Source organism: Panulirus ornatus, chromosome 1 (assembly GCF_036320965.1).
Source record: "Panulirus ornatus isolate Po-2019 chromosome 1, ASM3632096v1, whole genome shotgun sequence".
Lineage (NCBI taxonomy): Eukaryota > Metazoa > Arthropoda > Malacostraca > Decapoda > Palinuridae > Panulirus > Panulirus ornatus.
In genome coordinates, this window is record NC_092224.1 from 21,593,799 (window position 1) to 21,665,887 (window position 72,089).

Here is a 72,089-nt window from a genome sequence, read left to right on the forward strand (position 1 = left end):
CCACGACAACCAACTCGTTTCCTGTTCTTACATCAGCAGTAGCAGCTTTCTCAGTGGCTGCAAATCCTTGTCCAAATAAATGTTGTTACCAGTGTTTCTGGTATATATATATATATATATATATATATATATATATATATATATATATATATATATATATATATATATATATATGGTCAGCACTATATTAAATACCTGAAAGTCTTCAAGGTTATATCTCCCTATTGACAGCTTTATAATGACCTTAGCATCGAATAACAATTCAGTCACTCAATCACGTCTCTGTACCATTCTTTCAGCTCTCACCTCTTTTTGTAACTAAAGGTTACAGACTTGATACAAATGAGATTAGAATTTCAACCAAAACATAGAGTTCAGGCTAACTAACGCAGACAATTTATATTTCAGATGATACTCTAATTTCCAAGTAAAGACAAAATAAGAATGGGTCATCCCTGCTATCCCAGACGTCTGAGAAATGGGTAAGACAAGATGCTGGAACCCTGCGAGTCATGTACCTGTGTGGCTGACAACAGCTGGTGTGGGCGGGGCAGCGGCTACATACCTTTGGCATTTACAAATCTATTGTTTATGGCGTTATCATTAATCCTTGTAAGTTATTCTGGAGCAGAGATGCTCTTCTGCCTCTTTTTGTTTTTATTATTCTTATCATCATGAACAGGTTCCTACGTCCCTCAGACTTTGTGTTAACCTTGGCAGCGCATGCAAGCATTGACCGATTGGATGTCTGCTTAAGCTGATCCTCCCTCGCCTTCAGTACTAAAAGGCAAACATTACTGATATTTTCCCCTCAACTTCAACATTTCACTGCCTTTAAGAGGCAAAGCTGACGTATAGATTCTTTTTTTTTCTGTAACAACCTTATCGTGATTATGAGCGAATAATATACTACTACTACTACTACTACTACTACTACTACTTATGATAATGATAATAATAATAATTATTATAATAATAATAATAGTAATAATAATAATAATAATAATAATAATAATAATAATAATAATAATAATAATAATAATAATAATAATAATACGATATGTTCAAAGCTGCTTGGACTGTGATCAGTAATATAGTTCTATTCAGAAATTGAAAATTGAGAGGGATAACTAGACGTTGAACAAAAATTCATCCGGCCACACCTTGTATACAAGCTTGGACATCGTATTACTATAAAGATAATTGCTCATTTGGAAAATGGCTACCAAACTTGTGTTTCTACAAAACAAAACCTTTGAGGAAAGGTTTATGATCTGGAGATCACAACCAGGATTAAAAGAGACAGCAAAACCATCTTCTGGCACGAAAGTGAAGTTTAGACCAGGTGAGACAAGAATTTCTTCTGCCAGAGAATGTAGGTGAATGGAACAGTTTCCATTGCATGAAATACACGTCAAAACCACATGCAAATCTAAAGCCAGACTTGGTAAGCACCTCTTTAGACAATGGGTAAATATTAGGCTGGGACAATAAAAATCCATGAACACTTAAGCGCAAACGCGTTTTTCTTCAGATTCAAACTACTATAATTTTCACACACACACACACACACACACACACACATATATATATATATATATATATATATATATATATATATATATATATATATATATATATATATATATATATATCACCATCCATACTTCATCTCCGTTTCCCGCGAGAATGAGGGTGCGCCAGGAACAACCGCAGAGGCTCCAGAGTTGCCGCCTTAGCGCTTTTGGCGCTAGATCTAACGCTTAAATTTCGTATTTAGTGCATTTTTCGTCGTTTTTTTTCATATTTAGCTCCGAACTTAGAGTTATTTCAATATATGAGGAAATTCAAACATTAATTAGAATATGCTAATGTGATTTAGGAAGGTTAATCGATACCTATCAAAATAACAAGGAAAGCAATACAGATATTGCACGTAATTCATTTTCATCTAAATGAACATGTTCGAAAATTTTTTGAACAGGTTCAGTTTGGGTGCATTCTGTGGGCTCCCCCTCCTCGCGCGTTCAGTTCAGGTTCAGTCGAAATCTCAGTGGTAACAGAACTATTCGTTGGCCATGAAGGACAATAACATTGCTGGATGTGTGTGTGTGCAGTCCATTACATTTAACGAGCACGACAATGAGTAAGAAATATATTCAACATATTAGAGCAGTGGTTGAAAGACCCCAAATATGAAAAGTGGTTAGAAAAAGTAGAGGGGGTTGACAAGCGTAGTGATACTGAAAGAGCAAAGCAGCTAAATACAAGAAAGCTGAAGAGCCATTCAGTACTCATAGACAAACCACAATTTCGTTTGAAAAAGTCAGTTATGACGCACGGAAGACTGAAGGAAACATCACTTTTCATTTCAGAGCATTATTCATTACGTGTTGTTGATCATCTGAGGTGTTCATTACGTGTTGTTGATCATCTGAGCTGTTCATTACGTGTTGTTGATCATCTCAGTGAGCTGTGCAAAGCACGATTTGCAGACAGTAAAGGATGCAAGAATTTCAAGTTAAAAAGGTCGAAGTGTAGTGCAGTTGTGCGCAATACGATATCCTCGGATTTTAACAGTGACTTGAAAGTGATATAGACAGTCAGAAGTTTAGCCTCTTAAATGATGAAAGTAGTGTCATTATGGTAACGAAACTGTTGGGCATTGTTATCCGATTCTTTTCTGAAAGTAAGAAGATTGTAGTGACTTTCTTGGATCTTGTTGAGCTGACTGACTGTAAAGCTAATTGGATATGTGATGCAATCAAGAAGTCCTTGAAAAATAATTGGTTGGAGTTACAAGACCTTGTTGTAATTGGCACCGACAATGCTTCTGTGATGACAAGTGTTAACAGTGGAGTGTATGCTAAACTCAAGTTAGAAGTTCCTCATCTGATCTTGATCAAGTGTGTTGTATCATTCTCCGCAGCTAGCTATGTCTCATGCTGCAGTGGTGTCTCCCTAGGAACCTGGATTTTATGATCAAAGACCTATAATTGGTTCTCCTACTCTGCCATTCCCCAGCACGGTACAAGATCTTTTCTTTGATCAATGATGGTCAAGCTCCATTGAAGTTAATAAAGCTAAGCCAGACTCGATGGCCGTCAATTGAATCAGCAATTGTCAGGATACTGCAGCAGTGGGTTGAACTTAAGACTCGCTTTGAAATTACAAGAAATGGTGAAAGGTGTTACACAGCACAGATCCTCTATGACACGTTTTATGACAAAAAAAACTATGCCTTCCTGGTCAATTCCTGGAGAAGTTCAGCGTATAAATGAGAAATTTGAAGCGGAGGTACAGGAACTAACCAAACTGCTAAGTGACCTAATTCAACTTATTGATTCCATAAGGTCCTCATCCCATTGGGAGCAGAAAATTAAAGGAAGGAGGTTCAACAGAGAACTACTACTTAGACCCACATCGGTACTTAGAGTACGAGTTTGAAAGGATGGAACAATGTAAGGTTCCTTCTGAAAAAGATATTCGAGGAAAATGCATACAGTTTGCTGTGTTGGTGAAACAGCTTCGTCAGCGTTTGCCAAACAATGTCCAAGTGTTACAGTCAGTGTCATCACCGAGTGCAAGTGAATACCTGCAACCAATAAAAAACCTGGATTGCTGGAATTAGCAAAGATGTTTACTGATAACGAAGAAATTCTCACACGCATCGAGTTCCAGTGGAGGAAGCCTCATGTATTGTGTAAACATAGCACTGGCATCCTAGCACACTGGGCTGAAATAGCCTTGTTCAGGAATGCAAGAGAAAATCCCTTTAGTGACCTATCTGAGTTAGCTTTGACTGTGCTGATGTTGCCTCACTCCAAAGCTGATGTAGAGCGTATCTTTAGTCATATGAACACCCTGAAGTCAGTGCTTCGAAATAGACTATCAAAAACAAATGCAATACTGTCAAGTATGAACCAAAAAAGACATGGAAATTGCTTTTATGATTTAATCTATCAAAGGAAGTTCTGAAAAACATTGGATCATAGAAAGCAACCCCAAAACAGGACCACCACAACCCCAGGGCACCGAGGACAAAGAGGTTACGGATTGGGAATTAGCAGATCTGGAATAACGGTGAGTGTTTTAGTGTTAAAGAAGTAAGTTGTACCTGTTATTAACAATCTGGCACATCAAAGAGCAGAAATAAAACGAAGAACAATTCTTACTCTTGTCATATTAGTAAGTTTGCGCTTTTCGGGAGTGAATCTAGCGTCATCTGAAATTTTGACTTTGTATTTCTGAGATTTCGCTTACATACATTCTCTAGCTTTCATGTGTAAATGCACGGAAATCAAAGCTCCCTATCCACGACCAGGAGCTGGGAGAGTGTTTGGAGAACTCCTTACGAGGACATAGAAGGCACGGGTTTAGTGGGAGGATTCGGTGGCGGGAGATTCGAAGTGGAATCATTTGTCCGAGGAAAATAAGGTACTTAAAAGAACGATTCTATTAGAGTTAGTGATCGATTGAGAGGAGGAAATAATGTATTACTGTAGTGTTGAAATTCTTATAGGAGGACCAAAGAGGTTTGTCAATATAAAATCAACAGATTTGCAGTGATTCCCAACGGAAAAGAAAGGGATCAGGAAGAGAAAGCGGATCGGGTTTCGGGGGGAAAGGGATTTTTTTTTCCGGATACACACCGTCCTTTATGCTAAAAGCATTAGAGCAAAAATAATCCATTGTAAGGGGCCGGATGGAAAAGACTTTAGTGGAAGGTGGGATGTAAGACCATCCCAGCCAAGATAAACCTGCGTTCAGCACAGCACAAGGCATCCCGGCCGAAGAGGCAATACCCATCCCTAAAGAGAGTTAATGTAGCTGCACAGGAATGAACTCTGACCTCTCCCAGAGAACCAGAGTTCACGTTTTGAGTCGGGTGGGGGGAGTATAACGAGGCAACCCCCCCCCCACCCCCAAGCGTGCTCGATGTCATTTTGAAGAAATGTCAGATAAATATCTTTTATTTCATACCGTTCTTAGTTTATCGCTGGTGTATAAAAAGGCAAAGTGAAAATAAATCAATCCAATATATTAAACAGAATACGCCATAGTGAGAGAAAAACGTCCTCTAAGTGGATGTGTCTCACGGGGTTCGGATCGAGTAAGCTCCATCCAGAAAACGAATCTGAATCTGGATCCCCGCGGTGAATCCACCCTGAAGCTTGGCTGTTCTGTTTGTCAGAATAGTACGTCGTCAAAATAGAGAAAATGAATTATAATTGTACCAATATTTAACGTGTCCTGTACAGAAAGATATGAAAAGTATTTGACTACATATTGTACTTGGGAACTGAAGGTATCAGCCTAGAGTATAATTGGTAGTTAGAAGAGGAAGGTAGTCCTGAGTGGAAAAATCTTGGTAAGAAGAGTTATTGAGTTATTAATTGAGTAGGTGTAAATGTATGATAATCCATAAAGACAGAAGGATCTTGCACGATTGTTTTATAACCAGCTGTTTGTCCATGGTTCATATATAATGCCGTGCTGATGGTCATATCACCTGTCGGCAATGATGTACCACCAATTTCTCTTTTTTTAATAAGTTCTCATTTCATTTAGGTTTATGGTAGAAATGTAATATTGGTTTTGGAGAAAAATTTCCTTACCTCAATTTACACTACACCTTTCATTTTGTCATTTTGTGGTCTTGTGTCAACCCCTCAAAGTGGGGAGGGATTTGATGATCAGGAAAAGTGTGTTGAATATAACAAATTTTTTTCAGGTACGACAATCAAACCAATTGGATCCTACTTATCATAGCTTAGCATAGGAAAGCTTAGGTAGACTGGCATAGCAGAGTTTAGCTTAATCCAAATGAACCCTGCATAGGTTTGATTTGGGGTAAATTGGTATTTCTTTATAACATATCCTGGCCGCTAGAAAGCAACATTGGCCTGCAAGAATTTTATGAATAGTTGTGTAGCATTAAGAAAATATTTGGTATTGTATTAGTTTAACTGTGCGTCAGATACATTTTAGGGAATTGACTACTTTTGTTTGAAGTGCTTTATTTAATTCCCTGTTGGAAGACGAATATCTGCAGAGAATGATTTATATTACTGAAACACTTTGAGTAAGGTGACAGCAGTGGTATATCCAGGTTGGAGAGAATGAGATTAGGTAATAAAGTTATAAAGAAATCAACAGAACCAGTTGAAACCTTACTTAACCTCAACAGCAGGCAAGATATATCTTACTTATTAGTATTCTTGTTAGAATATGTCAAAATTATTATGGGATCAAAATAAGCCAGCAAAATTAATACGATAACTTCTAGTGCCTCTTTCACAAATCAACATATAATGACATTTGGTGTTTAAAGGTTGAGCTGTCAAAGAATATTTACCGTGGATTTTAATTTATAGGAAGGTATATTGGCAGAATAAAACAACCTAGAGAAAGACTTGGCTGATTTGTGATAGACAGCCTCAGTTTCTCTCAAATATTCAATAATTTTTTCCTTTCTTACAATACAGATATGTTAATTTCTCAACAGTTGCAACATCTTTTGCCATGTAGTTGTTAATTTCATGACAGTTGCAGCATTGTTTGCCATGTAAAGTTTATATTTATAAAGTTGATGCATGGAAATTAGATAATTACCTTTGGAGGAGCTTTTTCTTTACAGAGGTTAGGTTATGTTAAGAGTGAATAAGTGAACATAATACAACAAGCCTAATTGAGCCAGCAAAGCATGACCTAGCATAATTGAACGTTTCTGAAAATGTATACTTCAGATTTGAATGTACTTGTCAGTATTTATCCTACAGAGTGGAATGAATCACTTGACATGATTTCTCTCATTAGTAAAGAAAGGAGCACCCCTTAAATGTACTTCATCCTTTTTCCAGTACTTAGAAAATTCATCTTATAATTTTTAACAGGTTATGTACATTTTTTGATGTTTGTTGAGACAACATGGGCAGCTGAGGCCATAATCAAGGCCACCTTATTAATACTGTATATTCATTTATTAATTTATTATACTTAATTGCTGTTTCCCATGTCAGTGAGGTAGCACCAGGAAGCAGACGTAAAATGGCACATCCACTCATATACACACACACACACACACACACATGCACACATATATTTATCTTTTTTATTTATATATTGCTTTGTCGCTGTCTCCCACGTTAGTGAGGTAGCGCAAGGAAACAGACGAAATAATGGCCCAACCCACCCACATACACATGCATATACATACATGTCCACACACACTAATAAACATACCTATACATCTCAACGTATACATATATATACACACACAGACATATACGTATATACACATGTACATGATTCATATTGTCTGCCTTTATTTATTCCCATCGCCACCCCTCCACACATGAAATAAAAACCCCCTTCCCCCTCATGTGTGCGAGGTAGTGCTAGAAAAAGACAACAAAGGCCACATTCGTTCACACTCAGTCTCTAGCTGTCATGTAATAATGCACCGAAACCACAACTCCCTTTCCACATCCAGGCCCCACAAAACTTTCCATGGTTTACACCAGATGCTTCACATGCCCTGGTTCAATCCATTGACAGCACGTCAACCCCGGTATACCACATCGTTCCAGTTCACTTTATTCCTTGCACGCCTTTCACCCACCTGCATGTTCAGGCCCCGATCACTCAAAATCATTTTCACTCCATCTTTCCACCTCCAATTTGGTCTCCCACTTCTCCTCGTTCCCTCCACCTCTGGCACATATATCCTCTTGGTCAATCTTTTCTCACTCATTCTCTCCATGTGACCAAACCATTTCAAAACACCCTCTTCTGCTCTCTCAACCACACTCCTTTTATTACCACACATCTCTTTTACCCTATTATTACTTACTTGATCAAACCACCTCACACCACATATTGTCCTCAAACATCTCATTTCCAGCACATCCACCCTCCACCTCACAACTCTGTCTATAGCCCACGCCTCGCAACCATATAACATTGTTGGAACCACTATTCCTTCAAACATACCCATTTTTGCTTTCCGAGATGATGTTCTTGACTTCCACACATTCTTCAACGCTCCCAGAAGTTTTGCCCCCTCCCCCACCCTATGATTCACTTCCGCTTCCATGGTTCCATCCGCTGCCAAATCCACTCCCAGAATCTAAAACACTTTACTTCCTCCAGTTTTTCTCCATTCAAACTTACCTCCCAATTGACTTGTCCCTCAACCCTGACTGTACCTAATAACCTTGCTCTTACTCACATTTACTCTCAGCTTTCTTCTTTCACACACTTTACCAAACTCAGTCACCAGCTTCTGCAGTTTCTCACACAAATCAGCCACCAGCGCTGTATCTTCAGCGACCAACAACTGACTCACTTCCCAAGCTCTCTCATCCGCAACAGACTGCATACTTGCCCCTCTTTCCAAAACTCTTGCATGTACCTCCCTAACAAGCCCATCCATAAACAAATTGAACAGCCATGGAGACATCACACACCCCTGCCGCAAACCTACATTCACTGAGAACCAATCACTTTCCTCTCTTCTTACACGTACTCATGCCTTACATCCTCGATAAAAACTTTTCACTGCTTCTAACATCTTGCCTCCCACACCATATATTCTTAATACCTTCCACAGAGCATCTCTATCAACTCTATCATATGCCTTCTTCAGATCCATAAATGTTACATACAAATCCATTTGCTTTTCTAAGTATTTCTCACATACATTCTTCAAAGCAAACACCTGATCCACACATCCTCTACCACTTCTGAAACCACACTGCTCTTCCCCAATCTGATGCTCTGTACATGCCTTCACCCTCTCAATCAATACCCTCCCGTATAATTTCCCAGGAATACTCAACAAACTTATACCTCTGTAATTTGAGCACTCACTCTTATCCCCTTTGCCTTTGTACAATGGCACTATGCAAGCATTCCGCCAATCCTCTGGCACCTCACCATGAGTCATACATACATTAAATAACCTTACCAACCAGTCAATAATACATTCACCCCCTTTTTTAATAAATTCCACTGCAATACCATCCAAACCTGCTGCCTTGCCAGTTTTCATATTCCTCAAAGCTTTTACTACCTCTTCTCTATCTCTGGGGATAGGGGAGAAAGAATACTTCCCACGCATTCCTCACGTGTCATAGAAGGCGACTAAAGGGGACGGGAGCGGGGACTGGAAACCCTCCCCTCCTTGTATTTTAACTTTCTAAAAGGGGAAACAGAAGAAGGAGTCACGCGGGGAGTGCTCATCCTCCTTGAATGCTCAGATTGGGGTGTCTAAATGTGTATGGATGTAACCAAGATGAGAAAAAAGGAGAGATAGGTGGTATGTTTGAGGAAAGGAACCTGGATGTTTTGGCTCTAAGTGAAACGAACCTCAAGGCTAAAGGGGAAGAATGGTTTGGGAATGTCTTGGGAGTAAAGTCAGGGGTTAGTGAGAGGACAAGAGCAAGAGGAAGGAGTAGCACTACTCCTGAAACAGGAGTGGTAGGAGTATGTGATAGAGTGTAAGAAAGTAAACTCAGGATTGATATGGGTAAAACTGAAAGTTGATGGAGAGAGATGGGTGTTTATTGGTGCATATGCACCTGGGCATGAGAAGAAAGATCATGAGAGGCAAGTGTTTTGGGAGCAGCTGATTGAGTGTGTTAGTAGTTTTGATGCACAAGACCAGGTTATAGTGATGGGTGATTTGAATGCAAAGGTGAGTAATGTGGCAGTTGAGGGAATAATTGGTGTACATGGGGTGTTCAGTGTTGTAAATGGAAATGGTGAAGAGCTTGTAGATTTATGTGCTGAAAAAGGACTGGTGATTGGAAATACCTGGTTTAAAAAGCGAGATATACATAAGTATACGTATGTAAGTAGGAGAGATGGCCAGAGAGCGTTATTGGATTACATGTTAATTGATAGGCGGGCAAAAGAGAGACTTTTGGATGTTAATGTGCTGAGAGGTGCAACTGGAGGGACGTCTGATCATTATCTTGTGGGGGCGAAAGTGAAGATTTGTAGAGGTTTTCAGAAAAGAAGCAAGAATGTTGGGGTGAAGAGAGTGCTGAGAGTAAGTGAGCTTGGGAAGGAGACTTGTGTGAGGAAGTACCAGGAGAGAATGAGTACAGAATGGAAAAAGGTGAGAACAAAGGAGGTAAGGGGAGTGGGGGAGGAATGGGATGTATTTAGGGAATCAGTGATGGCTTGTGCAAAAGATGCTTGTGGCATGAGAAGCGTGGGAGGTGGGCAGATTAGGAAGGGTAGTGAGTGGTGGGATGAAGAAGTAAGATTGTTAGTGAAAGAGAAGAGAGAGGCATTTGAACAATTTTTGCAGGGAAATAATGCAAATGAATGGGAGATGTATAAAAGAAAGAGGCAGGAAGTCAAGAAAAAGGTACAAGAGGTGAAAAAAAGGGCAAATGAGAGTTGGGGTGAGAGAGTATCATTAAATTTTAGGGAGAATAAAAAGATGTTTTGGAAGGAGGTAAATAAAGTGCATAAGACAAGGGAATCAATGGGAACTTCAGTGAAGGGGGCAAATGGGGAGGTGATAACAAGAAGTGGTGATGTGAGAAGGAGATGGAGTGAGTATTTTGAAAGTTTGTTGAATGTGTTTGATGATAGAGTGGCAGATGTAGGGTGTTTTGGTCGAGGTGATGTGCAAAGTCAGATGGTTAGGGAGAATGATTTGGTAAACACACACACACACACACACACATATATATATATATATATATATATGTATGTATAGAAGAAAGATCATGAGAGGCAAGTGTTTTGGGAGCAGCTGAATGAGTGTGTTAGTGGTTTTGATGCACAAGACCGGGTTATAGTGATGGGTGATTTGAATGCAAAGGTGAGTAATGTGGCAGTTGAGGGAATGATTGGTATACATGGGGTGTTCAGTGTTGTAAATGGAAATGGTGAAGAGCTTGTAGATTTATGTGCTGAAAAAGGATTTGTGATTGGGAATACCCGGTTTAAAAAGCGAGATATACATAAGTATACGTATGTAAGTAGGAGAGATGGCCAGAGAGCGTTATTGGATTACGTGTTAATTGACAGGCACGCGAAAGAGAGACTTTTGGATGTTAAGTGCTGGGAGGTGCAACTGGAGGGATGTCCGATCATTATCTTGTGGAGGCTAAGGTGAAGATTTGTATGGGTTTTCAGAAAAGAAGAGAGAATGTTGGGGTGAAGAGGGTGGTGAGAGTAAGTGAGCTTGGGAGAATGTTGGGGTGAAGAGGGTGGTGAGAGTAAGTGAGCTTGGGAAGGAGACTTGTGTGAGGAAGTACCAGGAGAGACTGAGTACAGAATGGAAAAAGGTGAGAACAATGGAAGTAAGGGGAGTGAGGGAGGAATGGGATGTATTTAGGGAATCAGTGATGGATTGCGCAAAAGATGCTTGTGGCATGAGAAGAGTGGGAGGTGGGTTGATTGGAAAGGGTAGTGAGTGGTGGGATGAAGAAGTAAGATTATTAGTGAAAGAGAAGATAGAGGCATTTGGACGATTTTTGTAGGGACAAAATGCAATTGAGTGGGAGATGTATAAAAGAAAGAGACAGAAGGTCAAGAGAAAGGTGCAAGAGGTGAAAAAGAGGGCAAATGAGAGTTGGGGTGAGAGAGTATCATTAAATTCTAGGGAGAATAAAAAGATGTTCTGGAAGGAGGTAAATAAAGTGCGTAAGACAAGGAAGCAAATGGGAACTTCAGTGAAGGGTGCAAATGGGGAGGTGATAACAAGTAGTGGTGATGTTAGAAGGAGATGGAATGAGTATTTTGAAGGTTTGTTGAATGTGTTTGATGATAGAGTGGCAGATATAGGGTGTTTTGGTTGAGGTGGTGTGCAAAGTGAGAGGGTTAGGGAAAATGATTTGGTAAACAGAGAAGAGGTAGTAAAAGCTTTGCGGAAGATGAAAGCCGGCAAGGCAGCAGGTTTGGATGGTATTGCAGTGGAATTTATTAAAAAAGGGGGTGAATGTATTATTGACTGGTTGGTAAGGTTATTTGATGTATGTATGACTCATGGTGAGGTGCCTGATGATTGGCGGAATGCGTGCATAGTGCCATTGTACAAAGGCAAAGGGGATAAGAGTGAGTGCTCAAATTACAGAGGTATAAGTTTGTTGAGTATTCCTGGTAAATTATATGGGAGGGTATTGATTGAGAGGGTGAAGGCATGTACAGAGCATCAGATTGGGGAAGAGCAGTGTGGTTTCAGAAGTGGTATAGGATGTGTGGATCAGGTGTTTGCTTTGAAGAATGTATGTGAGAAATACTTAGAAAAGCAAATGGATTTGTATGTAGCATTTATGGATCTGGAGAAGGCATATGATAGAGTTGATAGAGATGCTCTGTGGAAGGTATTAAGAATATATGGTGTGGGAGGCAAGTTGTTAGAAGCAGTGAAAAGTTTTTATCGAGGATGTAAGGCATGTGTACGTGTAGGAAGAGAGGAAAGTAATTGGTTCTCAGTGAATGTAGGTTTGCGGCAGGGGTGTGTGATGTCTCCATGGTTGTTTAATTTGTTTATGGATGGGGTTTTTAGGGAGGTGAATGCAAGAGTTTTGGAAAGAGGGGCAAGTATGAAGTCTGTTGGGGATGAGAGAGCTTGGGAAGTGAGTTAGTTGTTGTTTGCTGATGATACAGCACTGGTGGCTGATTCATGTGAGAGACTGCAGAAGCTGGTGACTGAGTTTGGTAAAGTGTGTGAGAGAAGAAAGTTAAGAGTAAATGTGAATAAGAGCAAGGTTATTAGGTACAGTAGGGTTGAGGGTCAAGTCAATTGGGAGGTGAGTTTGAATGGAGAAAAACTGGAGGAAGTGAAGTGTTTTAGATATCTGGGAGTGGATCTGGCAGCGGATGGAACCATGGAAGCGGAAGTGGATCATAGGGTGGGGGAGGGGGCGAAAATTCTGGGAGCCTTGAAGAATGTGTGGAAGTCGAGAACATTATCTCGGAAAGCAAAAATGGGTATGTTTGAAGGAATAGTGGTGCCAACAATGTTGTATGGTTGCGAGGCGTGGGCTATGGATAGAGATGTGCGCAGGAGGATGGATGTGCTGGAAATGAGATGTTTGAGGACAATGTGTGGTGTGAGGTGGTTTGATCGAGTAAGTAACGTAAGGGTAAGAGAGATGTGTGGAAATAAAAAGAGCGTGGTTGAGAGAGCAGAAGAGGGTGTTTTGAAATGGTTCGGGCACATGGAGAGAATGAGTGAGGAAAGATTGACCAAGAGAATATATGTGTCGGAGGTGGAGGGAATGAGGAGAAGAGGGAGACCAAATTGGAGGTGGAAAGATGGAGTGAAAAAGATTTTGTGTGATCGGGGCCTGAGCATGCAGGAGGGTGAAAGGAGGGCAAGGAATAGAGTGAATTGGATCGATGTGGTATACCGGGGTTGACGTGCTGTCAGTGGATTGAATCAAGGCATGTGAAGCGTCTGTGGTAAACCATGGAAAGCTGTGTAGGTATGTATATTTGCGTGTGTGGACGTAGGTATATACATGTGTATGGGGGTGGGTTGGGCCATTTCTTTCGTCTGTTTCCTTGCGCTACCTCGCAAACGCGGGAGACAGCGACAAAGCAAAAAAAAAAAATATATATATATATATACATTATCCCTGGGGATAGGGGAGAAAGAATACTTCCCAAGTATTCCCTGCGTGTCGTAGAAGGCGACTAAAAGGGGAGGGAGCGGGGGGCTGGAAATCCTCCCTTCTCGTATTTTTTAATTTTCCAAAAGTAGGAACAGAGAATTGGGCCAGGTGAGGTTATTCCCTCAAAGGCCCAGTCCTCTGTTCTTAACGCTACCTCGCTAATGTGGGAGATGGCGAATAGTTTGAAAGAAAAAGATATATATATATATATATATATATATATATATATATATATATATATATATATATTTTTTTTTTTTTTTCAAACTATTTGCCATTTCCCGCGTTAGCGAGGTAGCGTTAAGAACAGAGAACTGGGCCACTGAGGGAATATCCTCACCTGGCCCCCTTCTCTGTTCCTTCTTTTGGAAAATTAAAAAAAATTGAGAGGGGAGGATTTCCAGCCCCCCGCTCCCTCCCCTTTTAGTCGCCTTCTACGACACGCAGGGAATACGTGGGAAGTATTCTTTCTCCCCTATCCCCAGGGATAATATATATATATATATATATATATATATATATATATATATATATATATATATATATATATATATATAATTGTATATAGTGTATATATATATTGTATATAGTGCTGTATGCTTTTAGTAGATGAATGCAAGTGTGCCGTAAATGGTGTAGGGTTTCTCTTAAAAGTCCTGGGCATGGGAAGTAGGGGAGTAGAGTCAGAACACAACTACTGGCACCTCAGAAAATATTTCTATATCCTCTGCCCATACTTTTTTCACTTGCCAAGGAAGTCATCATGTCAAGTGCACACTACCATGGCAGCAGATGACATGATGTGTAAATAATGTATGTAAATGAATGTGAATAATTATAACATATTGTTAATTAAAGAGTGAAATGTGTTTATATTATTGCTTAAGGAGGGTGTGGCTGGCAGAGTTATAGTTTGAACATATATTCATCTGGGAAGCTCACCACACATGCTAGTAAATTTTTTTTTTTTTTTTTTTTTTTTTTTTTTTTTGTCGCTGTCTCCCGCGTTTGCGAGGTAGTAAAATTTAGTATATTGATATACATATCATTTGTTTCAGGCAAGAAAGATCAATAGATTTTTGTACTTATTAGGTATACTTGATATTTAGGATTGCTGCACTCTATTGGTTAATCCAATTAAGTGCAAAGTAATAAGGATGGGACACAGTTGAATAAAACCTTGGTGTGATTATTATTCATGGGACATAGGCTGTAGGAATCTGTTTGTGAAAGTAACCCATGAATACTCCACATCAGGAGAATTGTTAAGGAAGCAAACTGTCTGCCAACAAATATTAGATTTAAAGATAGGTATATGGATGAGAAGATATTTGGTAAAATATTGACATCATACATAAGACCTAAACTGGATTATGATTTTTAAGTATGGTAAGTATGGTCATTACACTTAAGAAAAAACAAAGATTTAATTGAGAAAGTCTAAAGGTTTGGAAGGTGAATAAGATGGTATTGACTTCATACAGCTGAATTACATTAAGAGGCTGAGGGCTACAGGTATGTTCACCATGGAAGGTAGACTAGATAGAAGTGACCTGCTAACAGTGTTCAAGATTCTTGAAAATGTTGATTGGATGTTGTTGACACGAAAAACTTATTTACAAACTGCATAGATAGAGTAACAAGAACTTGTTAGAAAAGACTTGAAGAAGTACTGTGTTAGGTTATTGGAATAGACTTAGCAGTGAAACTTCTTGATAGGAAAGAAAGCTCAGTAGATGGAGCCCCATGATTGTAGAACTTCTCTCTCCATGCAGTGTAAATAGGTAATTACAGTCACACTCTTACTTCATATAGTACTCAAGGTTCAGGACTCACATCCATGCAACACTGTCTTCTTTTTTCTGCCTCTCTTTAACCCCTTCTTGATGCTGAACTTTGTCCCTGCCTGGAGCTTAGAATGTAAGAAAGTGTTTGTGCTTACCTTCAGCACTCATTGAATGACTTCATCAAGGAATAGCTTGTTGAACATTTCCTTACACATATCATTAAATGCAGTTTTGATGTTTGCTAGCAGACAGTTTGTCCCTCTTACAGTAGTCTGTGGTGGCTTATAGTGCCAGGTTATGTACAGTGTCAACCCCATCCATTTCCATTCACACACAGATTCTTGTAGTTTGTTTTATACTAAATTTTCTTTTCAAGTCCTTTTTTTTTTTTTTACTGTATCCCTTTTTCATTACTTTGCATCCACTTAGGATTAATTTCACTAACCATGAATCAGATAAATTTTGGAGCATATTTCAGTTGATGCAGATTTGATTTTTCTTTATCTCATTCACAACCTTTGCATCATCCACAAACCTATTCAGGTATGAAACCAGTCCTGCTGTCATGTTATTTACATAAATCATATATGATGGTCATAAGACTGTGGCACATTCTTGGTTACTCGACCTGTTACAAGACGGCTTCCCTGATACATCTCCAGTATTTCCACTTCCTGAGGTGATTTTCTGTTAATCAGAAGAGACTGCTTTTTATGCATATCTTTGTAGCCATGACTATACAGCCATCTGTAAAGGATGCTTGAGAACTGTAGTCAGTTGTCAGTAAGTGTTTATTACTTTTCTAGATTTCTTAAGTTTTTCTTGTCCCTCTTCCTTCTTGTTGGTATTGTCTCAAATGCTCATATGGCTCAGTGTGGAGGTAAGAAATGTAGAATTTAAAGAGTGAAAGCTATTTCACTATCATTGGCAGAATCCTTTGAGCACTCATTCATTTTCCTATTATGCTCCTCTTTCCCTTCCAAAAAATGCTTCTCTACTGTGGATAGGAACAGGCCTAAAGCAGCCACACGTGGTCAGTGAATGAATGTAGGTGAGAGGTTGCTAGACACCACCTTGCCTCCACCCCATGACATCATAGACTTATGCAGACTTCTGCAAGGTCATTAGGTTTCATAAAGCTACATCCTGCTGGCCTTATACTGTGTGTTTTATGATGTTGAAAGTGGGAGGGGATTAAAATGATGCTTTAATCCCCCATAAGTAAGTGCTATATCAGAGGCTTATAAGGCTCTACCTTCAGCAGAGAATTTATTTTTAATCCCTCAAAATTTACACTTCTTGCAGATACAGCATATGCCAGATTAACATCTCCCAGTTTTATATGTTTAAGAATGTTATAAAGTGTTATTAGGACCATAGCTGTATAGCTGATGAGATTTTTTTCATGAAAACAAAATTATTGTTCATGATTTATGACTATTTGACATGCAAATGATATTAAAACTGTGTGGAACCAGTCTTGATATTTTAATAGAAATGCGGGGGGAGGGGGTTGTCATTTCATGTGTGGTGGGGTGGTGACAGGAATGAATAAGGGCTGACAGTATGAATTATGTACATGTGTATATATGTATATGTCTGTGTTGTTCGCTGATGATACAGCGCTGGTGGCGGATTCATGTGAGAAACTGCAGAAGCTGGTGACGGAGTTTGGTAAAGTGTGTGGAAGAAGAAAGTTAAGAGTAAATGTGAATAAGAGCAAGGTTATTAGGTACAGTAGGGTTGAGGGTCAAGTCAATTGGGAGGTGAGTTTGAATGGAGAAAAACTGGAGGAAGTGAAGTGTTTTACATATCTGGGAGTGGATCTGTCAGCGGATGGAACCATGGAAGCGGAAGTGGATCATAGGGTGGGGGAGGGGGCGAAAATTTTGGGAGCCTTGAAAAATGTGTGGAAGTCGAGAACATTATCCCGGAAAGCAAAAATGGGTATGTTTGAAGGAATAGTAGTTCCAACAATGTTGTATGGTTGCGAGGCGTGGGCTATGGATAGAGTTGTGCGCAGGAGGATGGATGTGCTGGAAATGAGATGTTTGAGGACAATGTGTGGTGTGAGGTGGTTTGATCGAGTAAGTAACGTAAGGGTAAGAGAGATGTGTGGAAATAAAAAGAGCGTGGTTGAGAGAGCAGAAGAGGGTGTTTTAAAATGGTTTGGGCACATGGAGAGAATGAGTGAGGAAAGATTGACCAAGAGGATATATGTGTCGGAGGTGGAGGGAACGAGGAGAAGAGGGAGACCAAATTGGAGGTGGAAAGATGGAGTGAAAAAGATTTTGTGTGATCGGGGCCTGAACATGCAGGAGGGTGAAAGGAGGGCAAGGAATAGAGTGAATTGGAGCGATGTGGTATACAGGGGTTGACGTGCTGTCAGTGGATTGAATCAAGGCATGTGAAGCGTCCGGGGTAAACCATGGAAAGCTGTGTAGGTATGTATATTTGTGTGTGTGGACGTGTGTATGTACATGTGTATGGGGGGGGTTGGGGAATTTCTTTCGTCTGTTTCCTTGCGCTACCTCGCAAACGCGGGAAACAGCGGCAAAGTATAAAAAAAAAAAAAAAAAATATACGTTGAGATGTATAGGTATGTATATGTGCGTGTGTGGACGTGTATTTATATCCATGTGTATGTGGGTGGGTTGGGCCATTCTTTTGTCTGTTTCCTTGCGCTACTTCGCTAATGCGGGAGACCGACAAATTATAATGAATAAATAAAAAATATTCTCTTTTCTTGCTTCAGATTCTTCAGTGCAGTTGAAAGACAAAGTAGACAGAAGCTCAGATGACGTTGGGCCGATTAAGGGAAACAGTCTTTCTACAGAGAAATGGCAAGCTAATATACAGAAATTTGTGGACATCTTCCATGAATTCTATGAAAAAGAATGATCATAAATCATTGTATGTACATGAAAAACAGGAAAAAGAATCATGGAATATACCTGAAGAGAGGTATGGAACATATGTACTGATACAGGAGTTTGCAGTAGTGTCATCTTTTAAAGATTTTTATTTGTGTTACATTATAGGTTTCTGGTATTGTTAGCTTTAAAATACTGGTAATCTTTTGACCCCATGATCTGTATTGCTGCAAGGGTATTGTTACTTTATTACTGTTTGTCTAACTGTATCTTTCCATTCAGAGACTTAACCATGGTGCCTCATAAACATTATCACCTGGCTCAGCAGCCTCATACCTTGTCTGGGATGAGTAATACTTGTGTGATAACCATTCTCTTATTGTATGTGGCATGATGCATGGTATTATGTATTTGAGTGTTTCTTGTAAGTCCAAAAGGATATATTGTTTTGTTCCTTAGTGCACAATGCATCATCACTCTTCTGCAGAATTGGAAAATGCCAGTTTCATAGCTTAACAGGATAAGAATTAAACATTGAAGATTTTTTTTTTCTTTCTTTTTGCTTTGTCGCTGTCTCCCGCGTTTGCGAGGTAGCGCAAGGAAACAGACGAAAGAAATGGCCCAACCCACCCCCATACACATGTATATACATACGTCCACACACGCAAATATACATACCTACACAGCTTTCCATGGTTTACCCAAGACGCTTCACATGCCCTGATTCAACCCACTGACAGCACGTCAACCCCGGTATACCACATCGATCCAATTCACTCTATTCCTTGCCCTCCTTTCACCCTCCTGCATGTTCAGGCCCCGATCACACAAAATCTTTTTCACTCCATCTTTCCACCTCCAGTGTGGTCTCCCACTTCTCGTTCCCTCCACCTCCGACACATATATCCTCTTGGTCAATCTTACCTCACTCATTCTCTCCATGTGCCCAAACCATTTCAAAACACCCTCTTCTGCTCTCTCAACCACGCTCTTTTTCTTTCCACACATCTCTCTCACCCTTACGTTACTTACTCGATCAAACCACCTCACACCACACATTGTCCTCAAACATCTCATTTCCAGCACATTCACCCTCCTGCGCACAACTCTATCCATAGCCCATGCCTCGCAACCATACAACATTGTTGGAACCACTATTCCTTCAAACATAGCCATTTTTGCTTTCCGAGATAATGTTCTCGACTTCCACACATTCTTCAAGGCTCCCAGAATTTTCGCCCCCTCCCCCACCCTATGATCCACTTCCGCTTCCATGGTTCCATCCGCTGCCAGATCCACTCCCAGGTATCTAAAACACTTTACTTCCTCCAGTTTTTCTCCATTCAAACTTACCTCCTAATTGACTTGACCCTCAACCCTACTGTACCTAATAACCTTTGCTCTTATTCACATTTACTCTTAACTCTCTTCTTTCACACACTTTACCAAACTCAGTCACCAGCTTCTGCAGTTTCTCACATGAATCAGCCACCAGCGCTGTATCATCAGCGAACAACAACTGACTCACTTCCCAAGCTCTCTCATCCCCAACAGACTTCATACTTGCCCCTCTTTCCAAAACTCTTGCATTCACCTCCCTAACAACCCCATCCATAAACAGATTAAACAACCATGGAGACATCACACACCCCTGCCGCAAACCTACATTGAAGATACCATCATGAAGACAACTTAGTTTTTGTTGCTGTATTCGTCTGGTCCTTAGTAGATAATAACTAAAGTATCCTCAAGATATGCTTGTTAGAATATTGCCTTACAGGGATGAGTTTCTTAGGCATTATAGTCGCAAAGACTTGCAGTGGAACATGCATGAAATTTATTGTAAATATAGAACGTATAGCTAATATTTATGTTTAAGGAAACAATTAGCAGTATGATTTCTAGTTTTGTAACCTTCATTTGAGCCATTACTGAAGCGGATAGCATGAAAACTGACTAAGATGCAGTAAAACCTCTGATATTTGTGGTTTGGGAAAGTAAACCAATGTATGTTTTTCAGTTTTGGTTGGTGACCCTTGATTATCCAAAAAAATTAAAAACTACTAAAGGTACATAAAATATTTCATATAATTTGCACATCACACTGTAGCATTAGTATACTAACTACCCTGTGTTTTGTGGCATTGGTGATTGTTTGATGTTTTCCATGTACTTTCTTGCACATTTATGTATATTATGCATCCTGGATTATTATTGTTGACAATGGGCCTTTCCAAGTGTTATCAGCAATTGCCTGACAACTACCCGAAGCCATCTACCTCACATAAAGTGCTTGAGGAACTTTTTAAGCCTTGAAAAGAAGTTGTGCAAGAGGACAAGGACTTCAGCATTGGTATGGCGACTTTTTGCAACGTCACCAAATAGCAGAAGAAGATCAAGGCTTTTGGTAGTGCTTATTTGCTTACATATATGTATATTTTCTCAGAAAAATATTTACAAATAGGTAAATATTTTAAGATACCTGGTCCTCGCTTTATGCAAGACCAATACATGCAATTTCACTATCATATGAGGAACTTACTTTTACCAAGCCCTCTTTATGCAGTCAAAGTTTAGTACCATGTGGGTGTGTGTGTCAAAACTTCATTGAGGGTTGATGGATCAAATAAGTGTGTGTTATGAGGTGGAGCATGCCTCATTCCAATCAGCGAGTCAAGTCTCACAGTTACCACCTTTAGTTGCAGATCAGTACTACTTGTGCAATTTGGATATTCCTACTAATATGATTTTCCTGCAGCCTGATTTGTTTGTGTTTGTTGATATGGCATCCAAATGGCCAACAACATCTTCTATCCCAAAACAAGCATTTAAATGGAACAGAACCTCTTTGACCTTAGCAACAAAGCTAGAAATCATATAGCACACTGATGTTGGTGAGGAAAAGTCATCATAGTAGAAACTGTGCCAGAACTTCAGTGAGAGTTGCAGGTAGAGTAAGAGTGGATCCTTGGTGGAGCACACCATGTCCATACCAGTGGGTCAGTCTCACAATAATCACCATCTGTGCTATTTACGCAGTTTGGTCATACCTGCAAATGTGATTATCCTGCAACCAGCTATGTTTGTTTGTTACTATGGCATTTAAACATCCAGCAACATCTCGTACCCCAGAACCAGCACTTGAATGGAAGAGAACCTTTCTGACCATAGAAACAAAGCTAGAAATCATATGATACGTTGACATTGGTGAACGGTCATCAGCACTTGGGCATGTGTACAACCTATGTGAATCTGCAGTCTGCAACATAAAGAAGAATGCAGACAAAATTTGAAGTGCTGTGGTCCACTCTACTCCAATGTCTGCAGTATTATCCACAAGGATTAGAAATCCACATAAGGAGAAGATGGAGAAAATGCTCCTGATACATGTAGAGCATGAGACAAATAAGAAAAGTAGCCACAATGGTCTTTAGCTTAGGTCTAAATCTGAAGATTTATGAGCATTTATGTATAGAAGACAGTGGAGCTGAGCCACAACCATTTCATGCAAGTAAAGGATGGCTAGATGAGTTTATTCAAAATCAGGAGCCAAATAAAGTGTAGATAACAGGAGAATTTGTCAGTGCTGACCATGAATGTGCTGCACACATCTCATTTTCCTGTGCATGTTTAAGATGAAGATAAGATAAGAAGTCTTTATTGTCAAATTGCATACATGATACATAATGAAATTCTTTATGGCTAGAAGCTCAATTCAGGGTTAAAAAGTATAAGAATTATAGAATAAAAGTTATAGAATATCACATGAAAATGCTGCATAATATATCATATAAACACTCGTCTATTGCACTCAGAAGCTATATCACAGAGGAGTTACAGCATCTTTAGATGGTTAAACTGTAGAATGCTTCTTGGTACAAATGATTTCCTGAATCAGTTGATGTGCTATATAGGCAAAGATAGTCTTCTTCCTGACCGTAAAAATACATAGTATTGGTGTAGAGGATGGGTTGTATCTTGCATGATCTTCCCCACCTGCTTCATTGCCTATTCCTGTGCAGCATACCTAATGTTTTAGTGTTTGCATCCAGTTTCTTAGCTTTCTTAACAATTTTCTCTAGTTTATTTTTATCTTTACTGTTTAGCTTGTCACACCAGGTGGTAATTGAAAAACATAAAGTTAATTCTATAGTTGACCTATAAAAAAATTTGATTATGACATTGTATATATGTAGACTGTTTAAGATATGTACAAAGTGCAGTCTATGATTACATGTCTTATACACCATATCAGTATTTGCATTGCCTTTTAACTGGTCATCTGTGTGTGATTTCTCTTTGTGCAAGGTTTTTACAGAACTTAACCTCCGCATAAAGCAAGGATGGCTGTATCACATTATTTGATATATTTAAAAAACTTGAATAACTGGAATTTTTTTTTATCTGAAATGGGTGATTCCCCAGGCATTTCGGATAACAGAGGTTTTACTATAGATATTTATAGAAAGTCAGGTTAAAGATGTTACCAGAAAAATGTATTGAGTAAGGCAGCAGAGTTTTCAATCTTACATGTATACATATCATGCTTCTGTTTGGAACATCTTTTCCTTGAGAAGCAATGCAAAATTTCAATGGTCGGCAGTAGCACATCAAAAGTTGACACTATAATGATCGATGGCCTTACCCATTTCCATATGAAGCTCAGCTCTTACAGACTTACCCCAAGCCCATCAGAAGCTTGAGACATTCTGCTTTGATATCTCCAATTCCCTTTAGGAATAGCTGCCCCTCACAGACCTGACCTCACTGCCTTTTAGATACCTGAGTATCTCTACAGCAAACTAGTCAGGAATTTTACTAACCACTAGACAACAAGTGTACTACCTCAGTACCTGAAGTCTTGGCAATATAACTCCAGACTCAAATTGCCCTTTGGCATCTCCATCGGTAGATGTCCCAACATGACTCCTGACATTTTCATCTTGCTGGTAGGCTTCATTGCGGTGCTCATCTCTGATATGTACCCTTGGCAGGTCTTGTTGAGATCTTCACACCTCCTACAGGAGTTTTACATCAATTCAGCATCCATGCACTTTTCCCATATGCTTTTGCTTCATATTTCGACAACCATCACCAGTATCATTTTAAGTAAACAGTGCTAAGGATAACAGTATAATACTTATAGATTTGACAGAAACATGGCTTAATGAGAATAGAGAGAAGTTGATATAAAACGTTGTGGCACCTTCCATACAGACAGAATATGTATTGAATAAAGAGTGATGGTGGTATGCATAGATGCTCATAGCAAATTTAAAGAAGTCTAATGGTGAAGCTAAGCCATAAGAAATGTGGACTAACAGCAAATATCTCAACTCTAGAATAGATAGATATTTATTGCTCAGAAGAATTTGTTGTAATGATAAAAGTAAAAGAAATATTGAAAAACAAAGAAGTTCGGATAATATTTATGACTGGGGGGCTTTAATTTTGTTTTATAAAATGGGAAGGACAGACAATGTTTGTGAACTCAAGTATTCATCCTTTCATACCTGTTTGCCATTTCCTACCTTAGTAAGGCAGCTCCAGGAACAGACAACTGAGCCTTACAGGAAAAATCAGTTAGCTCTTTCCTCTGTTCCTTTTTGATCGTCATAATACAAGAGAGAAGAATTACCAGCTGTGCTGAGATAAGATAGGCATGTAAAGAGAATTTATTTCAAAGGATGGGCCTGAGGAAGGCATTTAAATCAAATGTCTAGGAGTTGAAGCATGTGGAAACCAAAGTAAGATGGGAAGACAGTGATGTGTGTTAGATTCTAGGAATGTGGAGTACATCATAACCAAGCTTTTGAAACAGACTTGAATGGACTGCTCTGTTACATGATAGAATATGTCATATATGGGCAAAGAAACTTCATGCTTAACTGAACTTTATATCATAGTAATCTACTTTTCTTTTTTCAGAGAAGTTATGTCCAAAAACGAGTGGAGTGGCTTCTTACATCATCTCCCGTTTAGAAAAGGCTACACCCTCTCTCTTGTTCATGCGCTGCAAAAGGGAATTGATATTAGGCCATCAGCTATTGTGAATTGGTACAGAAATTTTAAACATAGAGTGAACTTGGTGGATCAAAGGTAAAAACAATGCATTGCTCTATTATTTTTTCTCTGTTTTCTGAATTGCATATGTTGCTGTAATTGCCCCATTATGATCCCATTCAGGATGAAATGAACATGAGTTAGCAAGAGTGAGTGCTGGTATATTATCTTGTCATATTCCACCATCCAGACCAAGAAAACTTCATAGTAATTGTACATGATAATGTAAATGCTTTTTGTTTGTATGTGTTCTGCTGAGATGTTTACTTGCATGGCACTTCACCACCAGTGCATGAATGAATAACCATATTCTAGGCAATCAGTTTAAGATACATTGCAAGAATTATTGGTAATAGATGATTGTATTGTCAGATAACATTTGAAGGAAATCTGTGGTTAAGGGGAAAAGATGATGCATTTGATATGTGTATTTTCTTAACATGACTTGCTATCCCATTACCTCTTAGCAGAGTAAACAGAGAAATATGGTCTACATGATAATGATTTCATGAAGTGATAAATGTAAAACAGACATTCATCACTTCTTAACCCTTTCAGTGCTATGAGTATCAGTCAGTGTTCATGTAGCTACATGCTAATGGCATCAGTCTCCCTTCTAGATGTCCTGCTACAGGTTAAATTCAATTTGTATAGTAGGCTGTATTGGGTGGCCAACCCAGTCAGAAGATGAGCTTTTTAGGAGCCACTAGTGACCATGGTGGGTGGTGTCGTGCCTTCTCAAGGGACTTGCCATGTCTGTGGCACCCACTACCCCATCCTTATTGCTCTTACCTAGGAATAACCAGTTTGGTGAATAATGTATTTTCCATTAACTAGGAATGCTTAACTCTCTTGATTCATAAGAGAAATTATGGTTATGACTGTTTTAGTACGTATGCTTTAAAGATGATAAAGTTTAGGAATGGTTAAGTTTTTTGCATTGGGAGAGGCCATGAAAGTCTTTTGAGCTCTGAAAGGGCTGATTGTATTTGCTTAATGTTTACTGGATAACAGTGACTGAGATGTTAGTCATTAATTTGGTAAAGATGCACTGTATGGTAAGTGATGTACAGTGAAGCACTTAGAATCATCTACTATCATGCCCTCTGTTTACTCATTCCTGTAAACAGCTACCCTCACTCACCCATCCGTGGTCATTGCCAGTATTATCTGTTATCTAATGTCGTAATTGTATAGTGAAATTGGGTGATGTGGCATCTCTTACATATAAATAGATGTACATAGCAGTTGTAGATAAATGCATAAAATATTACATTTAGTGTAAAACAAAAAGTAATGGCAGAATCCCCTAGCCTTGTCCCAGGCACATCTGATAAGCTCCCATTGTCTTTCTATTTATTTATCTATCTATCTATATCTCTGATGCTTGTTCCTTCTAGGAACTTCCTCAATAGGGTGACCATGGCAGAAGAGTCTTCATAACTGGTGAACTCCAGTGCCACTTCATAGTCTTCTTATCCTTTGGCAGAGGGCAACTCTAGCACAGTGTTTGCAGAGGCTCCTACCTAGCATATCTGTGGGGGGATATTGGAGCATAGCCAGAGTCACTTTGTTTTTATGGAGGCTACTTCCAACACCCATGTTGCCCCTCAACACCCTTTTGGCTGCCTTTATTGCTGCTTCAGTGCATCCATTGGGCTGGGTGAAGTGGGCTGAGGAGATGCGAGTCATGATTCCCCAGTTTTGTAGAAAGCTTCCATCTCCTTGCTGTCTAGATTGGTTCCCCCATCTGAGGTGATTTGCTTAGGTGTGCCCCATCTCCTGAAGAAGGTGAGCAGCCTTGCGATAACTTGGGATTTTCCCATGCAGGTTCAAATTCTACTCTGCGCCATGTAAGAGGTGCAGTGAAAGCAGGTAGTACATTCCCACTTCATTATAAAGAAATATCTTTTCACATGAGAGGGGTGGCATCAACTTTATCTCAGTCTGACTCCTGTGTCCAACTGCCAGGCAAGCATTTCAACACTGCCGGGTCCCTCTGCCACCCAACTATCATACCACACACTAAACCGTACAGTGATATAGGAGTTAAAAGAAAGCGTGTGAACTTAAATGTGGCAAAGAAATGGGTTATGTTCTATTTAACGGACTTTTGGCATTAACGGACACCCCTTCCCCCTGTTAGTCCGTTAAATCGAGGGTACCCATTTTATCAACCAATCCCTGGGGGTGGATGAACAGCTGGGTTGACTGTGGACCGACTGCCTGTGCACTCGACCCTGGGTGACCCATGAATGTGTCATAGTCAGGCACACTAACTTCTGTGGCAGTTATAAGATTTTATGATGTTACAAAAAATTTGCATTTCATAGCTTCGGTACCAACTTTCTTTTTCCCATTAACAAAAAGATTCCTAATATGTTGACAGTGCATTATTTTTGCCAACAGCTATAGAAAAGAACGTGTTGCTACGCTTGGGTTTGATTTAGCAGCTGCTCATTTCTTAGTTTATCGAGGAGGCAAAGTTCGATTCAGAAATGCACAAGAATGGTGTCAGAAAGATGAAGATGGGGAGTATGACCTTCTTCGCCATTACACCCCAGATGTCTTTGTGGAAGCCTTGGATGCCTCCGAAGTAAATCTCTTGTACGAAGGTCTTGAGAATATGTGTAAGTATAGCATGAGAATATGTGTAAGTATAGCATTTTGATATTGTACAAGCCAATTATTACCTGCAGTTTTTAGGTATTTTTGTAAGGGTAATAGATTTGCTTGAACACCTCAGTACAAGGACTATTTTTCATGCTGAATTCGAATTTGGGTTTGAAATGTATGTTAGTGGAATAAAAGTAAGTTTCTTAGGTGTAACAGGGAAACTGCAATCAAGTATGAAAGTTATGTAACTGATGGGTAGTAGCTGATAGGTTGCCAATGGCCATGGAGGTAAAACAAGAGTTTTTTTGGATAGAAAATTCCCTTATTTGTGCAGTTTTTGATATTTTTGTAAGGGTAATGATTTACTTGGAAACCTCAGTGCAAGGACCATTTTTCCTCCTGAATTTGAATCTGGGGTTGAAATATATATTAGGGGACATTAAGGCTTGTAAATAAGTAAGTGATCACTACTCTTTGGAGATTCTGTGATCATTCAGTTCATATTCATTGGATATCTATTAGCTTTAGGAATCATTATGAGATATTTGCCGAGATTATTTTAAGTTTAGAAGCATTTCATCATTTAAGACAAAAGAGGTTTTTAGGGTAAATAGTTACCTGAACTATTACCTGCAATTTTTGGTATTTTTGTGAGGGTAATAGATTTGCTTGACAACCTCAGTATAAGGACTATTTTTCATGCTGAATTCAAATCTGTGGTTGAAATATATGTTGAGTTGATATTTATGCACATCTCTGATGCCTGTTCAAATTGGTACTCTCTCAAAGGGGTGGCCATGGCAACAATCCCTCCATAACTAAAGAACTCCAGTGCCACTTCTTAGCCTTTAGTACCTCACCCTTAACAGGCCACTGGCAGAGGGAAAGTCTAGCACAGTGTTTGCAGAGGCTCCTACCTAATGTTCCTAATGAATACTTCTATCTAATGCCCTTGCCTACTACTTTTGAATGTTCTACCTAATGCTTCTATCTACCACTCCTACCATTTTGTCAAAAGGCAGGGCAAGCACATAGTGCTCACTTCAGGAAAATCCAGAGTTTCAAAGAATGAGCTAAGTGTTGACAAGGAGACATTGTATATTTATGGACAGAATGCCAGTAGTCCACATGTTAGTGAGGCAGAAAGAAAAGACAGCTACCTGGGTCAGAGGAGTGCAACTTGACAACCACTAAAGTGCTAGCTCACTAAGCAGATGTCAATAACCCCCCTGATACCCAGTTGGGTAGTACTGGTAACATACCTCCCTGGCCGTTAGCTGCCTACCAACTGCTGTGTATTTCAGCTTTAGTACAAAAAAGCTTTTTGTTTTAAAAAATTTCCTTACCTTGCAATTTTTGCTGTTTTTGTGAGGATAATAATTTGCTTGGAAACCCCAGTGCAAGGAGTATTTTTCATGCTGAATTCGAATCTGGGGTTGTAATATATGTTAGGCGACATTAAGGCCTATGAAAAAGTAATTGATTGTTACTCTTTTAGAACATTATATGATTATTATGTTCATATTTATTGGATATTTGTTGGCTTGGGTAAGCTTTATGAGATATTTGCTATGATTATTTCAAATATGTAAGCATTTCACTACGTCATACTTCAGTTTCAAAAGTAAAAGGATTTGGGCAGAAAAAGAAAAAGAAAAATTCCTTGAACAATATTACATGCAATTTATTGGTATTTTTGTGTGGGTAAAAGATTTATTTTGCTTTGTCGCTGTCTCCCGCGTTTGTGAGGTAGCGCAAGGAAACAGACAAAAGAAATGGCCCAACCCACCCCCATACACATGTATATACATACACGTCCACACACGCAAATATACATACCCATACATCTCAATGTACACATATATATACACACACAGACACATACATATATACACATGCACACAATTCACACCGCCTTTATTCATTCCCATCGCCATCTCGCCACACATGGAATACCTTCCCCCTCCCCCCTCATGTGTGCGAAGTTGCGCTAGGAAAAGACAACGAAGGCCCCATTCGTTCACACTCAGTCTCTAGCTGTCATGTAATAATGCCCGAAACCACAGCTCCCTTTCCACATCCAGGCCTCACAGAACTTTCCATGGTTTACCCCAGATGCTTCACATGCCCTGATTCAATCCATTGACAGCACATCTACCCCAGTATACCACATCGATCCAATTCACTCTATTCCTTGCCCGCCTTTCATCCTCCTACATGTTCAGGCCCCGATCACTCAAAATCTTTTTCACCCCATCTTTCCACCTCCAATTTGGTCTCCCACTTCTCCTCGTTCCCTCCACCTCCGATACATATATCCTCTTGGTCAATCTTTCCTCACTCATTCTCTCCATGTGCCTAAACCATTTCAAAACACCCTCTTCTGCTCTCTCAACCACACTCTTTTTATTTCCACACATCTCTCTTACAGTACTTACTCGATCAAACCACCTCACACCACATATTGTCCTCAAACATCTCATTTCCAGCACATCCACCCTCCTGCGCACAACTCTATCCATAGCCCAGGCCTCGCAACCATACAACATTGTTGGAACCACTATTCCTTCAAACATAGCCATTTTTGCTTTTGGAGATAATGTTCTCAACTTCCACACATTTTTAAGGCTCCCAGAATTTTCACCCCCTCCCCCACCCTATGATTCACTTCTGCTTCCATGGGTAAAAGATATATGTGAAAAACTTAGTATAAGGACAATTTTTAATGCTGACTTTGAGTCTGTGGTTGAATTAGATGTTAGGGGACATTAAAGCCTGTAAATAAGTAATTAATTGTTACTCTTATAGAAGATTCTATGAATATTTAGTTCATATTTATTGGATATTTGTTGGCTTTTGGGAACATTATAAGATATTCTCCATGATTATATATTCATATTTCAATTATGAAATATAAATTTTGGGGGCTACAAAATTTCCTTATTAGCTGCAGTTTTTGGTATTTTGTGAGATTAATAGATTTCCTCAAAAATCGTAGTATAAGGACTATATTTCATACTGAATTTGAATCTTAGTTTGAATTATATGTAGGGAGCATCAAAGCCTATAATAAGTAATTAATTGCAACTCCTAGAGAAGATTCTGTGATTATTCATTATCTATTTATTGGGTATTTGTCACCTTTTAGGAACATTCATTATAAGATATATTCCATGTATTTATGCAGTTCATTCTGATGTTTCACTTAAAAAAGTTATGGGCTAAGAAATTCCCTTATTACCTGCAAGTTTTGGTATTTTTGTGATGGTAATAGATTTGCTTTAAAATCTCAGTATAAGGACTATTGTTCCATGCTATACTTGAATCTGGGGTTGATATATATGTTGGGGACATTAAAGTCTGTAAATGAGTAGTTAATGGCTACTCTTAGATTTTGTGATTATTCGGTTCGTATTTATTGGGTGTTATTCGACTTGGGGAAGCATTATGAGATGTTTGCCATGATTTTTTTAAGTTTTCAGTTTTAAAACAAAAGGGTTTCTTGGAGGATTCCCCGAATTATTACCTGCATTTTTTTTTTTTTGTGAGGGTATTAGATTTGCTTTGAAAACCACAGATAGGGACTATTTCTTATGATGAATTCGAATCATGGGGTGAAATATATTTTGGAGGACATTAAGGTCTGTAAATACATAATTAATGGTTACTCCTTAAGGAGACTTTGTGATTATTTGGTTCATATTAATTGGGTATATGAAAATTTTGGGGAAGCATCTTGATATGTTTTCTGAGATTATTCCAAGTACAGAAGCAATTCATTATCTCAAATTTAAATTTAAAAAGTTTTCAGGGCAAAAAGTTCCTTGAACAATATATTGCCTGCAATTATTGTGTATCTTTGTGAAGTTAATAGATTTGTTCGAAAACTTCAGCATAAGGACTATTTTTCATGCAAATTTTGAAAATGGGGTTGAAATATGTTTAGGGGACATTAAGGCCTGTAAATAAGTAATTCATTGTTACTCTTTAAGGAGATTATATGATTATTCATTTTGTATTTATTTGGTATTCTCAGCTTGGGGAATCATTATGAGATGTTTGTCGACATTATTTCAAGTATAGAATTGTTTCATTTTGTTATATTTCAGTTTTAAAACCAAAAAGTTTTTGATATTTCTTTATGTATAAAAGATTTGCTTGAAAACCTCAGTGTATGTACAATTTTTCATTTTGAATTCAAATCTCGAGTTGAAATATATGTTATAGGACATGAAGGCTTATGTATAAATGATAGTTTTTATTCTTTTAGATGATTCTGTGATTATTCAGATATTTATTGGGTATCTGTCAGCTTGGGGAGGATTTATCTGAGATATTTGATTATTTCAAGTATAGAAGCATTTTATGTCATATTTCAATTTTTAAAAGAAAATGTTTTTAGGAAAAAAAATTTCTGAATACCTAAAATATTTGGCATTTTTGTAAGGGAAATAGATATGCTGGAACGCCTCATTATAAGCACAATTTTCATGTTGAATTCGAACCTGGGATTGAAAAAATTGTTGGAGGATATTAAGGCCTGTAAGTGTGGTGTGAGGTGGTTTGATCGAGTAAGTAACGTAAGGGTAAGAGAGATGTGTGGAAATAAAAAGAGCATGGTTGAGAGAACAGAAGAGGGTGTTTTGAAATGGTTTGGGCACATGGAGAGAATGAGTAAGGAAAGATTGACCAAGAGGATATATGTGTCGGAGGTGGAGGGAACGAGGAGAAGAGGGAGACCAAATTGGAGGTGGAAAGATTGAGTGAAAAAGATTTTGTGTGATCGGGGCCTGAACATGCAGGAGGGTGAAAGGAGGGCAAGGAATAGAGTGAATTGGAGCGATGTGGTATACCGGGGTTGACGTGCTGTCAGTGGATTGAATCAGGGCATGTGAAGCGTCTGGGGGAAACCATGGAAAGCTGTGTTAGTGTGTATATTTGCATGTGTGGACGTATGTATATACATGTGTATGGGGGTGGGTTGGGCCATTTCTTTCGTCTGTTTTCTTGCGCTACCTCGCAAATGCGGGAGACAGCGACAAAGCAAAAAAAAAAAAAAAAAAAAGTAATTACTTGTTTCTTTTTAAAACATTCTGTGATTATTCAGTTCGTGTTCATTGAGTTTCTGTCACCTCCGGGAAGCATTGAGATATTTCCCTTGACTTTAACAAGTATAGATGCATTGGATAATGTCATACTTTGATTTTAAAACGTTTTTGGACTAAAAAATTTTTTTTTGTGAGGGTATAGATTTACTTGAAAACTTTGTATTAAAAAACTTTGGTATTTCTGAGGGCAATAGATTTGCTTGTAAACCTCAACATTAGCACTATATTTTATGGTGAATTTGAATCTATGGTTGAATTATATGTTGGGGGACATTAAGGCTGTAAATAGTTAATGGTTAATCTTTTAGGTGATTTTGTGATTATTCAGTTCATATTTATAGAGTATTTTTCAGCTTAGGGAAGTATTTATTTTATTTATTATATTTATCTAATATACTTTGTCGCTGTCTCCTGTGTTAGCAAGGTAGCACAAGGAAACAGACGAAAGAATGGCCCAACCCACCCACATATACATACCTATACATTTCAGCATATACATACAGACATATATGTACATACACATGTACATATTCATACTTGCTGCCTTTATTCATTCCCATTGCCAGCCCGCCACACATGAAATAGCATTCCCCCTTCCCCCACGAGGTAGCTCTTGGAAAAGACAAAAGGCCACATTTGTTCACACTCAGTCTCTAGCTGTCATGTGTAATGCACCAAAACCACAGCTCCCTTTCCACACCCAGGCCCCACAAATCTTTCCATGGTTTAACCCAGACTCTTCACATACCCTGGTTCAATCCATTGACAGCATATCGACCCGATATACCATATCATTCTAATTCACTCTATTCCTTGCACGCCTTTCACCCTCCTGTATGTTCAGGCCCTGATCACTCAAAATCTTTTTCACTCCATCCTTCCACCTCCAATTTGGTCTCTCACTTCTTGTTCCCTCTACATCTGACACATATATCCTCTTTGTCAATCTTTCCTCACTCATTCTCTCCATGTTACCAAACCATTTCAACACACCCTCTTCTGCTGTCCCAACCATGCTCTTTTTATTACCATACCATATATATTGTCTTCAAACATTTCATTTCCAACACCACCCTCCTCCGCACAACCCTATCCATATCCCATGTCTTGCAACCATACAACAATGTTGGAACCACTGTTCCTTCAAACATACCCATTTTTGCTCTCCGAGATAATGTTCTCGCCTTCCACGCATTCTTCAATGCTCCCAGAACCTTCGCCCCCTCCCCCACCTTGTGACTCACTTCTGCTTCCATCTGCTGCTAAATCCACTCCCAGATATCTAAAACATTTCACTTCCGGTTTTTCTCCGTTTAAACTTACCTCCCAATTAAATTGTGCCTCAACCCTTCTGAACCTAATAACCTTGCTCTTATTTACATTTACTCTCAGCTTTCTTCTTTCACACACTTTACCACTCAATCACCAACTTCTGCAGTTTCTCACCCGAATTAACCACCAGTGCTCTATCATCAGCAAACGACTGACTCGCGTCCCAAGACCCGTCATCGACAACAGATTGCATACTTGCCCCTCTCTCCAAGTCTTGCATTCACCTCCCTAATCACCCCATCCATAAACAAATTAAACAACCATGGAGAGCTTGGGAAGTGAGTCAGTTGTTGTTCGCTGATGATACAGCACTGGTGGCTGATTCATGTGAGAAACTGCAGAAGCTGGTGACTGAGTTTGGTAAAGTGTGTGAAAGAAGAAAGCTGAGAGTAAATGTGAATAAGAGCAAGGTTATTAGGTACAGTAGGGTTGAGGGACAAGTCAATTGGGAGGTAAGTTTGAATGGAGAAAAACTGGAGGAAGTGAAGTGTTTTAGATATCTAGGAGTGGATTTGGCAGCGGATGGAACCATGGAAGCGGAAGTGAATCATAGGGTAGGGGAGGGGGCGAAAGTTCTGGGAGCGTTGAAGAATGAGTGGAAGTAGAGAACGTTATCTTGGAAAGCAAAAATGAGTATGTTTGAAGGAACAGTGGTTCCAACATTGTTATATGGTTGCAAGACATGGGATATAGATAGGGTTGTGCGGAGGAGGGTGGATGTGTTAAAGAAATAGTGGTTCCAACAATGTTATATGGTTGCGAGGTGTGGGCTATGGATAGAGTAGTGCGGAGGAGGGTGGATGTGCTGGAAATGAGATGTTTGAGGACAATATGTGGTGTGAGATGGTTTGATCAAGTAAGTAATAATAGGGTAAGAGAGATGTGTGGTAAGAAAAAGAGTGTGGTTGAGAGAGCAGAAGAGGGTGTTTTGAAATGGTTTGGTCACATGGAGAGAATAAGTGAGGAGAGATTGACCAAGAGGATATATGTCAGAGGTGGAGGGAACAAGGAGAAGTGGGAGACCCAATTGGAGGTGGAAAGATGGAGTGAAAAAGATTTTAAGTGATCGGGGCCTGAACATGCAGGAGGGTGAAAGGCATGCAAGGAATAGAGTGAATTGGAACGATGTGGTATACCGGGGTCGACATGCTGTCAGTGGATTGAACCAGGGCATGTGAAGCATCTGGGATAAACCATGGAAAATTCTGTGGGCCCTGGATGTGGAAAGGGAGCTGTGGTTTCAGTGCATTATTACATGACAGCTAGAGACTGAGTGTGAACGAATGTGGACTTTGTTGCCTTTCCCTCGCGCTACGTCGCACACATGAGGGGGAGGGGCTTGTCATTTCATGTGTGGCTGGGTGGCAATGGGAATGAATAAAGGCAGACAGTATGAATTATGTACATGTGTATATGTCTGTGTGTGTATATATATGTATACGTTGAAATGTATAGGTATGTATATGTGCGTGTGTAGATGTGTATGTATATACATGTGTATGTGGGTGGGTTGGGCCATTTCTTTCGTCTGTTTACTTGCACTACCTCGCTAAAGTGGGAGACAGCGACAAAGCAAAATAAATAAATAAATAAAATATATATATATTCTTTCTTTCAAACTATTCGCCATTTCCCGCGTTAGTGAGGTAGCGTTAAGAACAGAGGACTGGGCATTTGTGGAATATCCTCACCTGGCCCCCCTCTGTTCCTTCTTTTGGAAAATTAAAAAAAAAAAAAAAAAAAGGGGGGGGGGGGGGGGAAGGGAGCGGGAGGCTGGAAATCCTCCCCTCTCGTTTTTTTCTAATTTTCCAAAAGAAGGAACAGAGGGGGGCCAGGTGAGGATATTCCACAAAGGCCCAGTCCTCTGTTCTTAAACGCTACCTCGCTAACGTGGGAAATGGCGAATAGTTTAAAAGAAAAGAAAGAAAAATATATATATATATACACATTGGTAAGGTTATTTAATGTATGTATGACTCATGATGAGGTGCCTGAGGATTGGCAGAATGCTTGCATTGTGCCATTGTACAAAGGCAAAGGGGATAAAAGTGAGTGCTCAAATTACAGAGGTATAAGTTTGTTGAGTATTCCTGGGAAATTATATGGGAAGGTATTGATTGAATGGGTGAAGGCATGTACAGAGCATCAGATTGGGGAAGAGCAGTGTGGTTTCAGGAGTGGTAGATGTGAGAAATAGTTAAAAAAGCAAATAGATTTGTATATAGCATTTATGGATATATTCTTTCTTTCATACCATTCGCCATTTCCCGCATTAGCGAGGTAGCGTTAAGAACAGAGGACTGGGCCTTTGAGGGAATATCCTCACCTGGCCCCCTTCTCTTTTCCTTCTTATGGAAAATTAAAAAAAAAATGAGAGGGAAGGATTTCCAGCCCCCTTCCCTTTTAGTCGCCTTCTACGACACGCAGGGAATATGTGGGAAGTATTCTTTCTCACCTATCCCAGGGATATATATATTTTTTTTTTCAAACTATTCGCCATTTCCCGCAGTAGCAAGGTAGCGTTAAGAACAGAGGACTGGGCCTTAGAGGGAATAATCCTCACCTGGCCCTCTTCTCTGTTCCTTCTTTTGAAAAATTAAAAAAAAAAAAAAATGAGAGGGGAGGATTTCCAGCCCCCCGTTCCCTCCCCTTTTAGTCGCCTTCTACGACACGCAGGGAATACGTGGGAAGTATTCTTTCTCCCCTATCCCCAGGGATAATATATTTATTTTTTCTTTTGCTTTGTCGCTGTCTCCCGCGTTTGCGAGGTAGCGCAAGGAAACAGACGAAAGAAATGGCCCAACCCACCCCCACACACATGTATATACATACGTCCACACACGCAAATATACATACATACACAGCTTTCCATGGTTTACCCCAGACGCTTCACATGCCTTGATTCAATCCACTGACAGCACGTCAACCCCGGTATACCACATCGCTCCAATTCACTCTATTCCTTGCCCTCCTTTCACCCTCCTGCATGTTCAGGCCCCGATCACACAAAATCTTTTTCACTCCATCTTTCCACCTCCAATTTAGTCTCCCTCTTCTCCTCGTTCCCTCCACCTCCGACACATATATTCTCTTGGTCAATCTTTCCTCACTCATTCTCTCCATGTGCCCGAACCATTTCAAAACACCCTCTTCTGCTCTCTCAACCACGCTCTTTTTATTTCCACACATCTCTCTTACCCTTACGTTACTTACTCGATCAAACCACCTCACACCACATATTGTCCTCAAACATCTCATTTCCAGCACATCCATCCTCCTGCGCACAACTCTATCCATAGCCCACGTCTCGCAACCATACAACATCGTTGGAACCACTATTCCTTCAAACATACCCATTTTTGCTTTCCGAGATAATGTTCTCGACTTCCACACATTCTTCAAGGCTCCCAGAATTTTCGCCCCCTCCCCCACCCTATGATCCACTTCCGCTTCCATGGTTCCATCCGCTGCCAGATCCACTCCCAGATATCTAAAACACTTCACTTCCTCCAGTTTTTCTCCATTCAAACTCACCTCCCAATTGACTTGACCCTCAACCCTACTGTACCTAATAACCTTGCTCTTATTCACATTTACTCTTAACTTTCTTCTTCCACACACTTTACCAAACTCAGTCACCAGCTTCTGCAGTTTCTCACATGAATCAGCCACCAGTGCTGTATCATCAGCGAACAACAACTGACTCACTTCCCAAGCTCTCTCATCCCCAACAGACTTCATACTTGCCCCTCTTTCCAAAACTCTTGCATTCACCTCCCTAACAACCCCATCCATAAACAAATTAAACAACCATGGAGACATCACACACCCCTGCCGCAAACCTACATTCACTGAGAACCAATCACTTTCCTCTCTTCCTACACGTACACATGCCTTACATCCTCGATAAAAACTTTTCACTGCTTCTAACAACTTGCCTCCCACACCATATATTCTTAATACCTTCCACAGAGCATCTCTATCAACTCTATCATATGCCTTCTCCAGATCCATAAATGCTACATACAAATCCATTTGCTTTTCTAAGTATTTCTCACATACATTCTTCAAAGCAAACACCTGATCCACACATACTCTACCACTTCTGAAACCACAGTGCTCTTCCCCAATCTGATGCTCTGTACATGCCTTCACCCTCTCAATCAATATCCTCCCATATAATTTACCAGGAATACTCAACAAACTTATACCTCTGTAATTTGAGCACTCACTCTTATCCCCTTTGCCTTTGTACAATGGCACTATGCACGCATATATATATATATATATATATATATATATATATATATATATATATATATATATATATATATATATATATATATATATATTATATATATATATTATCCCGGAAAGCAAAAATGGGTATGTTTGAAGGAATAGTAGTTCCAACAATGTTGTATGGTTGCGAGGCGTGGGCTATGGATAGAGTTGTGCGCAGGAGGATGGATGTGCTGGAAATGAGATGTTTGAGGACAATGTGTGGTGTGAGGTGGTTTGATCGAGTAAGTAACGTAAGGGTAAGAGGATGTGGGGAAAAAAAAAGGGGGTTTGAGAGGCAGAAGAGGGTGTTTTGAATGGTTTTTGGGACATGGAGAGAAAGGTGAGGAAGATTGACCAAGAGGGTATTTTGTGTCGGAGGTGGAGGGACGAAGGGGAAGGGGGGGACCAAAATTTGGGGGTGGAAAGATTTGGGGTGAAAAGGATTTTGTGTGATCGGGGCTGAAATGCGGAGGGTGAAAGGAGGGCAAAGGAAAAGAGTGAATTGGAGCGATGTGGTAACAGGGGTTGACTGCTGTAAATGGATTGAATCAAGGCATGGAAGCGTTCCGGGGTAAACCATGGAAAGCTGTGTAAAGGTTTTGTATATTTGCTGTGGTGGGCGTGTGTAAGTACTGTGTAAGGGGAGGGTTGGGCCATTTCTTTGTTGTTTCCCTTTGGGTACCTCGCAAACGCGGGGGGGACAGCGACAAAGTAAAAAAAAAAAAAAAAAAAAAAAATATATTATACCGGAAGTGAGTCGGTTGTTGTTCGGATGATAAAAAGCCTGGTGGGTTTTCATGTGAGAAACTGCAAAAGCTGGGGGATTTGATTTTGGAAAAGTGTGTGAAGAAAAAAATTGGGAAAATGTAAAATAAGAGCGGGGTTATTATTTACAGTAGGGTTGAGGGCAATTTTTAAAAAAATTTGGGGGGTTAAGTTTAATGGAAAAAAAATTGGAGGAAGTAAAGTTTTTAGATATCTGGGAGTGGATTTGGCAGCGGGGGAAAACCGGGAAGCGGAAGTGGTTTATAGGGTGGGGGAGGGGGGGAAAATTTTGGACCCTTAAGAATGGTGGAAGTGAGAACTTATTTTGGAAAAAGGGGAAAAAAGGGGTTTAAATTTTTTGGGAAGGGGAATTTATTGGGTTCCAATGGATGTTTGTAGGGGCCCTTTTTTGGGCGGGGTTTGGGCTTGGATTGGGATTTGTGGGGAGGGGGGGGATGGGTTTGGAAAATGAGATGTTTGGGGAACAATATGTGGTGTGGGGTTGGTTTGATGGTAAGTAAAAAAGGGGAAGAGAGATTTTTGGGGAAAAAAAAGGGTTGGTTGAGAGAGCGAAGGGGTTTTTTTTAAATGGTTTGGTCACATGGAGGGGAAAAAGTGAGGAGGGATTGACCAAGGGATTTATGTCAGAGGGGGGGGAAAAAGGAGAAGTGGGGGGGGAACCAAAATTGGAGGTGGAAAGATGGAGTGAAAAAGTTTTTAAAGTGATCGGGGCCAAAAACAGGGAAAGGGGGGTTTGAAAGGATGCAAAAAATAGAGTGAATTGGAACGTTTGTGGTATACCGGGGTCGAATGCTGTCAGTGGTTTGGGAACCGGGGGCATGTGAAGATCTGGGAAAAAACCAGGGAAAAAATTCTGGGGGCCCTGGATGGGGAAAAAGGGAGTTTGGGGTTTTTAGGCTTTATTCCCATGACAGCTAGAAAATGAGTGTGAACAAATGTGGACTTTGTTCCCTTTTCCCCTTTCCGTAGTCGCACCATGAGGGGGGGGGGGTTGTCATTTAAATTTTTGGCTGGGGGCAAGGGGAATGAATAAAGGCGACAGTAGGGAATTTTGTACTTGTGTATATGTCTGTGTTTTGTATATATATGTATCTTTTGAAATGTTAGGTATGTATATTTTTGGTGTGTGGGGGTTTGAAATTACATGTGTTGTGGGGGGTTGGGCCATTTCTTTTTTTCTGTTTACTTGCACTACCTCGCTAAAGTGGGGACAGGAAAAAAGCAAAATAAAAAAATAAAAAAAAATATATAAAATATTCTTTCTTTAAAAACCTTTTTCGCCTTTTCCCCGGGGGTTAGGGGTTTTTGCTTAAAAACCCGAGGATGGGCATTTTTTGGAAAATATCCTCACCGGGGCCCCCTCGTTCCTTCTTTTGGAAAATTAAAAAAAAAAAGGGGGTGGGGGGGGGGGAAAGGGGGAGCGGGGGGGGGGGGGTGGAAATCCTCCCTCTCGTTTTTTCTAATTTTCAAAAAAAGGGGAACAGAGGGGGGCCGGGGGGAGGATATTTCCCCCAAAAGGCCCCGTCCTCTGTTTTTTAAAAGCTACCGCTAACGTGGGGGGAAAAGGCGAAAAAGTTTAAAAAAAAAAGAAAAAAAAAAATATATATTTATATAATTTATAAATATATAATATTTAATATTATATATATTTTATATATTTTTAAATTTCACATTGGTTAAAGGGTTTTTTAATGTTGTAAGACTTATGATGGGGGTTTCCCGAGGATTGGCAGAATGCCCTTTCATTGTGCCATTGTACAAAAGGGAAAGGGGGGGTAAAAGTTGGGGTGCTCAAAAATTTCAGAGGTTAAGTTTGTTAGTAAATTTCCCGGGAAAAAATATGGGAAGGAAATTTATTGGGAAGGGTGAAGGGATGTTAAGGCACGATTGGGGGAAAAAAGGGAGTGTGGTTTCAGGAGGGGTAGATGTGAGAAATAAATTAAAAAAACAAAAAAGTTTTTTATTGCAATTTTTGGATATATTCTTTTTTTCATTCCATTCGCCATTTTTCCCCCATTAGCGGAAAAGGGGCGTTAAGAACAAAGGGGCTGGGGCCCTTTTAGGGAATATCCTCACCTGGCCCCCCCTTTTCTTTTTCCCTTTTTATGGAAAAAATTAAAAAAAAAAAAGAGAGGGAAGGTTTGCACCCCTTTCCCCTTTTTGTGCCTTTACGAACGCAGGGAATTTGTGGGGGAAGGAATTTTTTCTCCCCTATCCCAAAGGGGTATATTTTTTTTTTTTTACAAACTATTCGCCCTTTCCCGCAGTAGCAAAAGGGAGGTTTTAAAAAAGAGGGGCTGGGCCTTAGAGGGAATAATTCCCCCGGCCCCTTTTTCTGTTCCCTTTTTTTGAAAAAATTAAAAAAAAAAAAAAAAGAGGGGGGAGGATTTCCAGCCCCCCCTTCCCCCCCCTTTTTTAGTCGCCCCTTTACCAAAGCAGGGGTTTTTGTGGGGGAAATATTCTTTCTCCCCTATCCCCGGGATAATAATTTAAATTTTTTTTTGTTTTTTTTTGCTGTCTCCCGGTTTTTCGAAAGGGAGCGAAAAGGAAAAAGGGCGAAAGGGAAAGGGCCCCAACCCCCCCCACAAATGTTTATACTTTTCGTCCACACCCCGCAAATATAAATACATACCGTTTCCCTTTGGGTTTTCCCCCGACGCTTAAATGCCCTTTATTCAATCACTGCAGAAAGTTAACCCCCGGGGGACCAAAATCGCTCCAATTCACTTATTCCTTGCCCCCTTTCACCCTCCTGCATGTTCAGGCCCCGATCACCAAAAACTTTTTCACTTTTTCCCCTTTTCCCCCTCCAAATTTGGCTCCCCTTTTCCTGTTCCCCCCACCCTTACCCCATTTTTTTCTCTTTGGAATCTTTTCAATTTATTTCTCCATTTTGGGCCCCAACCATTTCAAAACACCCCCCCTTTGCTTCTTTAACCCGCTCTTTTTATTTCCCACATCTTCTTACCCTTTTTGTTACTTACCCATCAAAACCCCCTCACACCCCCTTTTTGTCCTCAAACATTCAATTTCCCGCACATCCATCCTCCGCGCACAACTTATCCCTTGCCCCGGTTTTTCGCAACCATACAACATCGTTGGAACCACTTTTTTCCCTTTAAAAAATCCCTTTTTTTCTTTTCCCAGATAATGTTTGGGGTTCCACACATTCTTTTAAACCCCCCCCCCCCCCAAAAATTTTTAAAAACCTTTTCCCAAAAAAAAAATTTTTTTTTAAAAACCCCTTTTTTCCCCGGGGAAAATTTTTAAAAAACCCAAAAAAAAAATTTTTTTTTTTTTTTTTTTAAAATTTAAAAAAAAAAAAAAAATTTAAATTTTTCCCCCCCCTTTTTAAAAAAGGGGAAAAAGGGGGGGGAAATTTTTTCCCCTTTTTTAAAAAATTTTTTTCCGGGGGGGGGGGGGGGGTTTTTTTTTGGGGGGAAAAAAAGGGGCCCAAAAAAAGGGGAAAAAAAAACCCCGGGAAAAAAAAAATTTTTAAATTTTTTTGGGGGAAAATTTTTTAAAAAAAAAAGGGAAGGGGAAAGGGGGGGAAAAAAAAAAAATTTTTTTTTGGGGGGGGTTTTTAAAAAACCCCCCCCTTTTAAAAGGGGCAAAATTTTTTAATTTAATTTTTTTTTTGGGGGGGCCCCCCCCCCCCGGGGAAACCAAAAAATTTTTTTAAAATTTTCCCTTTTTTTTTTTTTTTTGGGGGGCCTTTTTCCCCCCCAAACCCCTTTTCCTCCCCCCCCCCAAAAAATTTAAAAAAAAAAAAAAAAAAAATTTTTTCCCCAAAAACAGGGGGGGGAAATTTTTAAAAAAAATTTTTTTGGGGGTTTTTTTTTTCCCCTTTTTTAAAATTTGTTTTTTGCCCCCCCCCCCCTTTTTTCCGGGTTTCCCCTTTAAAACCCCGGGGAAAAAATTCCCTTTTTTTTTTTCCCTTTTTTTTTTAAAATTAAAATTTAAAAAGGGGAAAAAAACCTTTTTTAAATTTTTTAAAAATTTTTTTCCCAAAAAAAAACCGGGTTTTTTTTTTTTAAAAATTTTTTGGGAAAATTTAAAAAAGGGGAAAAAAAATTTTAATTTTTTAAAAAAAAAACCCCCCCCCTTTTTTTTTTTAAAAAAAAAAAAAAAAAATTTTTTTTAAAAAGGGGGCCATTTAAATTTGGGAAAAATTTTTTTTTGGGGGGGCCCCCCTTTTGGGATTTTTTTTTTTTTTGGGGGGGGAAAAATTTTTAAAATTTTTTTTAAAATTTTTAAGTTTTTTGGGAAAAATTTAAAAACCTTTGGGTTTCCGGGTTTTTTTTTAAAAAAAAAAACCCCCCCTTTTTTTAAAAAGGGGGGAAAAAATTTTTTTAAAAAAAAAATTTTTTTTTTTAAAAAAAAAACCGGGAAAAAAAAAAATTTTTTGGGGGAAAAAATTTTTTTTTTTTTCCAAAAAATTTTAAAAAACAAAATTTTTTTTTTTTAGGGGGAAAAATTTTAAAAAAAAAAAATTATCCCGGAAAGAAAAAAAGGGGAATTTTAAAAAAAATTTTAAAAATTTTTTTTGGGTTGGCGGGGGTTGGGCTATGGATAGAGTTGTGCGCGGGGGGTTTTTGCTGGAAATGAAGTTTTTTGGGAAAGTGTGGTTTTGAGGTGGTTTGATGAAGGGAAGTAACGTAAAGGGGAAGAGAATGTGTGGAAAAAAAAAAGAGCGTGGTTGAGAGAGCAGAAGAGGGTTTTTGAAATGGTTTGGGAAATGGGGGGGGGAAAGAGTGAGGAAAATTGACCAAAAGGTTTATGTGTCGGAGGGGGAGGGAACAGGAGAAGAGGGGGACCAAATTGGAGGGGAAATTGGGGTGAAAAAGGGTTTTGTTTGATGGGGCCCGCCTTTTCTTTGGGGGGTTTTAAAGGAGGGCAAGGAATAGAGTGGATTGGAGCGATTTTGGGGGTTTTAAAAGGGGTTGCGTGTGTCAGTGGATTGAAACAAGGATGTGAAGCGTTGGGGTAAAATTGGGGGAAAAAAAAAATGTGTAGGTATGTAAAATTTTCCCTGTGTGGACGTTGATTTTACATGGGGTAGGGGGTGGGTTGGGCCCTTTCTTTGTCTGTTTTTGCGTTACCTCGCAAAAAGGGGAGACACGACCAAAACCCAAAAATATTTTAATATTTATATAATATTTTATTTATATATAAAATATTATATATTTTCGCTTTGTGCTGTCTTCCCAAAAAAAGGGGGTTTCGAGGTTGCGCCCAAAGGAAAAAAACCGAAAAAAATGGCCCAACCCAAACCCCCCTACACACACCTATATATATATATATTTTATATATATATAAAATATATATTTTTATTATATATACCAAAGTTCTATTTTTTTGGGGTGGGGAAGAACTTATATGTGCTTTGAGTGCTCGAAGTGTCCTTTAAAACTTTATCCCGAAATGTTTTTCAATTGTTATTAATGTTTTTCTGTCCCTGGGAAAAATTTTAAACCCACTGAATTTTAAGGTTTTTTTCTTGGTTTACCCTTTGGGTTTAGAAATAGGTTGTTTTTAAAAACCGAAGGATGGTTTTCCAACTTTTTGTTTTATAAAATAGCCGAGTTGTTGATTTTTTTGAAAAGTTTTGGGAAAGGTTTTTTGGGTTTTTCAGAATGGGACCAAAAATAAAGTTATCAGTTTTTTTGGTTAGAGTAGTTGGTTTTTGTTTAAAATAAAAAATTTCATTGAAATTTCATCCTACACAGGGAACCCTTTGGGGAATTTAAATGGCCCCAGTGTTGCCCAAATTTCCCCAAAGTTTTATGATGGTTCATTGGGTCGGATTTGTTGCCCGTACTTGTTTCTCTTTAGCATCTTGATTTTTAGTAATTTTTACCCAGCGTGACTGGACATGGTATTGCAGCATTGGCACGGTTGAGGTAAGTTATTTGTGCACATATTTTATCAAATATGAACAAGAATCATCACAGATAATGTGTATACAGGGTTCTTCAGGTCAGGGTCTTAATGCTGTCAGCTAGAATTTTTTCATAGATTGTTTGAGGTCCTCTGGTATTTATAAACCTCTTAACCCATTCACTGCAGCTAATGTTTATACATCATTATTCTCAAACCTACTTTTGCCTTGAGGTAAAATATATGGTCATTAATGTTGTGTTGGCATCCACACTTTCTTTCCAGATGCTACAGCCAAAAATTTTCCGTACACTGATTAGTCTGTCTGAAAATGCCTAGGACACCCTCATGAAAGTGGCACCCTCTTGTTATGGAATAATTAGTGATACCAAATCAAGTAATGAAAATCCTTGGTAATCATATTTTTTTTTTTTTTTTTATACTTTGTCGCTGTCTCCCGCGTTTGCGAGGTAGCGCAAGGAAACAGACGAAAGAAATGGCCCAACCCCCCCCCCCCCCTACACATGTATATACATACGTCCACACACGCAAATATACATACCTACACAGCTTTCCATGGTTTACCCCAGACGCTTCACATGCCTTGATTCAATCCACTGACAGCACGTCAACCCCGGTATACCACATCGCTCCAATTCACTCTATTCCTTGCTCTCCTTTCACCCTCCTGCATGTTCAGGCCCCGATCACACAAAATCTTTTTCACTCCATCTTTCCACCTCCAATTTGGTCTCCCTCTTCTCCTTGCTCCCTCCACCTCCGACACATATATCCTCTTGGTCAATCTTTCCTCACTCATCCTCTCCATGTGCCCAAACCACTTCAAAACACCCTCTTCTGCTCTCTCAACCACGCTCTTTTTATTTCCACACATCTCTCTTACCCTTACGTTACTCACTCGATCAAACCACCTCACACCACACATTGTCCTCAAACATCTCATTTCCAGCACGTGTTTATTAATCATATTTATTAATTACAAATTCCTGAAGGGAATGAGCATCAGGTATATACGTAGATACTCTTAAAAACATGACATGACTAGGCATGCCTGATGGTTCACTTTGCATAGCTCATGCACATGGCAATGGAGCAACACAGCTAAAAGGGTGCATCGCACACAAAAGCACTGGCAAGTTCTCGTGAGATGGAGTTTTATATCATGTTACATAGAAAATTGTTTTACTTAATCCTAGCAGCAAAACCAAGATTTAATTTAGAATATTTCAAAAATTTTTGCACACACACTGTTCAGTACCACAGAATATAAGACAATACAAGGAGGAGAATTTTACAGCTTTGCTGTTTGAATAAATGGATCATCATAGTGGTTTCCACCTTATGGGATGCAGCCCCCAGTCATGTGCTTTAGGAGCTTAGAAAAAGTTAGATGATTCACAAGGGCATTATCAAACATAATCCCATTAGAAAAGAGACCAGCCATATCAGAATGAATTGAGACTATTAAAAAAAAGGGGGGGGGAGCTTTTAATTCTTCATTGGTAAGAGAATCGTGAAGGAAAAGCATAAGTTAGAGATATGGATTAGCTTTCCACTAAAAAATAATCTTGACATCTCTACCTTTTTGCAAGATTTTGTGTTGTGGGGTATGGTCATGACTTAGTTGCATTACTGTAAGGTTGCATTGTAGTTCTTTCAAACCTTATACTTGGAAGAGTGAGATTTAGAAATATAAATAGATTGAAACCACATTTTAGCACTACCAAAGTTTATCTGGTTACTGATCACCCATTTTTGATACTGTAGAGGACCAGGTTGGGGAAATATCCATAGACTATTATACCTTATTAAGATTTCTCCAAGAATGTGTACTGTATATTTATCCCATGAAATGGGAATTTCCCTATCCACGGTTTGTAGATGGATATATCATCTGTGTTCAGGTTAGCTTTACTTCCTGTTATAGTTTCCTCATTATCACGATTAGTATTGTTTATGAAGTTATTCATATTTTTATTTTTCAGATTTTTTTGAGTTTGGTATATAAAAACTGTTCAGGATTTTGATGCCATTTTGGGACATTAGGTTCAACCTTAGAAGGAAGTAAACTGATATTTGCCAATGAATTTGAAACAACACATTTTTTTCAGAGAATTAAAGAGTCTTAATCTCAGTGGACTTGAGCAGATTAAGGATATTGAACTTCTCTGCTTACTACTTGAAGATGTTCTTCCAGATATACAAATCACAGGAATCGAGTACATGAACCCCAAGATGCTGCAAGATAAGAATGTATAAGGTCATTACTCTTAACGATGTAAATTGTTGTCTAGTAGATTTTGTGAATTTTCTTCATTACATCCAAGAAAGGAATTTTTCTTCAACATGTAACTTCAACACTAATGAAGTTCATAAGAGTACTCTCATTTTTTCCATTCATACTAAGCTTTGGCTTAATGGCCCTGTTATACTTAATGTGCTCTTTACAAAGGTAAATATGTACAGTTCCCTTATAGGGATTGGGTAGGAATATATTCATAGAAGTGGAATACTGTATATTGATTTGAAACAAATTCTGACATAGTTATTGTGTCCAAGACACATGACTTGTATTTACAGTACTATATTTTAAGTTGTATTGATTATAGAATACAACTGATAAGACTGAACTATTTAAAAAAAAATAGTAATAGTAATGGTTGATTAGACTTTCAACTAGTGTATGAGCAAAAAGTTTGCACTTTGTGTTAATACAAATGATTGACAATTCAAAGAATTAAGTGAAAGGGAAGCCGATGTGACTGTATGTACTCCACAAGTAACAAAATTCTTGAAGTGAAGCATATGTCGAAAGAACTTTTTTGAAACTAGGATTAAAACTTTTCTAAGGTTGCTATTATTTCCTATAAAGATGTGATCTGATAATAGGAAGATTACAAAATTGGTGTTAGCTTTGCTAGACAGGCTATATGGCATTGCTTTTGGAACTGTGGTTGATACTTCCAGTTATGAGAAGTTTGTGTACAGAAAATGTTCATGTGCTTTATTTATTGTATTTATTTACTTCAGTTTTAGTGCATAGTAGCACTCCAGTCATGTAGTGGGGATCTGGTGGTAAAGTGCTCTTAGTAAAGGTTCAGGCTCCATACTTTCAACTCTTAATTAGTTTATCCCTTTTACCAATTCCCTTCCTCTGAAATGTGAACCATTTAAGTCATCCTGGTCTCACTTGTCCATTATATTTGTCAAAGCCAATTCAGCTCTCATTTATTGTACAACCATCCCCTTTACATCTTTGTCAAAGGCCTGTGCCTTGCATCCATACACCAACTGTACCTCTTCAATATTTCCACTTTTTCCTTAAAACCCACAAACTTTGCCCCACCACCACCACCCTATTACTCAATTCAGCTCTAATTCCATTCACTGTAACATACTCTTTCAGGTATCTAAGCTCCACTTCCTTCAACTTCTTTCCATTCACACTTACCCTGCAAATAATCTTCTTTCAGTGCCTCTATATATATATATATGCATTTAACCCTCAACTTTCTCCTTTCAAACACACTCCCAAACTCAAGATACCAAACAGCTGCCCACAGTGGTGGATATGAAGTGGATGTCATGAATACTATATTAATAAAACTTCAGACAGACATAGACAAAGTTTATTTCTTCTTTTCAGTTCTGCTCCATGGCCCCTTAGTCTTCAGATTAATCTTGTGTTAATCCAGCTGAAAAAGACAAAATGCTTAATTATTTATACATATTTATACTTTGTCACTGTCTCCCGCATTAGCAAGGTAGCGCAAGAAAACAGACGAAAGAATGGCCCACATACACATGTATATACATAAACACCCACACATGAAATGGCACCCCCCCTTCCCCCACATGTACTCGACGTAGCGCTACAAAAAAAAAAAAGGCCACATTCGTTCACACAGTCTCTAGCCGTCATGTGTAATGCACTGAAACCACAGCTCCCTTTCCACATCCTGGCCCAACTAAACTTTCCATGGTTTACCCCATATGCTTCACATGCCCTGGTTTAATCGATTAACAGCACGTTGACTCCGGTATACCAAATATTTCCAATTCACTCTATTCCTTGCACGCCTTTCACCCTCATGCATGTTCAGGCCCCGATCGCTCGAAATCTTTTTCACACCATCCTTCCACCTCCAATTTGGTCTCCCACTTCTCATTCCCTCCACCTGACACATATCCTCTTTCTCAATTCTGCTCTCAACCACACTTTATTTTCACACATCTCTCTCACTCTTTCACCACATATTGTCCTCAAACATCTCATTTCTAACACATCCACCCTCCTTTGCACTACCCTATCTACAGCCCATGCCTCACAACCATATAACATTGTTGGAACCACTATTCCTTCAAACATACCCATTTTTGCTCTCTTAACGTTCTCGCCTTCCACACATTATTCAACTCTCCCAGAACCTTCGCACCCTCCCCCACCCTGTGACTCACTTCTGCTGCCAAATCCACTCCCAGATATCTAAAACCAAACAACTTTGCTCTTATTCACATTTACTCTCAGCTTTCTTCTTCCACACACTTTACCAAACTCAGTCACCAACTTCTGCAGTTTTTCACCCGAATCAGCCACCAGCGAACACCAACTGACTCGCTTCCCAAGCTCTCTTATCCACAACAGACTACATACTTGCCCCTCTCACCAAAACTCTTGCATTTACCTCCCTAACAACCCCATCCATAAACAAATTAAACAACCATGGAGACATCACGCACTCCTGCTGCAAACCGACAATCACTGGGAACCAATCACTTTCCTCTCCCTACTCGTACACATGCCTTACATCCTCAATAAAAACTTTTCACTGCTTCTAGCAACTTACCTGCCACACCATATACTCTTAATACCTTCCACAGAGCATATCTATCAACTATATCATATGCCTTCTCCAGATCCATAAATGCTACATAAAAATCCATTTGTTTTTCTAAGTATTTCACACATACATTCTTCAAAGCAAACACCTGATCCTCACATCCTCTACCACTTCAGAAACCACACTGCTCTTCCCCAATCTGATGCTCTGTACATGCTTTCACCCTCTCATATAATTTCCCAGGAATACTCAACAAACTTATACCTCTGTAATTTGAACATTCACCTTTATCCCCTTTGCCTTTTTACAATGGCACTATGCATGCACTCTGGCACCTCACCATAAACCATACATACAATGAATATCCTCAGCAACACAGCCACTCACTTTTTTAATAAATTCCACAGCAATACCATCCAAACCCACCACCTTGCCAGGTTTTATCTTACACAAAGCTTTCATAAAATGAATACATAAATGATTAACAAAAACCTTTAGTTTATCAAATGTGTGCTTCACCTGTGCAATTATTCATACAGGAAACACATCTATCATAAATGAAAGTTAACCTCCGCAGATTGGGAAGGCCAAGATACAGAATGGTCCACCCTGGAGCTAGTCTGCAGCTTGACACACCATCCATATACAAACATTAGCAGCACTCCTTAATGTGACCCTACAACCCACAAATTTTTTTCTTCTACATGAAAGGCAAGGCAATGGCAAATTGAAGTACATGCCAAAATGTTGTATTACAATATACCGACAATATGTCATTAATGAAACCATTTACATAGAACTGATCATGGGTGTCCTATGGCAGACATGTCTTACAAACTACAAAACCTACAAACAATTCACAGGGTACACTAATTCATCAGCCAAGACTTCGTCTCTATTCACAGTCAACCACTTCATAAAATGCCTCCACAACATCTTGCCCGGCAATAAAAGCAATTCTTCCTTTTATTCACTTTCTACGTCAGTTTGGGAAAAGATATTAGCATTAGGTAGGCTCATTTATGCAGAAGCATTAGATCATAGTAGTCAGTTGGAACACTTGTTAGGAGCCACTGCAAACACGTGCTATAGTTGCCCTCTCTGCCAGTAGCCTGTTACTGGAGTTTTATTAGTTTTATATATTTTTTCTTTTATACTTAATCACTGTTTCCCGTGTCAGCAAGGTAGCACCAGGACACAGACAAAGAATGGCCCATCCACTCATATACACACATATATACACAAATGCCCATACATGTAAACATACATACACATGTAAATATTCAGGCTTGCCTTCATCCATTCCTGGCGCTACCCAGCCTCACAGGAAACAGCCTCACTACCCCCTACTTCAGCAAGGTAGTGCCAGGAAAAGACTTTTTCCGTGGCCGCCCCCTTCAGGGAGTTCCAGCTGGGAAGAGGATTCAGAGATATAAATAGGAAGACAGATGGATAGATAACATTTTGATCTGCTATGTGAAACTTCATCCATATCATCACCTTCATATAAAATAGTTTCACTGCACCTAATCATGCACCATTCCTCTAGCACCTTCATCTGAAATATATTTAGAGCTAATCAACTATTTTTTTTGCATCTACCAATCTCTTACAAACTTAAACATTAAAATTAATTTCTGTATATCATATTACCAACCTATCACCCACCATCTGTTCTACAAAGGAATGCACCCTAAAATTTCAAGATTTTTCATCCAGGTGCCTCTAAATATCTTTATGCTACACATCACTCTCATCTTGTTTCTCTATTCTGTCCACCAACATCCAGGTAAAATGTTCAATTTATCCATTTCTAATTGCAAATATTCTATATTCATTCTTACTCTGTCCTCCGACATCCAGGTAAACTGTTTAATTCATCCACTTTTACTTGCTCTTATTCTGTTTTTATCCTAACTTGATATATGTATCAACTAACAATTCACACCTATTTAGGACAAATACTCCTTGCAGTCTTCTCAAATTTTTCCTTTCACCAAAGATTTTAGAACACCTCCAATATTTCAACATTGCTAAACTGGAAACAACATTCTCACAACAAAGAAATGTCTCTAATCTGATGATTTGATTCAAACACACTGGAGAGAAAAGAGACTTGGCCTAGTTTGGCAAAAATTCTATGGCTTGGAAGTGCCACTTGTCAACAGGTGCTGAGGGTACTTGGGTTCCCCAAAGTCACCCTCAGCTGGCCATTGTACTAATCACAAAACCTAGTTGCTAGTTTTTTTACACATGTAAAAACTGATTGTACACTTTAAGCCTGTTTCATATTTCATGAAATGCCACAATAGTACAAATACCAGTAGGAAAACATTCTATACTTTCCTTGAATCAATCACTCATAAATGCATTACAAATGCTTGTTGCAAAAAGTACAATACAAACAAAGACAGTTTGCTTTGATTCATTATACCCAAAATGCCCTAATCACTTGGATTTCCAGTTGAAAATTTTCATACTGAAACAGGAACCAAATCGATGTACAACTAGAACAAAATTTTCACAGCATCATGCAGTACTACAGTTCATATTAACATACACTGCAAGCTGTGAAGGAGTCAATAAACAGGTATTCCCTATTGTCCATATGCTTAAATGCTTAACATGGCATATCAGTCTGCCCATGCTAACCTCCATTTTTTGAGTCAGAACTATGTACCAAAAGATTTTCTTGTTTAAAACTGTATTATCATGCTAAATTGAGCTAGACACACCCATCATCTAGTAATGAAGCTAGTGACAAGAAAATGTAGAAAAACTATCAGTGTTGACATAAAACTGAATGTGTTGCAGCAAAATGACAACTGATGGAAGTCCTATTAACATCAGTAAAGAGCTCTTTTATGTATTAAGATAATAACATTCAATATTTATCTATTCATTAACCTTTGTTGCTGTCTCCCACATCAGAGGTAGTGCACGGAATGACAAAAGAATGGCCCAACCCACATATGTATACACATATACGTCCACACACGCACATATACATACCTATACATTTCAACGTATACATACACATACATAACATTTAATATACTGAAGTAACATACATGAGAAAATGTCCAAAAACATCCCCCAGAACATATACCCATTTTATGACGACATGACGTATAAAGTTTGTTTCACTTGAAGTAACACTTTTCAGGGATGCATCTATTACAGTACATTAAACAAGGAGCCCAAGCAGTATACAAGTGCTGTGAATCAGATGACTATTTCATTTACAGAATTAGCTAGGATTTCTAGAGGTAGAGGGAACGAGAAGATGTGGGAGACCAAATTGGAGGTGGACGGGGAGTAAAAGATTTTGGGCAATCGGGGCCAGAACATACAGGAGGGTGAAAAGCGTGCAAGGAATTGAGTGAATTGGAACAATGCGGTATACCAAAGTCGACATGCTGTCACTGGATTGAACTAGGGCATGTGAAGCGTCTGGGGTAAACCATAGAAAGTTTTGTGGGGCCTGGATGTGAAAAGGGAGCTGTGGTTTCGGTGTATTGCACAGAGACAGAGTGTGAATGAATGTGGCCATTTTTGTCTTTTCCTAGCACCACCTCGAGGGAGGGAGGGAGGTGTGTGTGAGTGCTATTTTAAGTGTGGCGACGGGGAATGGATGAAGACAGCAAGTATGAGTATGTATATATATGTATATGTCTGTGTATGTATACGTTGGAATGTATAGGTATGTATATGTGCATGTGTGGGCATTTATGTATATACATATGTGGGTGGGCTGGGCCATTCTTTCGTCTGTTTCCTTGCGCTACCTCGCTGGCTCGGGAGACGACAATTAAGCACAATAATAATTCTAGACTTTATGTTAAAACAATCAGAATCCTTGTTAATGTTCAAGATATATACTTTAGCCGAGCAACTATTTGGGTAAACACTTAGTCCACGGCCATGCTGAACTCAAGGAATTTCACTGTACCAACCTTACTGAATTAAACAACCAAGTACATAGCCTTCACAACTTCCAATCATCCACCATTCAATGTCAATTTACAATTACAGCACAACCCTTTCAGTAGACAAAATCATAATCTTAATTATATTTACTTTCAACATCTTTCTCTCACATACACAATCAGTTAACCCAAAATTCTATTCAACTCAAATTCAACTACCAAAATAGCATACAATTGGTAACTTCCATTTTGTTTCATTATGATTCAACAAAACATTACTATCAATCTTATCTAATCTGACTCTCACTTCATGTAAGGTAATACTACATTCTAAAAAACAATAGAAAACAAAGTCGACATTACACAACCATGATGTAATCTCATATCTATTTCAAACAACTTTCTTACACCACCACATGAGTTATCTGCATCAAACCTCTCACTTATCAAAAGGTCTACATGGCTATACCATTGGGTTTCATTGAAACATCTTTTCAAATATTCTTCCACATACCTTCTTCATTTTCATCATGAATTCTAATCTCCCCATACTCTTTTTATCTTCATCCTTATTGGTTGTCAAATTATCTCAACTAAAATCTACATTTTCTGAGCGAGAGTTTTTACAACCTATCAGTCCAAATTAAACGAGTTCAGGTTGATGCATGAGATGAGAGTACTCCATCAGAAATTTCTTAAATCAAATCAAACATCTAATCATATACCAAACTCTGTAAAAAAAATGCAATTCAATCCCTATTTATTTACCCTCCTATAATTAGCTTATAAACCCTTTCAAGATAATAACAAGCTTATCATCACCTTATGAGCAGGTATAAAAATTTACCATCATGCAAGAAGAAGCAAGACAATATAGAGAAAATGATGTGATCTAACATAAACTGGTCACTTATTGCTAAATCTAATAATAGCCAATATACAGTTTTTATCTAACTTCATGTGTCTCATAAACTTGCACAAAATCAAAATTTGTGAATTCTAACAGTTATTCCTTGTAGTTACCATTTTTTTTTTTTTTTTTTTTAGCAAAAACCTCCCTCCTGAGGTATAGAAAGCACAATAAACCAAATAATGATGAACAACATATTTTTACATTTTAACCATTTTAATCTATCAAAAGGAAGAACAATTGTATGCACCTCTATTACTGTGCTTCAGTCATGTACACTAATGACAAACAAAACGACTGTCTATTAAACCAACTTCCTAAATCAGACAAGGGTTTAAAATAATGGAGTTTTTGCTAACTGCAGAGACATATTGTTTCATCAAATAAAGAATAAAACTTCTTTTATTAACATCAGCAATTTTATCAAATGTACACATTTTCCTTTGATGCCTGTTCCTACTGGAACTCCCTTAAAGGGGTAGCCATGGCAATAGTGACCATGCCTAGAGAACTCCAGTGCTGCTTCTTAACCAAAGTGCCTCACCCTTAAAAGGCCACTAGCAGAAGGCAACTCTAGTGCAGTGTTTGCAGAGGATCCAACCTAATGTTCCTGCCGACTACTACTACCTAATGCTCCTGCTTACTACATCTAACTAATGCTCCTGCCTAAATGTTCCTACATTACTTCTATCTACTGCTCCTACCAATTCTCCAAAAGGCAGGGCAAGTCTTGCCTTTATACATGCACTCTGCCAGTCTTCATGCAAAACATAATCCACACATACACTGAAAATCCTAACTAACCAATCAACAGGAATGTCATCCCTTTCCTTAAATATTCAACTGTAATACCATCCACTCCAGCCACCTTGCCATATGTTGGGTAAAAAAAAAAAATATAAAGTATCATGAATACATGATTTACAATTTCAAAATTAAGATCAGCAACAAGCTGCAGTTTAAGTGTGACTCCTAACAATAAAAACAAAGAACAAAACAATTACTAAGACTTGGCATTTCCTAAAAGACAGATTTTTCACTTCCTCCACAATTTGTAAATACTTTTCCTTGTCTCTTCATCCCTTTCATTACCATCATTATATGTCAATCAAGGCCTGGCACTGATGTGTACATCTTCCTGTGACCCATGGAAAGAGAGAGAGAGAGAGCAAGGAAGAAGGGAGGAAGTCTATCCTCTCAATGTAGTTACTAATGAATGTCAGGTATTCAATGTTAACAAATTATCCCAATGTTCAAATTCCTAGCTAGAAAGCATTCATTTTTTGTGTTAAGGCAATCACAGTTTTTTTCTGTGTGCTTGTTATTCTACTTTTGGCCTTTCCATTAATGTCTGTTAGATATGCACACTGCTGAAAGAGACATACCTCAATCAGTGGGTGTCGGTATATGTTATGTCAGTGAAGCATTGTCTGATTTCTATGATTTCTTAACCGCTGGGCATGATATTGCTTTAAGAAAGGTAATAGGGACTGCTGTTGACTGTGATTTTCCTATGGTTTTATACCACAAGCCCAACGCCTTATCTATTTCTTCACTATTCTTCACCTCAAGTAAATAAAGATCATACCATTACTTCTTTCTCTACGTTGGAACCTAGTTTGCTTTTTACGTTGTTAGCCATAATGTTCTATAAATGAAGATTGGTGAAGCTGATATAGTATCTCATGAGTATTTAACCACTGCAGATGAGGATCATCCTGTTTAATGGTGATCTTGTGATGAATTTTACAAGTTCCTAAAATCATATCTGAGTTGGAAGAGGATGAGCGAACTGTAAACATTTGAAAGTTTGGCCCCAAGTGTTGTGCACCACAGTATTTCTACAAACTTCTTTGTAAAATGTTTAACGTGAGTTGAAGGATTTTATGTCTAGCATTCACGTCACACCTAAGATAGGCAGACTCTTAGGAACTCATTCTGCACTCTATCTTCAATCACTCCTCCAACTTATTTCTCACACAAAATCACTGTAACCAATTAAGAGTCCCGCCTTTCAGCTAATGCAATCATCTAATAACAAACTAAAATGTGTAACAATGAACTGTTCAAAGCCTCACCTTCTTAAAGCCAATGTCTGAGGAGTATTCTCTGAAGCACTGACGACACATCATTAAGCCATACTTTCTTATCAGGCCATGACGGTTGGAACATGCCCGGCTGAGGAGGAAAAAAATTATATCAGTACTGCATATATTAATAAAACTAATTAAAACATCATTTAAAATATTTCCTCTTATCAGTGTAAACATCATTTAAAGTATTTCCTCTATCTGGATATCACTCATAAATATTAAACATTCTAAAACAATATTATGTCGACTTTATGAAATTCAGGACAAGATATCAATCATACCTACCCATTGAGTTTTAAAACACTTTCAGCAATAAGTGTGAGTAAACAAAGGCTTAAAAATGGTTTGGAAATATATGCAAAGCTAGTCCTGTATACACTGAACTCCATAAATATCCATAGAGCATCAAGTAATTTTTTCCCCTTGTATTCAATTTAACTATCTATCTATCTATATCTCTGAAGCCTGTTCCAAATGAACTACCTCAAGAGGGTGGCTAATGTAAGTCTCCATAACTAGAGAACTCCAGTGCTGCATCTTCGCCTTTAGTGCCTCACCCTTAACAGGCAACTGGCAAAAGGCAACTCGAACAGTGTTTGCTAAGGCTCCTACCATTCTGCCAAAAGGCAAGGCTAGCACATAGTACTTAAAGCAGGAAAATCTCTAGTTATGAAGAATAAGCTGTGTGGGTTCAGCATTATGTTTTATGTATGAGTAAAAAAAGAAAAATGAAATGTTCTTTTTAAATAATATATACATGGACACACAAATAATACCATATTTGAATATGTAAACAACCCTTCGTTGCTTGAAAATAGTCAAGAAAGAATCACAAACAAATACAATTACTAAAATCCCAGTAGTTCTGACATACAAACATACATCCTATAATTTCATTTGACTGCAATTTGCTCACATGATCATTTTTAATGTAAAGATGGTGATAAACCAACATCGATCTGTTGATCATTTCACTTGTTTGTTTTGTAGACATGAACTTATATTTTTTGGAATTTCTTATGTAATGCTTTCTTGTGTATATACAAGATGAATAAATTATAAAACCATTAATCAATGTCTCATAATCATTCAATAACTGAAATAATAAAGGACAGCTGGAATCCACAACATCCTTGCTAATGATGACGCATGCCAGAGATGGGGTAAATTTGTTGCAGTTGGGATCAGTTTTGTGGGGGCTGGATTAGAGGAGGTCGTTTCTGGAGAGGTTGCCTTTTTGGGTCATTGAGGGAGAATGAAGAGGAAAAGATCAGAAATAATAGAAATAATGTAAAACAGAAAAAGTCTAGGAAAGAGCAAAAGAAAATTAAAGGAAATGGAGACAGAGGTATCTCAAATGTAGGTTATAACGTATACTATACAAATTGTAGGAGTTTGCATTATAAGATAAATGAATTACAGGCACTGGTAAGTTCAGAAAACATACACATAATATGCTTGACAGAACCTTAGGCAAATACAGAAAACAGAGTCAGGGGCTGAGTATCAAATTAACGGATTCCAACTATTTACGACTGAAAGGAAGAACAGAAAAGGGGGTGGTGTTGTCATGTATGTGAAACAGAGTAGTGGGTATTACAAAAGAAATTATATAAAGGCAGCTAAACATACAGAAACTCTTCAAGTTCAAATAGAAGAAAATAGTGAAAAATGGTAAATTGGGAGTAATATATAGACAACCAAAGCTAAACAGTAACATAGGGAGACTATTGCGAGATGAAATAAGGGAAGCCTGTAAAGATAATGTATGTATTGTAGGTGATTTTAACTTAAGCATAATTATCAGGGATAACTATACAGGAAGTCAGGAATTAGAGGATTTTAAAGAATTGATTGAGGACTGGTTTGTTATTCAGCAAACTGACAAAGGGATAAGGGAAGAGAATACTCTAGATTTGCTTCTTATGAATGAGGAGGGAATGGTTGAAAGTATAGATGTGGGTAGTGTTTTAGGAAATAGTGATCACTGAAATTAGATTTTTATTGAAAAGTAGAATTTCCAAGACTGAAATTAATCAATTGTTCACGGCTTCCATAATGCAAATTTTGAAGAATTAACAAATTACCTCAGAAATGTTGACTGGATGGGATTAATGAGGTCAGAGAGGAGAGAAAGGGAAGCTGATGGAGAAATATTAGAGTTTGGCTCTGGGAGGGGGAGGATGGGGGGTAAAAGGAGAGAGGATGGAGAAAGACATGAGAAAGGTGAGGTCAGAAATGGTGGGGCAAGCTTGGAGTGGTGGGAAGGTCAGTGCAAGAAGATCAGGAGGGAGGGGAAGGGGAAGAGGGCATGTGTGGGATTAGGGAGGAGTTTTGAAAGGTTTAAAGCAGGTAAAATTTAGTGTAAACTCGTATAAAATAATGAAAGGTGAACAAAAAAAGGAACATCCCCACCAAGCATTAAAGAAGTGGTCAAAATGAACCAAAATGTCTCAATAATAAAATAAAAAAAATCTATATGAAAAAAAATGGTCTAGAGTTAAAAGGGGGAAGATCATCTCAGCAGTAAGTTACTACAGATTAAAAGGGAGGAAACAACAGTAATCAGGAAAGCGAAAAGGAACAGAAATAAATGTAGCAAAAACTAATGCAATCATCTTTTTCCAGATGTATAGAACTAAGGCGAGGGATAAAATTGGACCAATAAATCACTACGGGGAGAGTTAGTTAACAATGATTTGGAGGTACTTAATGTGCGAGGTATTTAATAGGCATTTCTTGTCAATGTTTACAAAGAAAGATGAATCTAATACACCAAATGCTGTGACAATTTACATGGGGGATGAAAATGGGAACCTGAGCATCTCTGAAATAACACAGGAAATAAGGCGTCTGAAGATAATTAAGTCATCAGGGACAGAAAACTTATATGTGTGGGTGTTAAAGGAATGTAAAGAAATTTGCTCTCCATCACCTTCTATATTCAGTAAATCTCTTAAAACTGGTTTTGTTCCTGAACAGTGTAAAACAGTGAACTCTTCATATTTTTAAGAAGGGGGATAAGCCAGATGCATCAAGTTATAGACCTGTCAGCTTAACATCTATTGTGGGGAAATTTCTAGCAAACAAAATTAGAGAGCATCTGGATAATCATGGTTTAATGAGGCAAATATAGCATGTGTTTACTAAAGGAAAATAATGCCTTACCAATGTAATATTTTATCAAGGTTTCTGAAAACGGGGATAAGGGCATTAATTATATATATTTGGATTTTTAGTGAAGCTTTTGACAAGGTGTCCATCAATCAATAAATGCTGAAAAAAGTGGTAGCACATGATAGTGAGGGTAAGATGTTAAAGTAGATTAGGGAGCGACTCACAGACAGGAAGCAGAGGGTATGAGGGTATGTATATATGGGTCCTCATCAGGTTGAGGCGATGTAATCAGTGCACAAGGGTCAGTGCTGAGACCTCCTTTTCATTATTTGTATAAACAATTTGGATAAAGGAATCATGTGACAAGTAAATTAGGCAAATACAGTAGGTGTTTACTAAAGGAAAATAATGCCTTACCAATGTAATATTTTATTAAGGTTTCTGTAAATGGGGATAAGGGCAGTAATTATATTATATATCTGGAATTTAGTGAAGCTTTTGACAAGGTGTCCATCAATGAATGCTGAAAAAAGTGGAGGCACACAATAATGAGGGGAAGGTATTATTAAAGTAGATTAGGGAGTGACTCTCAGACAGGAAGCAGAGGGTATGAGGGTATGTATATATGGGTCCTTGTCAGGTTGGGGCAATGTAATCAGTGGTATGCCACAAGGGTCATTGCTAGGACCTCTCTTCTTTTCATTATTCATATAAACAATTTGGATGAAAGAATCAGGTGACATGTAAATCTGCAGACAATATGAAAATAGGAAGTGCTATTAAATCATCTAGTGATGCAGTTAAAGTTACAAGAGGACTTGGGTAAACTGTCTCTGTAGAAGAGGCAAATGAATTTCAACATAAACAAATTTAAGACACTAAGTGTATGGATGGGGGTTATCACAAACTACAATTTATATGATAAACTCTTGGGAAAATCAGACGGAGAGGGATTTGGGAGTATTAGTAAGTAAAGAGAAGAGAGTATCAAAGTCAAAAACAAGAAAAAAAAAAAGGGATTTATTAGAAGTGTTAGTAAAAGACACCCTAAAGTAATATATAAGCTTTATCTTGCATTAGTTTGACCTCATTTGGACTATGTTGTGTAGTTTTGGTCGCCTTACCATCAGGTAGGTATAGATAGATTGGAGAGGGTGCAGAGAAGTTTGACTAGAATGATACCCGGAATAAGGAATCTTAGTTATGAAGAGAGACTTGCTAGACAGAATTTACATTTACTGAAAAGTAGGGCCAGAGGGGATATGATTGAGATGTACAAATGGACAACAGGTCAAAATAGAGGGGAAATTTGATATGTTTCAAGAAAACCAACCAGGTTCAAACTTGCAATAATGGCTACAAGATAGAAAAATTTAGGTTCTGATTGGATGTGGGAATAGCTTGCCAGATGCAGTGGTTGGGGCATGAACCTTGGATTGTTTTAAGAACAGGTTGGATGGGTAAATGAGCTCTGTTGGTTGGTTGTAGGAAGGTCCCGCCTAGTGTTGGCCAGTAGGCCTTTTGCGGAGTTCAGTGTCTTGTGTGTTTATGTATACTAGCCCTGATACTTAATGTCCTATATCAACATGACATATTATTCAAGTGCCATAAATCATTAACTTAAGCATGTCTCCTGTAATTATGTACCTTAATTACCCTCCCTCCTTGTGATGGGAGGAGAACCCTCTGTCCAACCTATTCTTTTCCCTCAACAATGTATTGTACCCAAAGTATGCTCTATACTTGCCTCTATCCCTAAACATACACCCTTTACCCATGAAAAAACTGACATGCTTTGTTAAAGTATACCTACACAAAACAGATTCTGCATAAAAATATTTACTAAAAAAAACTTTTTTTCTACCTGTAAATAATCAGTATGAGCAAGGCTACAATCACCATGGAATGTGTGAGGGTAAAAATAAATGAAACACCATAAAAAAAACACTACCTACCTATACCTTAAGTCTTAAAAACTTTGTCAAAATATTTCTGATAATTAATCAACCTCTTCCTTCCTTATGCAGGATCCTTGAATTCGGAGAAATTGTGGTAAATACACTCATCAAACAGAACAAAAAAGTAAACAAACCTCCCATCTCAAAAAAAAGGCTGATGCCAAAATATTCACATTCTGTAACAAAATTAGTATATTTTGGTTGCTTGAGAAAGTTAGGTGAGAGGTTATGCTTATTCCAAAAGTGTTTCACTTGGATTTTACCCACATTTCACAGTGCTCATTACCTCACTTATTACTGTGATAAAAAGGCTCCAAATCATTCTCCCTCTTCCTAAAACACTAATGTTAAGTATAAGTAATATACCAAAATATATTAGAAAAAAATATTTTTCAATTTAACTGACATACCTTAATACATATTCAATATCCATTACCAATGACTATGAAAATAATCATATCAATGAAAAGAGTGGACTGAGATCTACAACACCATTTTCTTTCTCCATAAATCTGTTTATCAATATTCATGAAAACTTCTATACACTGAAAATCTGGTTAATAAAGAGCCACAAACTTTAACTTCTTAATAACTTATGGTAGAGCTTGATTAGTCTTCTAACTCACTTTCATACCTCCTCAATAAAAAAAAGGAGGGAGTACAATTTAGGAGCACAAAAACACTGAAATTAATCTCACTGCAATGCACATCAATGAAGAGATGACAGACACTACAACATTTCAGTATACATGACCCAACCTAACCAAACCTAAGGGAGAGGCAAACTGTCAATTTGGGGATGAAGCGTCAGAAAATATCAGGGAAGGAGCTGTGGTGCCTGTCACCCTAAGTGGACTCCTTATAATCTGCATAACTAAATTTGACTGGATGAGCCTATGTACTGCAGATCTACATTTTCCAGTGTTTATGTCTACACATAACATGAGGAAATTGGAAAAGTAACCATCCTGCGGATGGATAACAATAATTCAACTGATGTTTGTTTGGATGTTATCGAGCCTTAATTGGTTCATAAAAAAAAAACTTGAGTCCAGAAATACCAATTCTTTACTATCTATGCATACCAATGAATTCTGCCATACATCACAATGTTTACATTTGAGTTAAGCAAATATGATGAGTTCAGATTACATTAATTCTAAGCTTGAATTAAAGTGTACTGAAATCTATCCATACAAGGTCAAATTCCGATATCTCCATAGTCATCTACACCAACTGTTTAACTTTCAAGCTAATAGAATCATGTTATTTTCAAATGATGTGCAAGTTTTGATAAAATTCCATTAATACCGGAACCCACATCTGAAGCGTTAATTTTGGCAAATTATATGTTTTTATAACTATCATACATTTATTAACTCCAGGTTTTCCCTCACCTCAAAACCCTTCCTCTATCGATCTAAGTATTATCATATGATCGCATATAAGAGTGAGATAGGAAAATCCCAAAACCTGAAATAAATTTAGTGAAAATACCAATTTCATACAAGTTGAACAGATAATAATCCTAAAACAAGACATTCCATCTGAAATGATGTGGTTTTCATATATCTTATCAACAATTGCCAAGTGCGTTACTCAAATTTTCTGATATAACATTTCATAGGCAGTGGCTACGACTTGGTCATTGACTAAAATTACTTTCAATAGTCTTAATTACTTCAACGTGATGGGAATCCAAGGATGTGTTTCTTCCAGAACCATAAGTTACTTCTGACGTGACCCTAAACTGAAACTTCACTTACCCTTCAAGCCATAAACTTCGCCTTGCACTTTACGACTGAAAAGACTACAGCACGTGCCAGAAATTTTCAGTATTAAAGATTATCACGTATAAATTAGTTACGAATCTTCCAGTGGTTCTAGTAAGATGGGCGTGGGGTTGACTGAAGAAACTTACGGCCATGCCTTAATTCATGCGATTTGTGTATATTGTGTCCACTGTCAACAACTTCACGTGATGTGAACCATTTCATAATATCTAGCACTTCGTACCATGTAAGGAGATAATAATGATATTCTAACATCAAACAAATACTAGAAAACCTTTTCGCAATAATTACCAGCGTCGGGATCCCGGGCCGTATTTTTTAGGGTGAGAATTCCACACACTCTCAAATCCCATGTTGTCTTACGTCTGGATTAAACGAGAAGGATGAAAACAAATGCTGCCTACAGAATGCTGATGCCGATGGTTCTTTTCTCTTTTGGTTACTTCCATATCAATAAAATCCAAAATCCAAATAGAAGAACATGATATAGTCAAGATTTATGATTACATAGTTTTTTAGGTTAATCATCCTCCGTATTAGAATATTATGATTTCCCAGGACACGTGACTTTACGGGTTTGATGCCATATTTTCCCTCATTGAAATACTGAATGTCTTTATAAGATCCATATTCACCCTGATTATAGCACCAAAATGGAAGTAGAAGTTAGTTACGTGCTCATTAACATCATTATCACCTTATTCCATAAAAAGACTATTTTGTTTCCTAAAACATCTTAAGTTTGACAATGTTTACGTGTCAATGGAAGATCATTTCATAACACTATACCGGTATACATAAACGAATAGATGAACTCGTACTAAAACCTCTTACTCTTGAGTACAACACACAAATTTTTAGCTATTGTTCCATTCCTCAGCTGATAATGAACCATTCTAACGTTACACCTCATGTTCTGGAGCACTGCAATTTATGGTGTCAAACATATGTTCATATTTGAAATGTTAAGTTGGATAAACTCCATCCTATCCTTGGATTTCTTATTAAGAACTCTATACCACCATCAGCACGCATGATCGAATCAGAGTTAATACAAAAGTTTTCCGATTGTCAGACAAATTGTGTGTGTGTGTGTGTGTGTGTGTGTGTGTCAAGAAATGCGAGTCTGAGTTTTTAGGAAATAGATCAGAAACGTTACGGTCACTCGATAATTATTGGTCCAACGTGGCTGAATCGCCGTTTCCATTACCTCGGTGAAATTGGCATCATTCACTCGTTGCTTTGAAGCAAGCAAAATGGACCAGGTCTTACCGAAATGCAACATATTTCAAAGAAAAATTGGCATGAGGAACCTTGTAGAACTCTACACCTCATACCTTCAGCATCTGACAATGTATTATCATATTTACGACGTGAAACCCCCGTAGACCATTTGGTATTAGAGCTTCCTACATCTAGTATGCATACTATTGCTTTTCCCTCAATTTCAAGCGCGTATCTCGACCAGTTACTTTACTTATTGCTTTTCCCTCAATTTCAAGCGCGTATCTCGACCAGTTACTTTACTTACGTCTTCCACTTGCCGTATGTTACCTATGGTGGAGTTTGATTAGTTTGCAAGGCTTTAGCCCTATCGACTGCCAAGGTCATTAAAGCCAGCAAGTGTCAAGTTATAATCACCTATCGAATATCTGAACACATAGTTATTTCAGGTGTTCAAAATAATTCTAGAGCCCCATTCACGATTTAAAACCGTATTTATTGACACCTATCATTCGCACATCGTCCCACCATTGAAATGTATGTAAATTTCTATATTTGAGTAACTTTAGGTTTGGGGATATTGAACAAAATTGAACTTTATAAAAGTACGACATACATAGTTCTGGGGATGATTTGTTTCCGAGGTCGGGGTAAAATGTTAAAGTCACGTTATTATAATAGGTCATATGTAATACAATGTTGTCAAATGCTATTTCCTAATTGTGAATTAATGTTGACCATACTTCTAATATATAATTTTACACTGAATAGTGTTTGGACATTCCATGTTTTAAAGTTGGCTTGTGACAATGAAGTTGTTGAAGAAGTTCGTAATCTCGTTCAGCTGTCAGGTAAATGTAATTGTCCCCTATCCTTAATTTAGATCATATTGTGCTTATGATTAGATCACAAACAAAGTCTGGGGCTTGAAAGACTGTGACATCCCAGTTCATGATGCATACATTTATATTTCTTGAAACCACAATTTCTTCCAGTAAAAATAAATGGTGACCCCAAAACTCAAAATCTAATTCTTTTGAACAAATATATACATTGTTACTGTTGAATCTAAAAACACTTGTGGAGGCATCTATTTTCTGTAACTACCAGTTTGGCCAATACATGGATAAAAGAGTTCTAAAGGTGAAATAAGAACGAGGAATATTTATGAAAGTATAACGGAAAATCTAAAGAACTGAAATCTATTATGAGAAATTATATGAAAAGCAAAAGAGGCTAGACATTCTTATAAAAAAGTGATATACAACAAACGTAAACACTCGATGTTCATTTGTACGTTAAGCCTATGACTGCCGAGCTCAATTTATAAAACCAAGTGAAAACAGAAGAGGTCCAACCAAGTGGAACTCCACACATTACACTTTTAGCATGAGCTAATGTATTATCACCATCTATATGAAAACCTTCTCACTGCATATACAACTCTTCATTAAACTGGTTTCATGTTATTTTCATTGACATGCATTGATTGATTAATATAGTCACCTGAAAGACTGTTTGGTTACGCCAGAAGTCAGCAACGATAATAGTTTAGAAGTAATATCTTGTACATTCTTATGCCCTGCTACCAATGCCTACATTAACTTTTTTTTTTTTTTAGTTTTCCTTGTTTATTTAGGGAAGAAAACGTGGAATCTGAATGCTGACATCCGCGTAATATCATTGCTAATTATTTCTACATGTATTTTTTTTTAACCATAATGTGCATGTGCACCAAAGCTGGTCAAATATGACTAGATTTATCGGGAGCGACAAGTCACTTTCTAATGAAAACGGAGAGACGCTGGAGCAATAGAATACGTCCCCCCGTCCATTACTTCTTACCAGCTATTAGACACGTCTTTGGTAAGGTAACATAGCTCTTGGAATAACCTTGACTCCATGTTAACATGAATGCCAGCAAGATTAAACCTTCTATTAAATATAAGATGCACGATTTCAACAGTGAATAAATGATCAAAGTAAATGCATGTGCTTATTGCGCAATATTAGTTATGCCGTACCGTTACTGAGGGATTTGTATGTTGAAAGGTATTTCAAAATGAAAAAAAAGAAAAGAATGACAGTATCTGACTGATTAATTAGAATGGAAGTAGGTGAGAGATAATGATAACTGGTGCTTCTTCGTTTCACCAGTAAAACAAAAATCATCACAGGAAAATCTGAGTCTGATAAAATATTAACAAGGAGGGTTGTGTTAGAATAATGCGCAACATTAGAACTATAATCTACAAAACTCTGGTTTTCATTGTAGCTGTTTAGATCCACGTATATATTGGGTACTGTACTGTTGATACTTCTAATTGAGACATCAATAGATGATTTCTGTTACAGAAGACTAACTGCTTATATAAGGACAATGTGTGTGTACAACAGGTGTCTGAGGACTGATTTACAGAGAGCAGCATATCTCGGAAGAATTTCTAATCTGCAAAAACATAAGTGAAAAATTCTTGCTAGATAACTCACAAGGATATAACAAATACTGAATTATGCAAAACGGCAAAGTTTTGAAATCTATTTTTGATATGTGGAGAGATAAGATTTAAGCAGTATACATATTCATTTACAACGTTGTAAGCAGTTAGATTCGTCTTTACTTGCCATCGCCAACTTAGTTTTTGGAGTGTTTTTGATTTTTTTTCCCCTTTCAGTAAAGCTGAGCGTGCCAACCGCGAAACAAAAATCTAAAACACTTGTAACGGGAAACTGCTCTGCAGAAATGGTTTGATTGCCTTCTGCAGGAAAGACTTCCTTCCCTCATTTCACCTGTAACCATTATATAATTCTTCCAGAACCTTTTGGCATCAAATACTCCTGTTCTCTTATAGACTTTTTATAGATTGTGTTGATGTCTAGGGCTTTTACGATACAAGTAATGCGTGTGACAAGGTACATGACAAAAGGATTTTGTAATTCAAATTATAACCCTCCTTATAAGCTCCAATGCTTATGTCACTATAGTTTTTTAATGTTTGTCTCTATGTCACTACTTGGAGATAAAGGGGGCAAGGGAGATGTACTTTTACGGTGTACAGCAGAATTATGATAGACCAAAATGCTGACTAATGTATGAGATTCAGAGGAATAAGTTTACTGGGTAAGTGTCTTGGTTGGATGCGTGTTGGAGGATGTTTAAGTGATGCTTAAGGAGCATAACTTTCACTTTACATAAATATGAGCAGTCAGCATAACGGGACTTTGCATGGAGTTCAGGTAGTTGGAAGTGAGGTCAGTAAGGATGGGGGTGAACGATAAAAGGACATTAAGAGTTTTACATAGTGGAATAATTGTGCTTTGAAAACTCTGTTGAATGAGAAGAATGTAATTGTAGTGTCCAAACAGCAAGAGTATATTGTGAAACCCAATTCTTTCACAAGTTCAGAATAAAAACAGCCGAGGTAGATTAACTGAATGAGGATTAGGAATGAAATCACACTGAAGACTCGTGGAGGTAAATGAATGGTGGGATAAGCCGCTCAGCAGTTGATTGGTGAAATAGATGCAAATATGGCTGAAGGTAAAAGAGGGAGTAATACCACGAAAGAAATGTGGTGATGCAACAGATGAATTGCCTAGGGATAGAAGTACTTCATATGACATGGGAATGATTTCCGTCACGTGCAGTGTAGTTGCGTCGTGTGAAGGTGGAAGTTTGGAGCACTGGTGTCAACTGACAAACTGTTGCGCAGAATGGAAGGTTAAGGTCTTATTTTAGTGTGAGAATCTTTGTTCACTTTAGCGGAACGAAAGTTGGGGTCATGCGAGATAATTAAGGTTGTATGAACTTGATCCAATCCAGGTATATGGAATGGCGTTAAATAGGAAAAAGAAAATACCATACCGGATAAATTATCTATAAATCCTAGTGCAGTAAAAACATAACTTTCGTAAAAGTAATCTGTTATTTTTTATATGTGTTAGTTCGCTCAAATGGATCTTATTGTTTCACCTAAATTGAATGTGTAGAATTAACCCTAATGTTTCCAACTGCTCTCGCAAGTTCACTGAAACCCTTTCCATAATATATGGTGTATTTATCATATGCATAAAAGACAGGATACTAGGAATTTTTATTCTTTTCACATAAATCATAATAATTTGAAGAGCAACTAGTTTACGGTATATCTATTTCAGATACATCGAGGCAGATATTCTGGTGTGGAGAGCACTTCTTTTCTAAGCAATTTCACTTGACTGGGATGCGTCCCCAATCATTCTAACAGCATTACAAACATATTAAAATTATCAGAGAAACCAAATCATAAAAGTCAACATTATCAATCACCCCTTCCTTGTAAAATATATATTTTCATATAATCTTCAAATGTTATAGTCTTTATCATTATTGAATAGTCTGTCTATCATCACCTCCACTTTTAATTTTATGGTTTGGATTTTGCATACAACCTCCGAAACCAACCCATATCTTGGCTTAGAACATTAACTTCCATACGTATGAAAGTGCTTTGTACTTTACTTACCGAGTGGATTCAAATAAAACCAACGTCTCCACTCATACCACGCTGCACGAAATACTACCATTGTATCCCATCTCCAATCATTCCTCTGGCAACAACATCTGAAATATTTCGAAGACTAATAGTGCTCTGCTTTATCTGTCCGTCTCTATGTGGTTGAACTTTCCTCCTTTCATGCTTCGACCACTGTTGTTATCATACAGCCTCAGAAACCCCATTAAAATGTGGACTCGACGATATAACTCTAGTACCCTCTGCCCAGGGGCTCATGCAGCTTTTGGGCTAAAGTGCACTCAGAATAGATGGCACAAGGTGGCACTACACTCAGTAGTAAGGGCAGTATATGCAGCTTTTAGCCTGCATCAGTCAGTGGTAAGAGCAGAGTACGCTGCTCCTGGGCACATTGCACTCAGTAACACATGCAGAATAGACTCCTATTAAAGAGAATGTACTCTATTTCGTCAACTGATGAAGATGCAACCAAGTAACTTTTCATTTGCGGTATAACCTCAAGTAGGCAGAGTTCAGAAACACCTTTGTACAAGTACAGTACAGTATATGATTTGTTGATTAATCTTAACTTTCTACTATACCTGCGTGTTTTAGGAGGCGACTGGTAGGGGCATGAGCGGAAGGCTGGCCCTTCCAGTATTTCAATTTCTAAGGCTGGGACAGAAGGTTCTTTCATTCGTTCTTTTAGCTCTCTCGTTCGCGCGGGAAATAATAAACATGATGGTAGACACAAACACACACAATATATATATATATATATATATATATATATGATCATGTCGTAAAGTGTAGGGAACACATAACGGTCCAAGCCAGCCTGGTTGGCCTTGATCCCATCTCAGTTGAGATAAGGGTTTTGTGAATAAAGGATGTAATGTATGTATGGATGGAGTAAAGATAAAAGTGCAGTGAAAGTGATGGGGGTAATGGACGTCATAATGTAAAAGAAATATAACAACGCAGTGAACATAAAGGTGGAATGAAGATGTAGTAGCGATAAGTGTTTAGTGGGAATATTTTCGTACCTTCTGTGGTTTTTATAAGTTGATGTGGACAAGAGGTCGAAAAAGAAGTCGAGCATATGAGTTTAAATGACTAATGCAAAATACACAAAATTACACGAAAGTGCACTTGGGAACTTATCGTGTTTCATTTTCCCCGTGGACTCATAGGAATACCTTGAACACTTTTTTTTTTCCAAAAGAAGGAACAGAGAAGGGGGCCAGGTGAGGATATTCCCTCAAAGGCCCAGTCCTCTGATCTTAACGCTATCTCGCTAACGTGGGAAATGGCGAATAGTATAAAAAGAAAAAAAAAAGATATATGTGTGTGTGTGTGTGTGTTTTTGTATATCCATGTGTATTTGGGTGGGTTGGGCCATTCTTTCGTCTGTTTCCTTGCGCTCCCTCGCTAACGCGGGAGACAGCGGCTAAGTATAATAATAAATATATATATATATATATATATATATATATATATATATATATATATATATATACACACACACACACAATTACACCAGGGCTTCTTTCGAGAGATTCATGCAAAGCTACGTAACTATCACGTTAATGTAAACTATGGAGCAAGTTCTTCAAGACCTTACTCCCAGTGATGCATCCTCGCCTGACTTTTTTCACTCACAGTATAGCCTCATCTACGAGAAAAACCGGTTACACAATATATTACTCATAGCTGATCGCCGTTTGCAATGCAGTGCCAGAAACAGACGAAAGACCGCACCCGCTCACATTTATTCTCTTCCTGTCATGTGTAATGCACCGAAGCCACAGCTCCTTATTCATAACCAGACCCCACAGACCTTTCCATGGTATACCCCAGACGCTTCACATGCCCTGGTTCAGTCCATTGGCATCACGTCGACCTGTGCATACCACATCGCTCCATCCGCTGCACACCTTTCACTATCCAGCATGTTCAAAATCTTTTTCGCTCCATTTCCCTCTCTCATAGTTGGTTTCTCCCTTCTTGTTCATTCCATTTCTGATACATATATCCTCTTTGACAAAATTTTCTCTCAGTATGTCAAAACAATTTCAGCTCAACCAAATATTTTATTACCCCACCTCTCTCTCACCCTTTCATTATTTATTCGATCAAACCAACTATTTTCCCCAAAACGTTTCATTTCCAACCCATCATTCCTCCACACATCCTTTTCTATATAAGCCCATGCCTCGGATCAATATAATTTGTTTGAACTACGATTCCTTGAAAAATTCATATTTTCTCTATATAAATTTTATTCTGCACATTCTTCGGTTCTTCCAGAATCTTTGGTTCCTTACCCATCCTATGACACTTCCGTTTCCATTTGTTGCCATGTATATATCACTTCCTCCAATTCTATGCATTGAAACTCACACCCCAACTATCCTGTCTCTCTACCCTGCTAAACCTAATAACCTTGCTTTTTTACTCACATTTATTCTTAACTTCTCGTCACACACATTTCCAAATACAGTCACCAACTTATGCAGGTTATCAGTTAAATTACTCTCAAATTCTATTCGCATACACTTCCAAACTCAGTCACCAACTGATGCAATTTCTCACTCGAATCTGCCACCAGTATTGTGTCATCACCAAACAACTTACTTCCCAGGCCCCCTCATCCCCTATAGACTGTATACTCGCCCCTCTCTGCAAGATTCTTGCGTTTAACTCCCTCATCACCACACTCATAAACAAACTTCACAGCCATGGTGACAACACACATCCCTGCTGCAGACCAAACTTCACTTGGATTCAACTATTCACTCTCTTCTCTTTATACTCATATGTACGCCTTACACCCTCAATAGAAATTTCTCACTGCTTCTAGTAGCTTTCCTCCCACACCATATATATATATCCCTGGGGATGGGGGAGAAAGAATACTTTCCACGTATTCCCTGTGTGTCGTAGAAGGCGACTAAAAGGGGAGGGAGCGGACGGCTGGAAATCCTCCCCTCTCGTTTTTTTTTTTTTTATTTTATTTTCCAAGAGAAGGAACACAGAATTGGGCCAGGTGAGGATATTCCCTCAAAGGCCCAGTCCTCTGTCCTTAACACTACCTCGCTATCGCAAGAAATGGCGAATAGTATGAAAAAAGAATATATATATATATATATATATATATATATATATATATATATATATATATATATATATATATAGGAAGTTCCACAAAGCACCTTTATCAACTCTGTTATTTGCCGTCTCAAAATCCATAAATACCACATACAAAATCTTTTTGTCAACAAGTTTCTGACAAACATTATTTAGAGCAAATACCTGATCCACACGTCCTCTTC

The 72,089-nt window shown here is 38.3% G+C and overlaps 1 protein-coding gene across 1 annotated transcript; it reads left to right on the top strand.

Annotated features, from left to right (window-relative positions):
• Window positions 1–5,032: 5,032 nt before the first annotated feature.
• LOC139757586 (uncharacterized) lies at window positions 5,033–47,505 on the top strand. Its single transcript, XM_071678616.1, has 6 exons — window positions 5,033–5,371; window positions 18,189–18,397; window positions 24,235–24,405; window positions 26,779–27,003; window positions 44,360–44,398; window positions 46,508–47,505. Exons 2-6 carry the CDS (start codon window positions 18,231–18,233, stop codon window positions 46,653–46,655), a joined length of 750 nt encoding a protein of 249 aa, XP_071534717.1. The 5' UTR covers window positions 5,033–5,371; window positions 18,189–18,230; the 3' UTR covers window positions 46,656–47,505.
• Window positions 47,506–72,089: the final 24,584 nt, after the last annotated feature.

Bases quoted from the DNA above. Each gene is read 5' to 3' on its own strand.
- LOC139757586 (XM_071678616.1), top strand. From the start codon at position 18,231: ATGACGTTGGGCCGATTAAGGGAAACAGTCTTTCTACAGAGAAATGGC. The intron at 18,398-24,234 runs GTATGGAACATA...TTCTTTTTTCAG, and splicing joins TGGAATATACCTGAAGAGAG to AGAAGTTATGTCCAAAAACG. The intron at 24,406-26,778 runs GTAAAAACAATG...TTTTGCCAACAG, and splicing joins GTGAACTTGGTGGATCAAAG to CTATAGAAAAGAACGTGTTG.